The sequence below is a fragment of the Ranitomeya variabilis genome, chromosome 1 (genome assembly GCF_051348905.1).
Source record: "Ranitomeya variabilis isolate aRanVar5 chromosome 1, aRanVar5.hap1, whole genome shotgun sequence".
Classification (NCBI taxonomy): Eukaryota; Metazoa; Chordata; class Amphibia; order Anura; family Dendrobatidae; genus Ranitomeya; species Ranitomeya variabilis.
In genome coordinates, this window is record NC_135232.1 from 792807640 (window position 1) to 792879728 (window position 72089).

The window sequence follows — 72089 nt, forward strand, 5'->3', positions numbered from 1 at the left end:
TCTCAGAGAATGAGCACACCACAACTTTCTCAAATCAAAGTAACATCTCCGCCTGTACCTCTTTCATGGTGCAGCAGTTTGTCCGGTTCACTGTATTACACCCTCTCTCAGCACTGCAGCCAGCCCACGGTTCTGTTGAACTCCACCATCTCCAACCTGTCGGCCATGGAAATTTTGCCTTTCCACCTGGTAGATATAGACGGTTTCCGAAATCTGATGGCTGTCGCCGTCCCCCAGTACCAATTGCCCACTCGCCATTACTTTTCAAAGAAAGCTGTGCTGCACTACACCAGCATGTCACAGACACCCGTTCCTTGACTAAATCTCTGTCTGCCAGGGTGCATTTCACTGACTGGGCAGTGGATAACTCTGGTGGCTGTGGTGGCAGGTGCTGCTCCACTGCTTCTGCCTCCTCCTCTATCTCCTCTAGGCCCTCCACCTGTGCCCTCAACCTCTGCCTTAATGAGACATGCATTGCAACAGTGCAGTGTGAATCCCCACCACCTCCGTACTGTGCAGACAGGGTTCATCGCAATCAGGCAGTATTAAAATTGATATACCTTGGAGATCGCAGTCATACAGGTGAAGAGTTGTGGACAGCTCTCCAGACTGAGTTTGATCAATGGCTGTGTCCACCGACCCTGCATCCAGGGAACACACGTGCCTTGCATGGCTCACTGTTGTGAACTCTGTTTTTGGGCTCCCTCTTGTGGTCACAGGTGGTACTGTGTGAGTGTTGTCTTTGGGCTCCCTCTGGTGGCTCTTTGTGTCATTCTGCAGGTCTGAGGTTGGATCAGCTGTCTCGTTATCTGTTAGCTGGTTCCTATTTAGTTCAGCTGGACTCTCAGTGGTTGCCTGCTGTCGTATTCAGTGCTATTGATTGCTCCTGTCTACATCCGTTATCAGTCTCTCCAAGAGAAGATAAGTTTTGTTTGCTTATTTTTGCTCATCTGTGTTCAAGATGTGTCCTAGTATATGATGTGTTTTGGTCCAGCTTGCTAATATGTGATTTCCCTGCTTGCTGGTGCTCTGGGGTGCTGAGTTGCTCCCCCCACATCGTTAGTTGGTGTGGGGGTTCTCGCATTCTCTGCGTGGATATTTCTGCATAGGGTTTTTTACTGACCGCACAGATCCCTTGCTATTTTCTGCTATCTAGCGTTAGCGGGCCTCATTTGCTTAACCTGTTTCATCTCTGCGTTTGTCTTTTCCTCTTAACTCACCGTTATTATTTGTGGTGGGCTTCTATATCTTTGGGGTATTTCTCTGAGGCAAGTGAGGTCTTATTTTCTCTTTAGGGGTAGTCAGTTTCTCAGGCCGTGAAGAGACGTCTAGGATTTCAGGAAACGTTCCACGGCTACCTTTAGTGTGTTTGGTTAGAATCAGGTTTGCGGTCAGTCCAGTTACCACATCCCCAGAGCTTGTCCTATTATCTCTGACTTAGCTGGTTAGATTTGTGATCTTAAGCCTCTGGGATCATAACAGTACAGCAGGCCTGAAAAGTGTTAAATGCATCGCAAAAGTGGGATAAGAGAAATCCTGAGTTCAATTTTTTTTTCTGCTCTGCAGTGTGTCCAGCTTCTCTCATCCCCTTAATCTCTGGGTGGCTTTGAGTTCAGCTGCAGACATGGATATTCAGAGTCTGACTTCTAGTGTGTGATCGTTTTTCCAAAATGGTCCATTTGGTGCCCTTGCCTAAGTTGCCTTCCTCCTCCGATTTGGTTCCTCTATTTTTTCAGAATGTGGTTCGCTTGCACGGCATCCCTGAAAATATTGTGTCTGACAGTGTATCCCAGTTTGTGTCCAGAGTTTGGCGGATCTTTTGTGCTAAGATGGGCATTGATTTGTCTTTTTCATCGGCCTTCCATCCTCAGACGAATGGCCAAACCGAGCGAACTAATCAGACCTTGGAAACTTATTTAAGATGTTTTGTTTCTGCTGATCAGGATGATTGGGTGACTTTTTTGCCATTGGCCGAGTTTGCCCTTAATAATCGGGCTAGTTCTGCTACTTTGGTTTCGCCTTTTTTCTGCAATTCTGGTTTCCATCCTCGTTTTTCCTCGGGTCAGGTTGAGCCTTCTGACTGTCCTGGGGTGGATTCTGTGGTGGATAGGTTGCAGCAAATTTGGAACCATGTGGTGGACAATTTGAAGTTGTCACAGGAGAAGGCTCAGCGCTTTGCCAACCGCCGTCGCGGTGTGGGTCCCCGACTTCGTGTTGGGGATTTGGTATGGCTGTCTTCTCGGTATGTTCCTATGAAGGTTTCCTCTCCTAAATTCAAGCCTCGCTTCATCGGTCCTTATAAGATTTTGGAAATCCTTAACCCGGTGTCATTTCGTTTGGACCTCCCAGCGTCGTTTGCCATTCATAACGTGTTCCATAGGTCTTTGTTGCGGAGGTATGTGGTGCCTGTGGTTCCTTCTGTTGAGCCCCCTGCCCCGGTGCTGGTTGAGGGCGAATTGGAGTACGTGGTGGAGAAGATCTTGGATTCTCGTATTTCGAGACAGAGGCTTTAGTATTTGGTTAAGTGGAAGGGCTATGGTCAGGAGGATAATTCCTGGGTTGTCTCCTCTGATGTTCATGCGGCCGATTTGGTTCATGCCTTCCATGTGGCTCATCCTGATCGCCCTGGGGGTTTTGATGAGGGTTCAGTGACCCCTCCTCAAGGGGGGGTACTGTTGTGAACTCTGTTTTTGGGCTCCCTCTTGTGGTCACAGGTGGTACTGTGTGAGTGTTGTCTTTGGGCTCCCTCTGGTGGCTCTTTGTGTCATTCTGCAGGTCTGAGGTTGGATCAGCTGTCTCGTTATCTGTTAGCTGGTTCCTATTTAGTTCAGCTGGACTCTCAGTGGTTGCCTGCTGTCGTATTCAGTGCTATTGATTGCTCCTGTCTACATCCGTTATCAGTCTCTCCAAGAGAAGATAAGTTTTGTTTGCTTATTTTTGCTCATCTGTGTTCAAGATGTGTCCTAGTATATGATGTGTTTTGGTCCAGCTTGCTAATATGTGTTTTCCCTGCTTGCTGGTGCTCTGGGGCGCTGAGTTGCTCCCCCCACATCGTTAGTTGGTGTGGGGGTTCTCGCATTCTCTGCGTGGATATTTCTGCATAGCGTTTTTTACTGACCGCACAGATCCCTTGCTATTTTCTGCTATCTAGCGTTAGCGGGCCTCATTTGCTTAACCTGTTTCATCTCTGCGTTTGTCTTTTCCTCTTAACTCACCGTTATTATTTGTGGTGGGCTTCTATATCTTTGGGGTATTTCTCTGAGGCAAGTGAGGTCTTACTTTCTCTTTAGGGGTAGTCAGTTTCTCAGGCCGTGAAGAGACGTCTAGGATTTCAGGAAACGTTCCACGGCTACCTTTAGTGTGTTTGGTTAGAATCAGGTTTGCGGTCAGTCCAGTTACCACATCCTCAGAGCTTGTCCTATTATCTCTGACTTAGCTGGTTAGATTTGTGATCCTAAGCCTCTGGGATAATAACAGCTCTCATCCTCAACCTGGTGGTACAGCATTTTCTCTGCCACTGTCCTGGCTTCGGTGAGTTGCCCCAGAAAGCACATAAGCTGTGTGCTCATTTCTGCTTTTCACACCCCTCAAGTCATCGACTTGCATTGATACAGAGGTCTTTGCCCAGGCCAGTTAACAGGTTGATATGCGATGTTCTGACACGTTGGAATTCCACTCTGCACATGTTGCAGCAAATGTGGCAGCAGGAACAAGACCTGACGCAGTATATCATGTCAAATAGCCTGGGCCAATGCAGTACGGAAGTGGCGCATATCACGTTTACAGAGTGGGCACAGATTAAGGACCTCTGCACCCTTCTGCATAGTTTTGAAATCATCACTATTCCGGTCATCTACATGCTGGAGCAGACTTTGAATAGCCTGCGGGAGGAGATGGTGGTCCCAGAAGAAAAGGAGGAAGCAGAGGAGGATGTGGAAGGGATAACATTGTCTCTAAGTTCCAGACTGTCATCATCAGACGGGTGCCAAGGGAGGGTGGATTACTGCGATCGAGGGGGGCTGTTGATAACAGAAAAACTATTATTTAAGGTGCAAGATCCAAGGAACAAATGAAGGAGGAAGAGGTGATGGGCGAGCAACTGTCAGATGAAGAGGATACTCCTCCCCTCTCTTTTGCTCATGGTTGGTGGGAGGAGACAGAGGAAACAAGCCTAATTTTTATCCAGCCACCAACAAAGCATGGGCTTGGACCTCATGGTAGGTGCCCGACATATGAGTGTCTTCTTGCTGCACTATCTGCAACATGATCCCCTTATACTTATGATTAGGAATACTGCTGACTACTGGGTTGCCTTGCTGTTAGATCTACGTTATAAAATCAAATTTTGCCAGATGCTTCCCGCCTTGGAAAGCCACCCGCGACTGCTGGAGCATCGAAACACGCTTTTACATAACCTTAAGAAAGCTTTTCCTCAAGACAACAGTGAAGCACACAGTTTGAATAGCAGTTCTAGTCTTCTGACCTCCAGCACGTCAATTCATCAACGCTAAAACATCATGAAATCTGAAGATTGTCAGAAAGCTAGTTCATGGGTCTATCAGCAGGACAATTACTCGAAACAAGATCTTACTTCAAGAAGCAATCAGAAATTGATGGAAATAAAGAGCTGGAGAGTTCCTAAGTAGGCAGCAATGAGTTGATTTCTAAATCCCATTGAACACCCATGAAGAGATCTTAAATTTCCTGTTGGGAGAAGGTATCTTTCAAATATTAAAGACCTGGAGTAGTTTACAAAAGAAGAGTGGTTCAAAATTCCTGTTGAGAGGTGTGAGAATCTTGTTGATTGTTATAGAAAGTGATTGATTGCAGTTATTTATTGCAATGGGTGTGCAACCAAATATTAAGTTGAAGATGCCAACAATTTTGGCCTGCCCATTTTGTTTTTTTTTCTCAAATTATGTCAAATTTTCCTTTTTTTCTTTGTTTTTTCAAACACAAAGGAAATGACCACGTGTATAACAAAACATGTATACAGGGCCGTATTTAGAGTTTCTGCTGCCCTAGGCACTTTTAGTGCTGCCTCCCCCTTTGGTGAGTATGACGCTATCGACAGTGACTTTGGCAAGAATCGCTGATGCGAAAGTCGCCTTTTGCAGCAGATCGGGCAGTTTTTCTGCATCTGCCGCGTAACAGATCACTTACGGCAACACTGCGTTCGGCCTCATTCATTCCCTATGGGATTTGCGGCACTTGCCATGATCTGACAAATGCGGTACCATACCTCCCAACTTTTGAAGAAGGGAAAGAGGTATAAAGTTTGTGGCGCGCGTAGTGCACCGCGGCAAATTTTAGGCCACGCCTCTGACCACACCCATTTCACAACTAGTCACACCCATATCCAAGTCCCAACCATAGCCATTTAGCACACTGTTTTATATACAATAATTATAAACAAAAAAAAATTATGGCCACGGTGCTCCATACTGTATAATGGCCACACATGATGCTCAATACTGTATAATGGCCACACATGATGCTGAATACTGTAAAACGGCCACCACACATGATGCTCCATACTGTATAATGGCCACACACAGTTCTCCATACTGTATAATGGCCACACATGATGCTCCATAGTGTATAATGGCCACACATGATGCTCCATAATGTATAATGGCCACACAGTGCTCCATACTGTATAATGGCCACACATAGTGCTCCATACTGTATAATGGCCACACATAGTGCTCCATACTGTATAATGGCCACACATGATGCTCAATACCGTATAATGGCCACTCATGATGCTCCATACTGTATAACGGCCACACATGATGCTCCATACTGTATAATGGCCATTGGCCACACATGATGCTCCATACTGTATAATGGCCACACATGATGCTCCATACTGTATAATAGCCATTGGCCACACATGATGCTCCATACTGTATAACGACCACACATGATGCTCAATACTGTATAATGGCCACACAGTTCTCCATACTGTATAATGATCCCACATGATGCTTAATACTGTATAATGACTTCCCCTCCTGTATGCATGGCTCATATTCCCCCCTGTATGCTTGGCTCATATTCCCCCCCTCCTGTATGCATAGCTCATATTCCCCCCTGTATGCATGGCTCATATTCCCCCCCTGTATGCATGGCTCATATTTCACCCCCCCTGTATGCATGGCTCATATTCCCCCTCCTGTATGCATGGCTCATATTTCCCCTCCTGTATGCATGGCTCATATTTCCCCCCCTGTATGCATGGCTCATATTCCCCCTCCTGTATGCATGGCTCATATTTCCCCTCCTGTATGCATGGCTCATATTCCCCCCTGTATGCTTGGCTCATATTCCCCCCCTCCTGTATGCATAGCTCATATTCCCCCCTGTATGCATGGCTCATATTCCCCCCCTGTATGCATGGCTCATATTTCACCCCCCCCCTGTATGCATGGCTCATATTCCCCCTCCTGTATGCATGGCTCATATTTCCCCTCCTGTATGCATGGCTCATATTTCCCCCCCTGTATGCATGGCTCATATTCCCCCCTGTATGCATGGCTCATATTCCCCTCCCTGTATGCATGGCTCATATTCAACCCCCCTCCTGTATGCATGGCTCATATTTCCTTCCCCCCCATATGCATGGCTCATATTCCCCCCCTGTATGCATGGCTCATATCCCCCCTCTGTATGCATAGCTCATATTTCCCCTCCTGTATTCATGGCTCATAATCCCCCCTGTATGCGTGGCTCATATTTCCCCATCCTGTATGCATGGCTCATATTCCCCCTCCTGTATGCATGGCTCATATTCCCCCCCCTGTATGCATGGCTCATATTCCCCCCTCCTGTATGCATGGCTCATATTCACCCCCATCCTGTATGCATGGCTCATACTCCCCTCCCCCCTGTATGCATGGCTCATCTCTCCACCCCACCCCACCCTGCTCCCATCTTGAATGGCGCGGCTTCCGTCCTCCTTCATCCCCCCTCCCCCAACCCCCCGTCCCTCTGTCCCTCATACTTACCTGTTCCTCACCGCACGGCTGCGCCGACGTCCCTCTGACTCTGTCCCGACTCCCGGCGCAGCACCTTCTTCCTGCGTGAGTGGTCAGGTGATACCGCTCATTAAGGTCATGAATATGCGCATATTCATGACCTTAATGAGCGGTACCACGTGACCGCTCATTCAGGAGCGCTGCAGAAGCCGAGACCAGGCATCGCTGGAGCAGGGTGAGTATCGTCTTCAAGGAGGGTGGGTGGGAGGCCGGTGGGAGGCGGGCTTTTGCCGGGTAGGGGGGGCGGGTGTCGGTCGGGAGGTGACCCAGCATTTCTAAAAAAACAAAAAAAAAAAACAAACCTTGCTCAGGTGCCGCCCCCTGCATTGTCCCCGCCCTAGGCACGTGCCCCCACGTGCCTAGTGGCAAATACGGACCTGCATGTATACTTGCAATAATTTTTCTAGAACAATATCTAGGGTGCCAACACTTTTGGCCATGATTGCATATATTACATGCCTGTTTTTTTTTGTGATTAATTATTTACATGTCTCTTTTTTACTTCATATATTTGACATATCCAAGCTACTACCAATTAGTCTGGCTACTAATTTTGAACTTTTATACACGCAGCTGCTTCTCACAAAATTGTAATATCATCAAAAAGTTAATTTATTTCAGTTCTTCAATACATAAAGTAAAACTCATATTATATCATCATATTATATCATCATTACAAACAGTGATCGATTTCAAGTGTTTATTTCTATTTATGTTGATGACTATGGCTTACAGCCAATGAAAACCCAAAAGTCATTATCTCAGTAAATTAGAATAATTAACAAAAAAACACCTGCAAAGGCTTCCTGAGGATTTAAAAAGGTCCCTTAGTCTGTTTCAGTCGGCTCCACAACCATGGTGAAGACTTCTGACTAGTGTTGAGCGATACCGTCCGATACTTGAAAGTATCGGTATGGGAAAGTATCGGCCGATACCGGCAAAGTATCGGATCTAATCCGATACCGATACCCGATACCAATACAAGTCAATGGGACTCAAGTATCGGACGGTATCCCTGATGGTTCCCAGGGTCTGAAGGAGAGGAAACTCTCCTTCAGGCCCTGGGATCCATATTAATGTGTAAAAGAAAGAATTAAAATAAAAAATATTGCTATACTCACCTCTCCGACGCAGCCTGGACCTTACCGAGTGAACCGGCAGCGTTCTTTGCTTAAAATGCGCGCGTTTACTGCCTTCCGTGACGTCACGGCTTGTGATTGGTCGCGTGCCGCCCATGTGGCCGCGACGCGACCAATCACAGCAAGCCGTGACGTAATTTCAGGTCCTGAATGCCTAATTCTGCATTCAGGACCTGAAAATTACGTCACGGCTTGCTGTGATTGGTCGCGTCGCGGTCACATGGGCGGCACGCAACCAATCACAAGCCGTGACGTAATTTTAAAATGCGCGCGTTTCCTGCCTCCCGTGACGTCACGGCTTGTGATTGGTCGCGTCGCCCATGTGACCGCGATGCGACCAATCACAAGCCGTAACGTAATTTTCAAATCCTGAATGCCTAGAATTAGGCATTCAGGACCTGAAAATTACGTCACGGCTTGCTGTGATTGGTCGCGTCGCGGCCACATGGGCGGCACGCGACCAATCACAAGCCATGACGTCACGGAAGGCAGTAAACGCGCGCATTTTAAGCAAAGAACGCTGCCGGTTCCCTCGGTAAGGTCCAGGCTGCGTCGGAGAGGTGAGTATAGCAATATTTTTTATTTTAATTCTTTCTTTTACACATTAATGTTGTTTCGATACCGATACCACAAAAGTATCGGATCTCGGTATCGGAATTCCGATACCCGCAAGTATCGGCCGATACCCGATACTTGCGGTATCGGAATGCTCAACACTACTTCTGACTTGACATATGTCCAGAAGGTAGTCATTGACACACTCCACAAGGAGGGTAAGCCACAAAAGGTCATTGCTAAAGAAACTGACTGTTCCCAAAGTCCTCTAAACAAGCATATTAATGGAAAGTTGAGTGGAAGGAAAAAGTGTGGTAGGAAAAGGTGCACAAGCAACATGGATAACCACAGCCTTGAAAGGATTATTAAGAAAAGGACATTCAAAAATGTTGGGGAGATTCACAAGGAGTGGACTACTGCTGGAGTCATTGGTTCAAGGTTCAAGAGCCACCACACACAGACATATCCAGGACATGGGCTACAAGTGTCCCATTCCTTGTGTCAATCCACTCATGACCAATAGACAACGCCAGAAGCGTCTTACCTGGGCCAAGGATAAAAAGAACTGGACTGTTGCTCAGTGGTCCAAGGTGTTGTTTTCAGATGAAATCAGATGAGAGCCCATGAGGTGCCAGAACAGCAGAACCTTCCATAAGTGACCCCATTTTACAAACTACACCTCTCAATGAATAAGAGCTTGTGCACACGCTGTGGATTCCATTGCGGAATTTTTCGCAGCGGACTTGATAAATCTGCAGTGCAAAACCGCAGCGGTTTTTACTGCGGATTTATCGCGGTTTCTATTGCGGTTTCCTCTGCGGCTTTTCACCTGCAGATTTCTTTTGGAGCAGGTGTAAATCCGCAGCGGAATCCACACAAAGAATTGACATGCTGTGGAAAATAAACCGCTGCGTTTCTGCACGTTTTTTCCACAGCATGTGCACTGCGGATTTCATTTCCCATAGCTTTACATGGTACTGTAAATGCATGAGAAACTGCTGCGAATCCGCAGCTGCGGAAATGCTGCGGATCCGCAGCGTGTGCACATACCCTTAATCTAGAGATGCAGTGATCATATTGACACCATGGGTGTGTCACAGAATTTTATACTATTGGGCAGTGAAGGCAAAATAACTACATTTTTACCACCAAAATTACATTTACACACAAGAAGTGGGCAAAAATGGAATCTAAATGTGACCCACAATTTCTACTGAACATGGCAATACCCCATATGTGGCTGCACAGTATTACTTAGCCGTAGGCCGGAGACACACTGGTGCGAGATACGGCCGAGTCTCGCTGGTTAAAAGCAAGCTGTGGCACCGGCACTCCGGAGCGGAGCGTGCGGCTCCATGTATTGCTATGCAGCTGCACGCTCCGCTCCGGAGTGCCGGTGCCACAGCTTGCTTTTAACCAGCGAGACTCGGCCGTATCTCGCACCAGTGTGTCTCCGGCCATATGGAGAGACTCGGGATGAATGGGGCACTATTTGCCTATTCAAGTGAATGGGTCTGTGCACATGTCAGTGCGTTTCCAAGGAACGGGGAACCATGGGTGAAACACGCTGACCTGTCCATTTTTAATGTCAGCAGGGGCCGCAAAACATCCCGCACACGTGCACATGCATAACACACATGGATGCCATCTGTGTGACACTCTGTTTTTCTTTAACCCCAAGGGTCGTTTGTACGTTAGTGACCGGGCCAATTTTTACAATTCTGACCACTGTCCCTTTATGAGGTTATAACTCTGGAACGCTTCAACGGATCCTGATAATTCTGAGAATGTTTTCTCGTGACACACTGTACTTCACGATTGTGGTAAAATTTCTTTGATATTACCTGCGTTTATTTGTGAAAAAAATGGAAATTTGGTGAAAATTTAGAAAATTTCGCAATTTTCCAACTTTGAATTTGTATTTATTCCCTTAAATCACAGAGATATGTCACACAACATAATTAATAAGTAACATTTCCCACATGTCTACTTTACATCAGCACAATTTTGGAACCAACAATTTTTTTTGTTAGGGAGTTATAAGGGTTAAAATTTGACCAGCAATTTCTAATTTTTACAGCAACATTTTTTTTAGGGACTACATCACATTTGAGGTCACTTTGAGGGGTCTATATGACAGAAAATACCCAAGTGTGACACCATTCTAAAAACTGCACCCCTCAAGGTGCTCAAAACCACATTCAAGAGGTTTATTAACCCTTCAGGTATTTCACAGGAATTTTTGGAATGTTTAAAAAAAAATTAACATTTAATTTTTTTCACAAAAAAATTATTTTAGCTCCAATTTGTTTTATTTTACCAAGGGTAACACAAGAAATTGGACCCCAAAAGTTGTTGTAGAATTTGTTCTGAGTACGCTGATACCCCATATGTGGGGGTAAACAACTGTTTGGGCTCATGGCAGAGCTCGGAAGGGAAGGAGCACTGTTTGACTTTTCAATGCAAAATTGACTGGAATTGAGATAGGACACCATGTCGCGTTTGGAGAGCCCCTGAGGTGCCTAAACATTGAAATGCCCCACAAGTGACACCATTTTGGAAAGTAGACCCCCCTAAGGAACTTATCTAGATGTGTTGTGAGAACTTTGTACCCCCAAGTGTTTCACTACAGTTTTTTTTCCACAAAAATTATTTTTTAACCCCCAGTTTTGTATTTTCCCAAGGATAACAGGATAAATTGGACCCCAAAATTTGTTGTCCAATTTGTTCTGAGTACGCTGATACCCCACATGTTGGGGTAAACCCCTGTTTGGGCGCACGGGAGAGCTCGGAAGGGAAGGAGCACTGTTTTTTTTAGGGACCACATCACATTTGAAGTCACTTTGAGGGGTCTATATGATAGACAATACCCAAAAGTGACACCACTATAAAAACTTCACCCCTCAAGGTGTGCAAAACCACAATCAAGAAGTTTATTAACCCTTCAGGTGCTTCACAGGAATTTTTGGAATGTTTGAAAAAATGAACATTTAACTTTTTTTGCATCAAAAAATTACTTCAGATCCATTTTTTTTTATTTTCCCAAGGGTAACAGGAGAAATTGGACCCCAAATGTTATTGTGCAATTTGTCATGAGTACTCTGATACCCCATATGTGAGGGGAAACCACTGTTTGGGTGCATGGCAGAGCTTGGGAGGGAAGGTGCGCTGTCTGACGTTTTCAATGCAAAATTGGCTGGAATTGAGATCGTACGCCATGTCGCGTTTGGAGAGCCCCTGATGTGCCTAAACAGTGGAAACTCCCGAACTGTAACTGAAACCCTAACCCAAACACACCCCTAACCCTAATCCCAACCCTAACCATAACCCTAACTACACCCCTAAGCCGAACATGCCCCTAACCCTAATCCCAGCCACACCCCTAACCCCCACACACCCCTAACCCTAATCCCAACCCTAACCACACCCCTAACTCCATCACAACCCTAACCCAAATCCCAACCATAACCCTATCCACACCCCTAACCCTGACAAACCCCTAACCCTAATTTCAACCCTAATCTCAACCGTAAATGTAATCCAAACCCTAATGTCAGAGTCTTATGCCACTTTTACAGACTCACAATAACTCTTACGCCACTTTTACAAACTCACAAAAAAACATACAAAAAGGAAACCAAAATGGATTTTCCTGGGAAATATGTTAAGGAACATCCTTTGCAGGGTAGTGACTTGTATGTAAAGCAAAATAAATAACCAAAAACAAAAATGCTCCTCCACACCTTGGGCTATGTTCACACCTAGCATTTTTGATGCGTTTTTGAACTTTAGCATTGCTTTTAACCAAGACAAATGCATTCACTGAGAAATGTAATTTTAACATTTTACAACTTTAGCTGGCCATGTGGTGTGTGACACATCATCAGACACATCCTGTTTCATTTATGAAGGAAGGACTCTGAAAGTCACAAAGCCTATTTTTATATGGCCATCAGGCAGCCTTTACTATTCATCCATCAGCCGGCTATGCTTTGTTGTTCCAATTATTAAACAGTGGGTCTCCTATATTGTTACTGCCTATGCAGTGAGTGGCAGGGCTGCCAAAAATTAGGACGAACCCAATACCTTTTTGAAGAGACGTACAGGAGGGCCACCTGAAAGCAATGTTCCCATTATTAGGAAGTTGGTTCTCCCATACTGTTTGCCTATGCAGTGAATGCAACACCTGCCCCAAATTTGGACGCACCCCAATAACCCTTTGAAGAGTCTTACAGGAAAGCCACCTGAAAGCAATGTTCCCATTATTAGGAAGTTAGTACTCCCATACTGTTTGCCTATGCATTGAATGCAAGGCCTGCCCTGCACTAAATTTAGACGCACCCCAAAACCCATTTGAAGAGACGTACAGGAGGGCCACCTGAAAGCAATGTTCCCATTATTAGGAAGTTAATACTTCCATACTGTTTGCCTATGCAGTGAATTGGAGTATTGAGGCTGAAGAACCGGTGTAACAGGCCAGATTAACCCCCGCCCAGAATATACCCGGGGTTAAAGAGGCCTAGGCCAGATTATACACCGGGTATATTCTGGCCTAGCCCAAACTATACCCCGGGGTATAAATTGGACTAGTCCAGTTTATACCCCTCTGGGCCAGATTATACCCCGGGTATATTCTGGCCTAGCCCAAACTATACCCCGGGGTACAAATTGGACTAGTCCAGTTTATACCCCTCCAGGTCAGAATATACCCCAGCTACTGTAGATCAGATTTTTCAGGCTTTTGAGAACCATTGAATGACATTCTTAATAACGATGCCCCAGGCAGCACACAGTGGCCCCAGGCAGAACACAGGGGCCCCAGGAAGCGCACGGGGCCCCAGGCAGCGCACAGGGGCCACCGGCAGTGCATGGTGCCCCAGGCAGAGCACAGGGGCCACAGGCAGCGCACAGGGCCCCAAGCAGCGCCCAGGGGTCCCAGGCAGCACACAGGACCCCAGGCAGCCCACAGGGGCCTCAAGCAGCACACAGGGGCCCCAGGCAGCACACAGGGGCCCCAAGCGCACGGGGCCCCAGGCAGCGCACAGGGGCCCAGAGACAGTACACAAGGGAGGGGGGAGTGACAGTGTGCAAGGGGGAAGAGACAGCGCGCAGGGACCCTGTGCGCTGTCTCTGCCCCCTGTGCGCTGTCTGGGATCCCATGTGCGCTGTTTGGGACCCCCTGTGTGATGTCTGTGGCCCTGTTCTTGAGTATATTAAAGATTAAAGCATATTAAAGATCAGATTTTTCACGCTTATGAGAACCATTGAGTCATGTACTCAAGAACGGGGCCCCAGACATCGCACATCGCATAGGGGCCTGTCATGGTTCCCAATGGCAAGGGAACGTAAGAAACATATAAGTAACGAACGAGCTCTCGGGTGATGGAAACTCGAGTTGACCGTGAGCTAAATCTACCACACAACTAACAGTAGCCAGGGAGCATACCTACGGCTTCCTATATGCCACGCGCCAGCCGGAGGACTAACCACGCCTGGTAGAGGAAGAAACAGACCTGGCTTACCTCTAGGGAAATACCCCAAAAGATGATAGCAGCCCCCCACATGTAATAACGGTGAATTAAGAGGAAAAGACATACACAGTATGAAAGTAGATTTAGCAAAGAGAGGTCCACTTTCTAGATAGAAGAAGGATACAAAAGAGGACTTCACGGTCAACTAAAAACCCTTTCAAAAACCATCCTGAAATTACTTTAAGACTCCTGTGTCAACTCATGACACAGGAGTGGCAATTTCAGCCCGCAAGAGCTTCCAGCTACAGAGAATTACAAAAACTGCAAACTGGACAAAAGGTACAAAACAAAAGGACAAAGTCCACTTAGCTGATCAGCAGACTAGTAGCAGGAACATGCAACCGAAGGCTCTGGTTACAATGATGACCGGCAAGGAAATGACTGGAGAGCAAGGCTAAATAGGAAACTCCCAAACACTGATGGAAGCAGGTGAACAGAAGCAGCAAAGTGCAAACAAGTCACCAGTACCACCAGCAACCACCAGGGGAGCCCAAAAAGCGGATACACAACAGTACCCTCCCCTTAAGGAGGGGGCACCGAACCCTCACAAGAACCGCCAGGGCGATCTGGATGAGCCCTATGAAAGGCACGAACCAAATCCGAGGCATGAACATCAGAGGCAGTTACCCAAGAATTATCTTCCTGACCATAGCCTTTCCATTTAACCAGATATTGAAGTCTCCGTCTGGAAATACGGGAGTCCAAGATCTTCTCTACGACGTACTCCAATTCACCCTCCACCAGCACAGGAGCAGGAGGTTCAGTAGAAGGAACCACCGGTACCTCATATCTCCGCAACAACGACCGATGGAACACATTATGGATAGCGAAAGATGCCGGGAGGTCCAAACGAAAGGAAACAGGGTTAAGAATCTCCAAAATCCTATAAGGACCGATGAACCGAGGCTTAAATTTGGGAGAAGAAACCCTCATAGGGACAAAACGGGAAGACAACCACACCAAGTCCCCAACGCGAAGGTGGGGACCAACACGACGACGACGGTTAGCAAACTGCTGAGTCCTCTCCTGGGACAATTCCAAATTATCCACCACTTGTCCCCAAATCCGATGCAACCGATCCACCACCGCATCCACTCCAGGACAATCCGAAGATTCAACCTGACCAGATGAAAAACGCGGATGAAACCCTGAATTGCAAAAGAAAGGAGAAACCAAAGTGGCAGAACTAGCCCGATTATTAAGAGCAAACTCCGCCAACGGCAGAAAGGCAACCCAATCATCCTGATCCGCAGACACAAAACACCTCAAATAAGTCTCCAAAGTTTGATTAGTTCGCTCCGTCTGGCCATTGGTCTGAGGATGGAATGCAGACGAAAAGGACAAATCAATGCCCAACCTGGCACAGACTGCCCGCCAAAATCTAGACACGAACTGGGTACCCCTGTCAGAAACGATGTTTTCCGGAATACCATGCAAGCGAACCACATTTTGAAAAAACAGAGGGACCAACTCAGATGAGGAAGGCAACTTAGGCAATGGCACCAAATGAACCATTTTAGAAAAACGGTCACACACCACCCAGATGACAGACATCTTCTGAGAAACAGGGAGATCCGAGATAAAGTCCATAGAGATGTGCGTCCAAGGCCTCTTCGGAATAGGCAAGGGCAACAACAACCCACTAGCCCTAGAACAACAAGGCTTGGCCCGAGTACACACATCGCAAGACTGCACAAAAACACGCACATCTCGAGACAGGGAAGGCCACCAGAAGGATCTAGCCACCAAATCTCTGGTGCCAAAAATTCCCGGATGACCTGCCAGAGTAGAAGAATGAACTTCCGAGATGACTCTAGTGGTCCACTCGTCAGGAACAAACAGTCTACCAGACGGACAACGATCAGGTCTAGCCGCCTGAAATTCTTGCAAAGCACGTCGCAAATCTGGAGAGACAGCAGACAAAACCACTCCATCCTTAAGGACACCAGCAGGTTCAGAATTCCCAGGAGAATCAGACTCAAAACTCCTATAAAGAGCATCTGCTTTCACATTCCTAGAACCCGGTAAGTACGAGACCACAAAATTAAACCGGGAAAAGAACAACGACCAACGTGCCTGTCTAGGATTCAGGCGCCTGGCAGACTCCAAATAAATTAAATTCTTGTGATCAGTCAAAACTACCACCTGATGTCTGGCACCCTCAAGCCAATGACGCCACTCCTCAAATGCCCACTTCATGGCCAAAAGCTCCCGATTACCAACATCATAGTTTCGCTCGGCGGCCGAAAATTTTCGCGAAAAGAACGCACAAGGTCTCATCACTGAGCAGTCGGAACTTTTCTGCGACAAAACCGCCCCCGCTCTGATCTCGGAAGCATCGACCTCAACCTGAAAGGGAAGAGAAACATCAGGCTGGCGCAACACAGGGGCAGACAAAAAGCGGCGCTTAAGCTCCCGAAAGGCCTCCACGGCAGCAGGGGACCAATTGGCAACATCAGCACCCTTTTTAGTCAAATCCGTCAGAGGTTTAGCAACGCCAGAAAAACCAGCTATAAATCGACGATAAAAATTAGCAAAGCCCAAGAATTTCTGGAGACTCTTCAGAGAAGTAGGCTGCGTCCAGTCGTAAATAGCCCGAACCTTGACAGGGTCCATCTCAATAGAAGAAGGGGAAAAAATATACCCCAAAAATGAAATTTTTTGAACCCCAAAAACACACTTTGAACCCTTTACACACAAAGAATTCTCCCGCAAAACCTGAAAAACCCTCCTGACCTGCTGAACATGAGACTCCCAGTCATCAGAAAAAATCAAAATATCATCCAAGTACACAATCATAAATTTATCCAAATATTCACGGAAAATATCATGCATTAAGGACTGAAAGACAGAAGGTGCATTAGAAAGGCCGAAAGGCATTACCAAATACTCAAAATGGCCCTCAGGCGTATTAAATGTGGTCTTCCACTCATCCCCCTGCTTAATTCGCACCAAATTATACGCCCCACGAAGATCAATCTTAGAGAACCACTTAGCCCCCCTTATGCGAGCAAACAAATCAGTCAGCAAAGGCAACGGATACTGATATTTGACTGTAATTTTATTCAGGAGACGATAATCAATACAAGGCCTCAGAGAGCCATCTATTATGATTTTCCCAATGGCAGGGAAATCAAAATAACAACGGACTAGCTCTCGGGTGATGGGAACTAAAGTGACCGTGACCTGAACCTGACACGACACTGGAAGTAGCCGGGGAGTGTTTCCTACGATGCCCTAGACACCACGCGCCAGCCGGAGATCTAACTACCCCTATCAGAGGAATATACAGGCCTGCCTTACCTCCAGAGATGAACCCCAAAAGGAGATAGCAGCCCCCCACAGATATTGACGGTGAGTCAAGAGGAAAAGACATACGTAGGATGAACAGCAGATTTAGCACAGTGAGGTCCGCTTACTAGATAGCAGAAGTACAGGAAAGAGTTACTTCACGGTCAACTTCAAAACACTACTCAAAAACACCATCCTGAAATTACTTTAAAACTCCAGTGACAACTCATGCCACTGGAGTGGCAATTTCAGTCCACGAGAGCTTCCAGCTACAGAGAGTCACATTGCAAATAGCTGGACAAAAATAGCATAAACTAGAAACAAAATTCAACTTAGCTGAACAGGATCTTGAGGCAGGAGAATGCAACAGAATGCTACTGATACATTGTTGGCCGGCATCAGACCAGCAGCCAAGCAGCCTTAAATAGGAAACTCCCCTAATGGGTGTCAACAGGTGATCAAGGATAGAAGAAGGCAAATAAGTGGCACTACCATAAAACACCACCGGGGGAGCCCACAAACAGAATTCACAACAGTACCCCCCCCTTAAGGAGGGGGCACCGAACCCTCACCAGAACCACCAGGGCGATCTGGATGAGCACTATGAAATGCACGAACCAAATCAGGAGCATGAACATCAGATGCTGTCACCCAAGAATTATCCTCCTGACCATAGCCTTTCCACTTAACCAGATACTGAAGTTTCCGTCTGGAAACACGGGAGTCCAAGATCTTTTCCACCACATACTCCAACTCACCCTCAACCAGCACAGGAGCAGGAGGATCAGCAGACGGAACAACCGGCACCTCATACCTCCGCAACAATGACCGATGAAAAACATTATGAATAGTAAAAGATGCTGGGAGGTCCAAACGAAGGACACAGGATTGAGAACCTCCAGAATCCTATAAGGGCCGATAAACCGAGGCTTAAACTTAGGAGACGAGACCTTCATAGGAACAAATCGAGAAGACAACCAAACCAGGTCCCCAACACAAAGACGAGGACCGACACGCCGATGACGATTAGTGAACTGTTGAGTCTTCTCCTGGGACAACTTCAGATTGTCCACAACCTGTCCCCAAATCTGATGCATTCTATCAACCACAGCATCTACTCCAGGACAATCCGAAGACTCCAATTGACCGGACGAAAAGCGAGGGTGAAACCCTGAATTACAAAAAAATGGAGAAACCAAAGTGGCAGAACTGGCCCGATTGTTAAGGGCAAACTCTGCCAATGGCAAAAAATCAAGCCAATCATCCTGATCAGCGGACACAAAACACCTCAAGTAAGTCTCCAAGGTCTGATTAGTACGCTCAGTCTGGCCATTAGTCTGAGGATGGAATGCAGACGAAAAAGACAAGTCGATGCCCATCCTGGCACAGAACGCCCGCCAAAATCTAGACACAAACTGAGTACCCCTGTCAGACACTATATTCTCAGGAATACCATGCAAACGCACAACATTCTGAAAAAATAGAGGGACCAGCTCAGAGGAGGAGGGCAATTTGGGCAAAGGTACCAAGTGAACCATCTTGGAAAAACGGTCACACACCACCCAGATGACGGACATCCTACGAGAAACAGGAAGGTCAGAAATAAAGTCCATAGAGATGTGCGTCCAAGGCCTCTTAGGAATAGGCAAGGGCAACAACAACCCGCTGGCCCGGGAACAGCAGGGCTTAGCCCGAGCACAAACATCACAAGACTGCACAAAAATACGTACATCTCGAGACAAGGAAGGCCACCAGAAGGACCTAGACACCAGATCCCTGGTGCCAAAAATTCCAGGATGACCTGCCAACGCGGAAGAGTGAACCTCCGAAATAACTCTACTGGTCCAGTCATCAGGGACAAACAGTCTACCAGGCGGACAGCGATCAGGCCTATCCACCTGAAACTCCTGCAAAGAGCGCCGCAGGTCTGGGGAGACAGCTGACAATATCACCCCATCCTTCAGGATGCCAGTAGGTTCGGAATCACCAGGCGAGTCAGGCTCAAAACTCCTAGAGAGGGCATCCGCCCTCACATTCTTAGACCCAGGCAGATATGAAACCACAAAGTTAAATCGAGAGAAAAACAACGACCAGCGCGCCTGTCTAGGATTCAGACGCCTGGCTGACTCAAGATAAATTAGATTTTTGTGGTCAGTCAAGACCACCACCTGGTGTCTAGCACCCTCAAGCCAATGACGCCACTCCTCAAATGCCCACTTCATGGCCAAGAGCTCCCGATTTCCAACATCATAATTTCGCTCAGCCGGCGAAAACTTTCGAGAGAAAAACGCACATGGTCTCATCACTGAGCAGTCAGGACCTTTCTGCGACAAAACTGCACCTGCTCCGATCTCGGAAGCATCTACTTCAACCTGGAACGGGAGCGAAACATCAGGCTGGCGCAACACAGGAGCAGAAGAAAAGCGGCGCTTAAGCTCCCGAAAGGCCTCCACAGCCGCAGAGGACCAATTAGCAACATCAGCACCCTTCTTGGTCAAATCAGTCAAAGGTTTAGCAATGGCAGAAAAACCCGCTATGAATCGGCGATAGAAATTAGCAAATCCCAAGAATTTCTGAAGACTCTTTAGAGAAGTAGGTTGTACCCAATCACAAATAGCCTGAACCTTAACAGGGTCCATCTCCATAGATGAAGGGGAAAAAATATATCCCAAAAAGGAAATTCTCTGAACCCCAAAAATACACTTTGAGCCCTTCACAAATAGAGAATTAGCTCGTAAAACCTGAAAAACTCTCCTGACCTGTTGAACATGAGATTCCCAGTCCTCCGAAAAAATCAAAATATCATCCAAATACATAATCATAAATTTATCCAGATATTCACGGAAAATATCGTGCATAAAGGACTGAAAAACGGAAGGGGCATTCGCGAGACCGAAAGGCATTACCAAATACTCAAAATGGCCTTCAGGCGTATTAAATGCGGTCTTCCACTCATCCCCCTGCTTAATCCGCACCAAATTATACGCACCACGTAGATCGATCTTAGTGAACCACTTCGCCCCCTTTATGCGAGCAAAAAGATCAGTCAGTAAAGGTAACGGGTACTGGTATTTAACTGTAATCTTATTCAGAAGTCGATAGTCGATACAAGGTCTCAATGAACCATCCTTTTTACCCACAAAGAAAAACCCTGCCCCCAGAGGAGACAAAGAGGGGCGAATATGACCCTTTTCCAAAGATTCTCTGATATACTCCCGCATAGCAGTATGTTCAGGTACAGACAAATTAAACAAGCGACCCTTAGGAAATTTACTACCGGGAATCAACTCAATAGCGCAGTCACACTCTCTGTGAGGGGGGAGAGAATCAGTTTTAGGCTCCTGAAAGACATCATAAAAATCTGACAGAAATGCTGGGATCTCAGAGGGAGTAGATGAAGAAATGGGAACCAAAGGTGCATCCCCATGAATCCCCTGACATCCCCAGCTCAGCACAGACATTGATCTCCAGTCCAAGACTGGATTATGAATTTGTAACCATGGTAATCCAAGTACTAATACGTCATGTAGATTATATAACACAAGGAAACGAATAATCTCCTGATGGTCTGGGGAAAGATGCATAGTCACTTGTGTCCAATATTGTGGTTTATTGCTAGCCAAAGGTGTAGAATCAATACCCTTTAAGGGAATAGAAACCTCCAGAGGCTCTAAATCAAACCCACAACGCTTGGCAAAGGACCAATCCATGAGACTCAGAGCGGCGCCAGAATCCACATAAGCATCCACAGTAACAGATGATAAAGTACAAATCAATGTCACGGACAAAAGAAACTTAGACTGCAAGGTACCCATAGAAAAAGATTTATCAACCTTTTTATCAACCTTCTTTATGCGTTTAGAGCATGCTGATATAACATGAGCTGGATCTCCACAATAGAAGCACAACCCATTTTTGCGCCTGTAATTCTGTCGTTCGCCTCTAGACAATACACTATCGCATTGCATATGCTCTGGTGCCTTTTCAGAGGTCACCGCCAAATGATGCACAGGTTTTTGCTCAGAAGATACCGCCATATGGTGCACAGATTTTTGCTCAGAAGATACCGCCATATGGTGCACAGGTTTTTGCTCAAAAGATACCGCCATATGGTGCATAGATTTTTGCTCAGAAGATACCGCCATATGGTGCACAGGTTTTTGCTCAGAAGATACCGCCATATGGTGCACAGGTTTTTGCTCAAAAGATACCGCCATATGGTGCACAGATTTTTGCTCAGAAGATACCGCCATATGGTGCACAGATTTGCGCTCCCGTAAACGCCGATCAATCTGGATAGCCAATTTCATGGCATCATTCAGACCTGTAGGCACAGGGAACCCCACCATGACATCCTTCACGGCATCAGAGAGACCTTCTCTGAAATTAGCTGCTAGAGCGCACTCATTCCATTTAGTAATCACCGACCATTTACGAAATTTTTGGCAGTATATCTCAGCTTCATCTTGCCCTTGGGAAAGAGCTATCAAGGCTTTCTCAGCCAAAATCTCTAAATTAGGTTCTTCATAAAGCAACCCCAAAGCCAGAAAAAACGCATCTACATTTAATAACGCAGGATCCCCTGGCGACAATGCAAATGCCCAACTTTGTGGGTCACCCCGCAATAGAGAAATAACAATTTTAACCTGTTGCGCAGGATCACCAGCAGAGTGAGATTTCAGAGACAAAAACAATTTACAATTCTCTCTGAAATTCAAAAAACGGGATCTGTCTCCGGTAAAAAATTCAGGCATAGGGATCTTAGGTTCAGACATTGGAGCACGTATAACAAAATCTTGTAAGTTCTGGACCTTTGTAGCCAGGTTATTCAGACCTGCAACCAAACTCTGTGGATCCATGATTCAAACAGGTGTAACCAAAGCCATTCAGAGATTAAGAGGAGAGGAGAAAAAAAAAAAAGGCTGAAGACTGCAGTTTAAGCAAGGAGTACAAATAAGCACTAAGGTGCACTTTCCAAACACAGAAGGAAAAAAAACCTTTTCATATCCTTTCCTGCTTTAGTGCATAGTTTTAACACATGTGGGCCGGCCAAACTATTATGATTTTCCCAATGGCAGGGAAATCAAAATAACAACGGACTAGCTCTCGGGTGATGGGAACTAAAGTGACCGTGACCTGAACCTGACACGACACTGGAAGTAGCCGGGGAGTGTTTCCTACGATGCCCTAGACACCACGCGCCAGCCGGAGATCTAACTACCCCTATCAGAGGAATATACAGGCCTGCCTTACCTCCAGAGATGAACCCCAAAAGGAGATAGCAGCCCCCCACAGATATTGACGGTGAGTCAAGAGGAAAAGACATACGTAGGATGAACAGCAGATTTAGCACAGTGAGGTCCGCTTACTAGATAGCAGAAGTACAGGAAAGAGTTACTTCACGGTCAACTTCAAAACACTACTCAAAAACACCATCCTGAAATTACTTTAAAACTCCAGTGACAACTCATGCCACTGGAGTGGCAATTTCAGTCCACGAGAGCTTCCAGCTACAGAGAGTCACATTGCAAATAGCTGGACAAAAATAGCATAAACTAGAAACAAAATTCAACTTAGCTGAACAGGATCTTGAGGCAGGAGAATGCAACAGAATGCTACTGATACATTGTTGGCCGGCATCAGACCAGCAGCCAAGCAGCCTTAAATAGGAAACTCCCCTAATGGGTGTCAACAGGTGATCAAGGATAGAAGAAGGCAAATAAGTGGCACTACCATAAAACACCACCGGGGGAGCCCACAAACAGAATTCACAACAGCCATCCTTTTTAGAGACAAAGAAAAAACCGGCTCCTAAAGGTGATGAAGAAGGACGAATATGGCCCTTTTCCAGGGACTCCTTAATATACTCGCGCATAGCAGCATGTTCAGGTACAGATAGGTTAAACAAACGACCCTTTGGAAATTTACTGCCAGGAATCAGATCTATGGCGCAATCACAATCCCTGTGAGGAGGGAGTGAACCAATCTTAGGCTCTTCAAAAATATCACGATAATCAGACAAAAATGCCGGAATCTCAGATAGGATAGATGACGAAATGGACACCATAGGAGTGTCCCCATGAGCCCCCCGACATCCCCAGCTTAACACAGACATAGCCTTCCAGTCAAGGACTGGGTTATGAGACTGTAACCATGGTAATCCAAGCACCAAAACATCATGTAAATTGTACAACACAAGGAAGCGAATCACCTCCTGATGGTCTGGAGTCATACGCATAGTCACTTGCGTCCAGAACTGTGGTTTATTACAAGCCAAAGGTGTAGAATCAATACCCTTCAGAGGTATAGGGACTTCCAGAGGCTCTAAATCAAACCCACAGCGCCTGGCAAAGGACCAGTCCATAAGACTCAGAGCGGCGCCAGAGTCCACATAGGCATCCACGGTAATAACTGATAATGAACAAATCAAGGTTACAGACAAAATAAATTTGGACTGTAAAGTGCCAATTGAAATGGACTTGTCAACCTTCCTAGTACGCTTAGAGCATGCCGATATAACATGAGCAGAATCACCACAATAGAAGCATAACCCATTTTTACGCCTATAATTCTGCCGCTCGCTTCTGGACATAACTCTGTCACATTGCATTTTCTCTGGCGTCTCTTCAGAAGATACCGCCAAATGGTGCACGGGTTTGCGCTCCCGCAAACGCCGATCAATCTGAATTGCCATTGTCATGGACTCATTCAGACCTGTAGGCGCAGGGAACCCGACCATAACATCTTTAACGGCATCAGAAAGACCCTCCCTGAAATTTGCCGCTAAGGCGCACTCATTCCACTGAGTAAGCACAGACCACCTACGAAATTTTTGGCAGTATATCTCCGCTTCATCTTGCCCTTGAGATAGGGCTATCAAGGCTTTTTCAGCTTGAATCTCCAAATTAGGTTCCTCATAAAGCAACCCTAAAGCCAGGAAAAACGCATCCACATTGAGCAACGCAGGATCCCCTGGTGCCAATGAAAATGCCCAATTTTGAGGGTCACCTCGCAGCAAAGAGATTACAATCTTAACCTGCTGGACAGGATCTCCTGAGGAGTGAGGTCTGAGAGAAAGGAATAATTTACAATTATATTTGAAATTCAAAAACCGAGATCTATCTCCGGAAAACACCTCTGGTGTAGGGATTTTAGGTTCAGAAATAGGAGCATGTATAACAAAATCTTGTAAATTTTGAACCTTCGTAGCAAGATTATTTAAACCTGCAGCCAAACTCTGAGGATCCATCTTTAAACAGGTGAGCTCAGAGCCATTCAAGGATTATAAGGAGAGAAAGGCAAAGGCTGTAATAAAAGCTGAAATACAACTGATCCAACTATGGAGCAAGCATAGAGGAAAAAGGGAAAAAAAAAAAAAATTACAGACTTCTTTTTTCTCTCCTTTCTTCTGCCAATAAGTTTAACACAGGCCGGTCATACTGTCATGGTTCCCAATGGCAAGGGAACGTAAGAAACATATAAGTAACGAACGAGCTCTCGGGTGATGGAAACTCGAGTTGACCGTGAGCTAAATCTACCACACAACTAACAGTAGCCAGGGAGCATACCTACGGCTTCCTATATGCCACGCGCCAGCTGGAGGACTAACTACGCCTGGTAGAGGAAGAAACAGACCTGGCTTACCTCTAGGGAAATACCCCAAAAGATGATAGCAGCCCCCCACATGTAATAACGGTGAATTAAGAGGAAAAGACATACACAGTATGAAAGTAGATTTAGCAAAGAGAGGTCCACTTTCTAGATAGCAGAAGGATACAAAAGAGGACTTCACGGTCAACTAAAAACCCTTTCAAAAACCATCCTGAAATTACTTTAAGACTCCTGTGTCAACTCATGACAAAGGAGTGGCAATTTCAGCCCGCAAGAGCTTCCAGCTACAGAGAATTACAAAAACTGCAAACTGGACAAAAGGTACAAAACAAAAGGACAAAGTCCACTTAGCTGATCAGCAGACTAGTAGCAGGAACATGCAACCGAAGGCTCTGGTTACAATGATGACCGGCAAGGAAATGACTGGAGAGCAAGGCTAAATAGGAAACTCCCAAACACTGATGGAAGCAGGTGAACAGAAGCAGCAAAGTGCAAACAAGTCACCAGTACCACCAGCAACCACCAGGGGAGCCCAAAAAGCGGATACACAACAGGGGCCCTACACACTTTAGGCTAGTTTCACATTTGCGCACGGCTGTGTACGTTCTTAGTGAAGCCCCGCTCACTGCTGCACCTGCCAGTTAAGCTACACCCAGGTACGCATGCGGCCGCATGCGGCCTGCGTACCCTATCTTTATCATTGGGTACGCAGGCCCTGCGGATGTTTGCGCTTGCATCCGCATTTGTTGTTTTGACGATTCGGTGAACGCAAGAAAATCCAACTTGTTGCCTTCGCCGCGGGTTGCAGCACTGTCAAAAGAACGTGGGCGGAGCTTAACCGGCAGGGCGCAGCAGTGGTCAAGGCTTCACTGAGAGCGTACGCATGCACACGGCTGTATGCAAATGTGAAACTAGCCTTAGAGGATTGAGTGATATACCCAAGAGCACGGCCCCAGACATCGCAAAGGGGGTCCCAGACAGCGAACAGTGGGTCCCAGATAGCGCACAGGGGGTCCCAGACAGTGCACAGGGGACATGCGCTCTGTCTATTTCACCCCCTTGCGTCCTATCTTTTACCCCCTTGCTCACTGTCTCTGCCCCTGTGCGCTATCTGGGACCCCCTGTGGGCTGCCTGGGGTCCTGTGGGCTGCGTGGGGCTCCTGTGGGCTGCCTGGAGCCATGTGTGCTGCCTGGGGCCCCATGGACTGCCTGGGTTCCCTGTGGGCTGCCTGGGGTCCTGTGTGCTGCCTTGGGCTCCGTATGCTGTTTGGGGCCCCGTGCACTTCCTGTGGCCCCTGTGCTCTTCCTGGGGCCCCTCTGTGCTGCCTGGGGCCCCTTTGTGCTGCCTGGGGCCCCTGTGCTCTTCCTGGGGCCCCTGTGCTCTTCCTGGGGCCCCTCTGTGCTGCCAGGGGCCCTGTGTGCTGCCTGAGGCCCCTGTGCGCTGCCTGGAGCCATGTGGGCTGCCTGGGGCCCCTGTGGGCTGCCTGGGGCCCTGTGCACTGCCTGGGGCACCCTGTGCTGCCTGGGGTACCTCTGTGCTGCCTGTTGCCCTGTGCACTGCCTGGGGCCCCTGTGCTCTTCCTGGGGCCCCTCTGTGTTGCCTGGGGCCCTGTGGGCTGCTTTGGGGCCCTGTGGGCTGCCTTGGGCCCCTGTGCACTGCCTGGAGCCCTGTGCACTTCCTGTGGCCCCTATGCTCTTCCTGGGGCCCCTCTGTGCTGCCTGTTGCCCTGTGCGCTGCCTGGGGCCCCGTGCACTTCCTGTGGCCCCTGTGCTCTTCCTGGGGCCCCTCTGTGCTGCCTGGGGCCCCTCTGTGCTGCCTGTTGCCCTGTGCGCTGCCTGGGGCCCCTGTGCTCTTCCTGGGGCCCCTCTGTGCTGCCTTGGGCCCCTGTGTGCTGCCTGAGGCCCCTGTGTGCTGCCTGGGGCCCCTCTGTGGTGCCTGGGGCCCCTCTGTGCTGCCTGGGGCCCCTGTACTCTTCCTGGGGCTCTGTGCGCTGCCTGGGGCCCCTGTGTGCTGCCTGAGGACCCTGTGTGCTGCCTCTGGCCTTGTGCGCTGCCTTGGGCCCTGTGCGCTGCCTGGGGCCCCGTTTGCTGCCTGGGGCTCCGTTATTGATGATATCACTCAATGGTTCTCAAAAGGCTGAAAAATCTGATCTACAGCAGCTGGGGTATATTCTGACCTGGAGGGGTATAATCTGGACTAGTCCAATTTGTACCCCGGGGTATAGTTTGGGCTAAGCCAGAATATACCCGGGTATATTCTGGGCGGGGGGGTTAATCTGGCCTGTTACACCGGCAGTGGAGAATTGCAATATTGAAGCTGAAGAGCCTGCAGTCAATTGCAGTGTTGAGGCTGAAGAACCTTTAGTAGAGAATTGCAGTGTTGAGGCTGAAGAACCTGCAGTGCAGAATTGCAGTGTTGAATCTGAACATCCTGAAGTCGAGAATTTCAATGTTGAAGCTGAAGAAACTGCAGTGGAGAATTGCATTGTTGAAGCTGAACAATGTGCAGTGGAAAATTGCATTGTTGAAGCTGAACAATATGCAGTGGAGAACTGCATTGTTGAGGCTGAATAATCTACAATGGAGAATTGCAATGTTGTTGCTTTCCTGATGGTGTTTGAAAGGGTCGCCGAGAAGGAGAAACTCCTGCCAGAGCAGTGGGCACAGGTTCTGGTGCCATACTTGACGGGGGAACTCCAGAAAGCATATATTTATTTAGTTTTGCAGGACACTAAAGAGTATGGCAAGCTAAAAACGGAGATTCTTGCACACTTGGGGGTAACAATGACTCTCAGGGCACAGCGGGTTCACTGTTGGGCGTATCACGGGGACAAACCACAGCGCTCCCAAATAGAGTTGAGCGACTTTTACTTTTTTAGGATCGAGTCGGGTTTCGCGAAACCCGACTTTGTCAAAAGTTGGGTCGGGTGAAATCGGCCGATTATTGCGAAAAGTCGGGGATCCGACTGAAACACGAAACCCAATGCAAGTCAATGGGGAAGCAAAGTCGGCAGTGAGTGGAGGACAGGAAAACACCTACAGTGCCCATTTTAATGCCAAAAACATCCATTCTTGTTACTTAAGCTTGTCAATCTTAGTTTACCTTATAATAATAGTTAGGCATTGAAAATTGGGGGTCATTTGGCTAAAGTTGTGGGGGAGTAGGGCTGGCTCACGTTTTTCGTGGGCCCAGGAAACACGGACTACGTCACGGCGATGGAGCAGGGAGAGGTAAGTATTTCAACTTTGCAAGTGCTGTGATCCTGAGCAAGCAGGGGGGGCACGTTCGCATTGGCACTGGCACAGGGCCCCTCAAAGTACGGCGGTATGTTTGACGGCGGGGGCGCCTCCCACCGGCAGAGACACTTTTGCGTACTATGAGGGGCCCTGTGCCAGTGACGTCGCCAACAAGTATGCCCCCCCACCTGATGAAGGAACCTGCACTTTCATCTGCACCTTCCTCTTTGTCCCCGTGTAAGGTGGTATAGTATGCGGGAAGGGGAACCTGACTTTCAGCAGGGTCAGATTCTGGCTGTGTAGAGTGCAAGGGGAATGTAGTGGTCTGGGTCAATGTACCAGCAGACTCATCTAGCACTGGCTGGGCAATGGGCAAAATGAGGAGGAAACACAGATATAGGCCCAAATAATAAAGTGGGCTAAATGCAGTTAAAAATTGGTAACATGATTAACCAGGTGGCATTGCTTTGTTCAGTGGAGGACAACTGTAATGAGAGGCTGACACAGTGAGTAGGCCCAAATAAGTAACTAGGCTAAATGCAGTTCAAAATTGGTAACAGGACTAACCAGGCGGCATTGCTTTGTTCAGTGGAGAACAACTGTAATGAGAGGCTGACACAGTGAGTAGGCCCAAATAAGTAACTAGGCTAAATGTAGTTCAAAATTGGTAACAGGACTAACCAGGCGGCATTGCTTTGTTCAGTGGAGGACAACTGTAATGAGAGGCTGACACAGTGAGTAGGCTCAAATAAGTAACTAGGCTAAATGCAGTTCAAAATTGGTAACAAGACTAACCAGGCGGCATTGTTTTGTTCAGTGGAGGACAACTGTAATGAGAGGCTGACACAGTGAGTAGGCCCAAATAAGTAACTAGGCTAAATGCAGTTCAAAATTGGTAACAGGACTAACCAGGCGGCATTGCTTTGTTCAGTGGAGGACAACTGTAATGAGAGGCTGACACAGTGAGTAGGCCCAAATAAGTAACTAGGCTAAATGCAGTTCAAAATTGGTAACAGGACTAACCAGGCGGCATTGCTTTGTTCAGTGGAGGACAACTGTAATGAGAGGCTGACACAGTGAGTAGGCCCAAATAAGTAACTAGGCTAAATGCAGTTCAAAATTGGTAACAGGACTAACCAGGCGGCATTGCTTTGTTCAGTGGAGGACAACTGTAATGAGAGGCTGACACAGTGAGTAGGCCCAAATAAGTAACTAGGCTAAATGTAGTTCAAAATTGGTAACAGGACTAACCAGGCGGCATTGCTTTGTTCAGTGGAGGACAACTGTAATGAGAGGCTAACACAGTGAGTAGGCCCAAATAAGTAACTAGGCTAAATGCAGTTCAAAATTGGTAACAAGACTAACCAGGCGGCATTGTTTTGTTCAGTGGAGGACAACTGTAATGAGAGGCTGACACAGTGAGTAGGCCCAAATAAGTAACTAGGCTAAATGCAGTTCAAAATTGGTAACAGGACTAACCAGGCGGCATTGCTTTGTTCAGTGGAGGACAACTGTAATGAGAGGCTGACACAGTGAGTAGGCCCAAATAAGTAACTAGGCTAAATGCAGTTCAAAATTGGTAACAGGACTAACCAGGCGGCATTGCTTTGTTCAGTGGAGGACAACTGTAATGAGAGGCTGACACAGTGAGTAGGCCCAAATAAGTAACTAGGCTAAATGCAGTTCAAAATTGGTAACAGGACTAACCAGGCGGCATTGCTTTGTTCAGTGGAGGACAACTGTAATGAGTGGCAGACACAGTTAGTAGGCCCAAATACTAAAGTGGGCCAAATGAAGTTCAAAATTGGTAACAGGAGTAAACAGGCGGCACTGCTTTGTTCAGTGGAGGAGAAAAGCAAGGAGCGGCAGACACTGTTAGTAGGGCCCAACCAAACTTGTAGGCCAAATGCATTTTCATATTCAAAATATAGGCCCGAAAGCCTGAAGATTGAAGCTCAGCTTTGTTCAGTGGAGGAGAACACCAAGGAGCGTCAGACACCGTTAGTAGGCCCAACCAAACAAGTAGGCCAAATGCAGTTTAATATCTGATATATGCTGGAAATTGAAGCTCATCTTTATTCAGTGGAGGAGAAAAGCAAGCAGCGGCAGACACCGTTAGTAGGGCCCAATCAAACAAGTAGGCCAAATGCAGTTTAATATCTGATATATGCTGAAAATTGAAGCTCATCTTTATTCAGTGGAGGAGAAAAGCAAGCAGCGGCAGACACCGTTAGTAGGGCCCAACCAAACTAGTAGGCCAAATGCATTTTCAAATTCTAAATATAGGCCGAAAGCCTGAAGATTGAAGCTCAGCTTTGTTCAGTGGAGAACACCAAGGAGCGGCAGACACCGTTATTAGGCCCAACCAAATAAGTAGGCCAAATGCATTTTCATATTCTAAATATAGGCCGAAAGCCTGAAGATTGAAGCTCAGCTTTGTTCAGTGGAGGAGAACACCAAGGAGCGGCAGACACCGTTAGTGGGCCAACCAAACAAGTAGGCCAAATGCAGTTTAATATCTGATATATGCTGGAAATTGAAGCTCAGCTTTGTTCAGTGGAGGAGAAAAGCAAGGAGCGGCAGACACCGTTAGTAGGGCCCAACCAAACTAGTAGGCCAAATACATTTTCATATTCTAAATATAGGCCGAAAGCCTGAAGATTAAAGATCAGCTTTGTTCAGTGGAGGACAGCTGTATTGAGTGGCGCAGACAGACACAGGTAGTAGGCCTAAAATAAAAAAGTAGGCTCAATGCAGTTTAAAATAGGTTACAGGGGTACACAGGCAGCATTGGTTTGGTCAGCGGAGGACAATTGCAAGGAGTGGTGCAGACTTACTAGGCCTAAAATAAAAAACTAGGCTCAATGCAGTTTAAAATGGGTTACAGGGGTACACAGGCAGCATTGGTTTGGTCAGCAGAGGACGATTGCAAGGAGTGGCGCAGACTTACTAGGCCTAAAATAAAAAAGTAGGCTCAATGCAGTTTAAAATGGGTTACAGGGGTACACAGGCAGCATTGGTTTGGTCAGCGGAGGACGATTGCAAGGAGTGGCGCAGACAGACTTACTAGGCCTAAAATAAAAAAGTAGGCTCAATGCAGTTCAAAATGGGTTACAGGGGTACACAGGCAGCATTGGTTTGGTCAGCGGAGGACGATTGCAAAGAGTGGCGCAGACAGACTTACTAGGCCTAAAATAAAAAAAGTAGGCTCAATGCAGTTTAAAATAGGTTACAGGGGTACACAGGCAGCATTGGTTTGGTCAGCGGAGGACAATTGCAAGGAGTGGTGCAGACTTACTAGGCCTAAAATAAAAAACTAGGCTCAATGCAGTTTAAAATAGGTTACAGGGGTACACAGGCAGCATTGGTTTGGTCAGCGGAGGACAATTGCAAGGAGTGGTGCAGACTTACTAGGCCTAAAATAAAAAACTAGGCTCAATGCAGTTTAAAATGGGTTACAGGGGTACACAGGCAGCATTGGTTTGGTCAGCAGAGGACGATTGCAAGGAGTGGCGCAGACTTACTAGGCCTAAAATAAAAAAGTAGGCTCAATGCAGTTTAAAATGGGTTACAGGGGTACACAGGCAGCATTGGTTTGGTCAGCGGAGGACGATTGCAAGGAGTGGCGCAGACAGACTTACTAGGCCTAAAATAAAAAAGTAGGCTCAATGCAGTTCAAAATGGGTTACAGGGGTACACAGGCAGCATTGGTTTGGTCAGCGGAGGACGATTGCAAAGAGTGGCGCAGACAGACTTACTAGGCCTAAAATAAAAAAAGTAGGCTCAATGCAGTTTAAAATGGGTTACAGGGGTACACAGGCAGCATTGGTTTGGTCAGCGGAGGACGATTGCAAGGAGTGGCGCAGACAGACTTACTAGGCTTAAAATAAAAAAGTAGGCTCTATGCAGTTTAAAATGGGTTACAGGGGTACACAGGCAGCATTGGTTTGGTCAGCGGAGGACGATTGCAAGGAGTGGCGCAGACAAACTTACTAGGCCTAAAATAAAAAAGTAGGCTCTATGCAGTTTAAAATGGGTTACAGGGGTACACAGGCAGCATTGGTTTGGTCAGTGGAAGACGATTGCAAGGAGTGGTGCAGACTTACTAGGCCTAAAATAAAAAAGTAGGCTCTATGCTGTTCTAAACTGGTAACAGGAGTAAACTGGCAGCACTGCTTTGTTCGGTGGAGGACAACTGGAAGAAGTGGCTGACACAGTAAGTTGGCCAAAATAGTAAAGTGGGCTAAATGTCTGCAAAAAAAATGTTCCTAAAAAAACAGGTGGCAAAGCTAGGTACAGGGGTGGGTTCCTCTGCTGAGTAGCAGACAGTGGTAGTTCGCGCACAGTATTCACAGGTCTAAATGGAGGGCAGGGCACCTGTATATTTTTACTATTATCGATCATTTCAACAAATTTGTATTGGCAGTGCTATGGAAGGATTTAACAGCACAGACTAAACAGTGGTGGAGCAGTGAGAGGTAAGTTTTGCAAATGGTATAGCACTGTTTGAGCTGGGGGGGGAACACTCTCTCTTGGGCGGCGGTACTGGCCCAGGGCCCCTCATATTATGACGGTGTGTCTGACATTGGGTGTGCACCACCACCGCCAGAGACACTTCATTGTACTATGAGGGAGGTTAGATCATCAACATTTTGGGTAGCCAGACGAGTCCTTTTTTCGGTCAGTATTGAACCAGCAGCACTGAATACTCTTTCTGATAGCACACTAGCTGCTGGGCAAGCAAGCTCCTGCAGTGCATATTCTGCCAATTCAGGCCAGGTGTCTATTTTAGATGCCCAGTAATCAAAGGGGAATGACTTGTGAGGGAGAACATCGATAAGGGAGAAAAAATAGTTCGTAACCATACTGGACAAATGTTGTCTCCTGACACTTTGAATTGATGCAGCAGTACCTGTCGTGTCTGCGGTCATTGCGAAATCACTCCACAACCTGGTTATAAAACCCCTCTGTCCAACGCCACTTCTGATTTGTGCACCTCTAACACCTCTGCCATGTTGCCCCCTGCAGTTCGTGTGAGAACCATCACCGCCGCTGTGTGCTGAGAATGCCTGAACCAAACGGTCTACAAGAGTTGCTTGTTTGGTAGCCAATATTTGCTCAAGGTTCTCAAGTGGCATGATATTTTGCAATTTCCCTTTATAGCGTGGATCCAGGAGGCAGGCCAACCAGTAATCGTCATCGGTCATCAGTTTGATAATGCGGGGGTCCCTTTTTAGGATACGCAAGGCATAATCAGCCATGTGGGCCAATGTTCCAGGTGTCAAATCACTCCTTGTGCTGGGTTGAGGAGCACTTTCTGGCAAATCAACATCACTTGTCTCCCGCAAAAACCCTGTACCTGACCTTGCAACGCCACCAGTTTCTATTGCCCCCTGAGAAGCTTCCTCCTCCCATAAATATTCATCCCCATCATCCTCCTCCTCCTCTTCGTCCGCCACCTCGTCCAGGAGAGTTCCCTGAGCAGACAATGGCTGACTGTCATCAAGGCTTCCCTTCTCCTCAGCTGCAGACGCCTGCTCCTTAATGTGCGTCAAACTTTGCATCAGAAGACGCATTAGTGGGATGCTCATGCTTAGGATGGCGTCGTCTGCACTTACCAGCCGTTTGCATTCCTCAAAACACTGAAGGACTTGACAGAGGTCTTGTAGCTTCGACCACTGCACACCTGACAACTCCATGTCTGCCATCTAACTGCCTGCCTGTGTATGTGTATCCTCCCACAAATACATTACAGCACGCCTCTGTTCGCACAGCCTCTGAAGCATGTGCAGTGTGGAGTTCCACCTTGTTGCAACGTCGATTATTAGGCGGTGCTGGGGAAGCTTCAACGATCGCTGATGGTTCTGCATACGGCTGGAGTGTACGGGCGATCAGTGGATGTGCGAGCAAAGTCTTCGCACCCTCAGGAGCAGGGCTGGTAACCCCGGAAAACTTTTCAGGAAGCACTGCACCACCAGGTTCAAGGTGTGAGCCAGGCAAGGTATGTGTTTCAGTTCTGAAAGGGCTATGGCAGCCATAAAATTCCTTCCGTTATCACAGCCTACCTTGCCTGCCTCAAGATGTACACTGCCCAGCCATGAATGAGTTTCTTGCTGCAAGAACTCGCCAGAACTTCCGCGGTGTGTCTGTTGTCGTCCAAACACTTCATTTCCAACACAGCCTGCTGACGCTTACCACTAGCTGTTCCATAGTGGGACACCTCGTGTGCAACACTGGCAGCTGCGGATGGAGTGGTAGGGTGACTGCGCTCTGTGGACGAGCTTTCGCTTCTGGAGGAGGAGGAGGAGGAGGGGTGTCAAACGTCTACTGCCAACTGTTTCCTAGACTGTGGGCTAGGCAGAACTGTCCCACTATGGCTGTCCCCTGTGGACCCTGCATCCACCACATTAACCCAGTGCACCGTGATGGACACGTAACGTCCCTGGCCATGCCTACTGGTCCATGCATCTGTTGTGAGGTGCACCTTTCTACTGACTGATTGCCTGAGTGCATGGACAATGCGGTCTTTGACATGCTGGTGGAGGGCTATGATGGCTTTTCTCACAAAGAAGTGTCAACTGGGTAGGTCATAGCGTGGTACTGCGTAGGCCATCAGGGTTTTGAAAGCTTCGCTTTCAACCAACCGGTAGGGCATCATCTCTAATGAGATTAGTCTAGCAATGTGGGCGTTCAAACCCTGTGTACGCGGATGTGAGGATGAGTACTTCCTTTTCCTAACGAGAGTCTCTTGTAGGGTGAGCTGGACTGGAGAGCTGCATATGGTGGAACAACCAGCGGTGGTGGTGGTGGACATGGCGGATTGAGAGAGGGTTGGTGATGGTATTCTTGATGTTGACCTACATACAGTGTTTCCTACCAAAAACCTTGTGATTCCCTGACTGCTTTGGCCTTGCGACGATACCTCCGCATTTGCTGCAGGTGGTGTCCTAAACGGTGGGCTTACAGTGAGGGAAGCAATGTAGCGTTGATGACTACCTTCATTCTGAGCGGGTGCACCAACGTAATGGGACGTTTGGTAGTTAGTCCAGGCTTGCAAGTGCATGCTGGTTAAATGTCCACGCATGCACGTTGTATTTAAATTTTTGACATTCTGCCCTCTGCTAAAGGTCTTTGAGCATTTCTTACAGATAACTTTGCACTGATCATTCGGATCTTGGTTAAAAAATTGCCACACTGCACTCTTCCTACTATCTAATACCTTTTCAGGCATTGCATGCTGTGCTACTTTCACCGGATGGCCATGCTGTCCTAAAACTGGTTTTGTTTTTGACACATGTTTTTGGCCTGATACGGGCGTGCCAGATGAAAGCTGTTGCGATGTTGATGCCTGCTGCGGCTCATCCTCCTCCGCTTCTGAGCTACTGCCAGCGGCACCCTGTTCCCACAATGGCTGCCAATCTGGGTCAACAACTGGGTCATCTATCACCTCCTCTTCAATGTCATGTGCACCTTCCTCTGTGTCACCGTGTAAGGTGCTATAGCGTTCGGGACGGGGCATCATAGTCTCATCAGGGTCAGATTCTGGCTCAGTACACTGCGAGGGCAATGTAGTGATCTGAGTCAATGGAACAGCATAATAATCTAGCTGTGGCTGTGCATCTGTGCACTCCATGTCCAATTCATCTTGTAATGGGCTGTTAACAATTTCCCTTTCTAACCCAGGGATGGTATGTGTAAAGAGCTCCATGGAGTAAACTGTAGTGTCGCCTGCCGCATCCTTCACTTTTGGTTTGGGTGAAGGACACAAGGAAGCGACTTTTTCCTGCCCGGGAGCACCCACTGACGACTTGCTGCTTTTAAATTTGGAACTTTCGGAAGAGGAGGCGAATGAGCTAGAGGCTGAGTCAGCAAGGAAAGCCAAAACTTTTTCCTGCTGCTCCGGCTTTAAAAGCGGTTTTCCTGGTTTTCCTACTCCAAGATAAGGGAGCCTTCAAGGCCTTGTGTAGCCAGACGATGACACTGGCTCAACAACTCAAGCCTTAGGTGCTATTTTGCTTTTCCCACTACCACCAGATGCTCCACCACCACCACCATCATTACCAGCTGGCAATGACCGCCCACGGCCTCTTCCACCAGACTTCCTCATTTTTGGGAAAATGTAACCAAAGTAACAACCGTTATATGGTACTATAAAACAAGGTAGAAGGTGTATATAAACTTGTTGAGAATTTAAATCTCCCTTTTTTGTGTGGGAGACTGCTGCAAAAAAAAACAGGCCCACTGTATTACACTACACAGTATAAGTAGCTGAAAGTGGCTGGCAGATATACCACAAACAGGACGGACGCAGATGCACTTAGTGGCAATATATATCTCCCTTTTTATGTGTGGGAGACTGCTGCAAAAAACAGGCCCACTGTATTACACTACACAGTTTCAGTGGCAGAAAGTGGCTGGCAGATATACCACAAACAGGACTGCCGCAGATGCACTTAGTGGCAATATAAATCTCCCTCTTTATGTGTGGGAGACTGCTGGAAAAATCAGGCCCACTGTATTACACTACACAGTTTTAGTGGCAGAAAATAGCTGGAAGATATATATATATATATATATATATATATATATATATATATAAAAAAGGGACTGTACTACAATAACAATCACCCTACAATTATCTCAGGAAAAGTATGGCAGCCAGCAATAAAAAGGACTGCTGCACACAAAAGTGTGGACAAATAAACAATAGAACTGTGCAGAAAGGAGCAACAGGACTTTTGCTTTTAAAAAAGCAGTTGGTTTGCACAGCGGCGTACAAACAGCAATGCAGCTATCAGGGAGCCTTATACGCTACAGAGCTGATGCACAGAAATCTAGCCTCCACTGTCCCTGCAAAGAAAAGGTGGTGTTGGACAGTGGAAATCGCTACAGCACAAGCGGTTTGGGGGTTAATAGTAAGATGGCGGTCGGCGTGCACTCCCCCTTATAGCCCCTGTGACGCCGCAGAAAGCAAGCCAATCACTGTCATGCCCTTCTCTAAGATGGTGGGGACCGAGACCTATGTCATCACGCTGCCCACACTCTGCGTCCACCTTCATTGGCTGAGAAATATCGCTGAAAGCGTCATACGAAACGCGACTTTGGCGCGAAGATCGCCGACAGCATGGCCGATCCCACGCTGGGATCGGGTCAAGTTTCACGAAACCCGACTTTGCCGAAAGTCATCGATTTTTGAAAATGTCCGATCCGTTTCGCTCAACCCTACTCCCAAATGTTTGACTTGTTGCAGTTGGTCCAGAAGTGGCTGCAGCCAGAGTCAGCTACACCCAGGGCTGTATTTAGAGTTTCTGCTGTCCTAGGCACTTTTAGTGCTGCCTCCCCCTTTGGTGAGTATGACACTATCGGCAGTGACTTTGGCAAGAATCGCTGATGTGAAAGTCGCCTTTTGCAGCAGATGGGGCAGTGTTTCTGCATCTGCAGCGTAACGGATCACTTACGGCAACACTGCGTTCGGCCTCATTCATTCCCTATGGGATTCGCGGCACTTGCCATGATCTGGCAAGTGCGGTACCATACCTCCCAACTTTTGAAGAAGGGAAGGAGGTATAAAGTTTGTGGCGAGCGTAGTACGCCGCAGCAAATTTTAGGCCACGCCTCTGACCACACCCATTTCACAACTAGTCACACCCATATCCACGTCCCAACCACAGCCATTTAGCACACTGTTTTATATACAATAATTATGGCCACACATGATGCTCCATACTGTATAATGGCCCCACATGATGCTCAATACTGTATAATGGCCACACATGATGCTGAATACTGTAAAACGGCCACTGTCATGATTCCCCAATGGCATGGGAACATCAGAAACACAAAAATAACAGACTAGCTCTCGGGTGATGGAAACTCAAGCTGACCGTGACCTAAATCTACCACACAACTAACAGTAGCCAGGAAGCATTCCTACGGCTGCCTAGATGCCATGCGCCAGCCGGAGAACTAACTACGCCTGGAAGAGGAAGGAACAGACCTGGCTTACCTCTAGAGAAATTCCCCAAAGATGATAGTAGCCCCCACGTATATTAACGGTGAGTTCAGAGGAAAAGACATACACAGTATGAAGGTAGATTTAGCAAAGCGAGGTCCACTTACTAGATAGAGGAAGGATACAAAAGAGGACTTCACGGTCAGCTGAAAAACCCTTTCAAAAAACCCATCCTGAAATTACTTTAAGACTCCTGTGTCAACTCATGACACAGGAGTGGCAATTTCAGTCCACAAGAGCTTCCAGTAACAGGAAATGACAAAACTGTAAACTGGACAAGAAAAACAAAACAATAAGGACAAGAGTCCACTTAGCTGATCAGCAGACTAGTAGCAGGAACATGCAACTGAATGACTCAGGTTACAATGATGACCGGCAAGGAAGTGACTGGAGAGCAAGGCTAAATAGGGAACTCCCAAAACTGATGGAAGCAGGTGAGCTGAGGCAGAAAAGCACACACAAGTCTCCAGTACCACCAGCCACCACCAGGGGAGCCAAAAAGCGGATCACAACAGGCCACCACACATGATGCTCCATACTGTATAATGGCCACACACAGTTCTCCATACTGTATAATGGTCCTCTGGGAAATTAAATATGCAAATTGCCTCTTCTGAGAAAAAGAGGACTTAACTCTATAGCGCCACCTGTTGGAAGTAGCGATCCTACAAGTCACAATCAACCCTCTAATGAGTCGTGCAATATGACTTAGGATAAAAGCCAAATCAGTATCTCAATTCGCAGACACGGTGTTTCGGGCTGTTGGCCCTCGTCAGTGCGAAGCATGAGAACTGATTTGGGTAGGTGAGAGGCTCTGGACTGGGGTCTAAGGGGTAACGTTTCTCCTTATGGAGAGTGACATACCATCTCTGGCTTGTCAAGGTAAGGAGGCTTATTTGCCGTACAATGCGCCTCTGGGAAATTAAATATGCAAATTGCCTCTTCTGAGAAAAAGAGGACTTAACTCTATAGCGCCACCTGTTGGAAGTAGCGATACTACAAGTCACAATCAACCCTCTAACGAGTCGTGCAATATGACTTAGGATAAAAGCCAAATCTGTATCTCAATTCGCAGACACGGTGTACCTGCTTTTAGTGAGATATTAATGCCTTCATGACCTTTGAGATATAGGTACGTCCAAGGTCTTGTCCCTGCATTTGATGTGGGCTCCGGCACTGAGCCCACATCTTTCCCTGCACATGACAGCTGATCTGATTAGCTATCATGTGCCTCTAACAGCCCCTTTTACCCCATTAAAAATAAATAAAAAAATTAAAAAATACATATTTGGTATCGCTGCTTTCAGAAACGTCCGATCTATCAAAATATAGATTAAATCAATCCGATCGGTAAACAGCGTAACGATTAAAAAAAATCAAAACTCCAGAATTACTTTTTGCCCACCGCAACGTTGCAATAAAATCAAAACATCTTATCTACCCCACAATATCAATAAAAACATCAGCTCAGAAAGCAAAAAATAAGTCCTCGCTCAGCCCCAGATCCCCCCCAAAAAAGAGACGGTATGGGTCTTTGAAAGTGGCACCTTTTTTTTAATTTTCCAAATTGAGGAATTTTTTTCACCACTTAAATAAAAAAAAACTAGACATGTTTGGTATCTGCATACTTATACTGACCTGGAAAATCATATTAGCTGGTCAGGTTTAGCATTTAGTGAACATGGTAAATAAAAAAAACTAAAAAATTTTCCAATTCACCACATTTGACATTTTTTTTTGTTTTCCAGTACATTATATGGTAAAATTAATGTTGTCATTCAAAAGTACAACTCATCCTGCAAAAACCAAGCCCTCATATGGCCATATTGACACAAAAAATGAAAAAGCTATCGCTCTGTGAAGAAGGGGAGCAAAAAAACGAAAGTGCAAAAATGGAAACGCGCAAAATGGTGAAAGGTTAAAATCTTTCTTTTCAAAGGGCATGTACTCATTTATGCTCAGCACAATGTATCACTCCTGTGGATGCACCAATCAATCTTAATCTAAATGTGCATAATTTTCATAGCACAGGGCACTTATTTTCAATACATACAATTTCTTCCATATGAGAAAAAATTCAAGTAAAGAGAGTAAAAGGATGTTCCAAAGAGTTAGAGGGAAAAAAACAGAAGGAATGGGCACCTCCATTCAGCTTCACACATAACAAGATTTCATGACTGCATAACTTCTTTTAACCAGTTTTCAGGCTGGAAAATACATCTTACGCCTAAGTTATTGCCAAAAGGAGCATTCCCTACAAATCCTGATGTCCCTTGTGTAAAGAAGGAATGCTGTAAATGTGGAAGAATGTACAGAAGTTTAGCAGAACAATGATCATGTGCTCAGGGACAATAATGTCTAAATAGTATCAGGAATTGTACTACATACTTTTAAATTACACCAAAACCTTGAGATATGTGTACCAGACCCACTATTTCAAAGATGCTCATATTTCAAAGAATATGTTCCTTTCACACCATCACTGTTTCACATTTAGTACAGTTCACAAGCTGTTGATTTACATGGAAAAAACATTTGTGGATTTGCGTTTTACAGGGAAGGAGGTGATGTCTGACCATAAAAAAATGAAATTTAGTTTATATAACGGCTTAGTGCCTTTTATAAAAATAAAAAAAAACAACAGAGGACTGCTAACATAGATAACTCTCAGGATCCCAGACCAGAAGCATAGCAGGCCATATTTATTGCCTTCTTTCCAAGCTTAGTCTACCTCATTACCAACCACTCCATTCCTACCAGCATCTTCATCATTAAACATTTAGCCAATACATCCATTTCTAACAAGCCAAGTCTCAACCCATATTCTCTGACCAGCTACTTACACATAGCTACATAGCAGCTCTTTGAACAAGACATCTATCATAATCCATCCACCTTGAGCTGCCCTCCTACTGCTTGCCAATCTCACTTTTCAACTACTAGCATTCTGCCTTTGGATCCCAATGCTCCACGTATACTGAGGACTTTCCAACAAATTTTTAATGCTGAACTGGACACTTGATGTAATAGTGGTCGCAGAGTGGAATAAAACTTGTGTGTTACTTTTTCATTTCGCCTCTCCATTGTGGACATATCAGCAAAGTATTTGACCCCTAATTGTTAATTTATAAGTCCAAGTGAGTGTGTCAGAGAGTTTTCCCTGTATGAGTTGCCATCCTTTATTTTCCTTTATAGTCATAAGAAATGTAGCATAAAAGCAGTATACAAATCAGACTAGACTGATGTGGGGGTTATCCTAAGGAACTTGGAAGAAGCAGTCCAGGTACATTGTCACCCCTCCAGTACATTTCCAGCTTGATTTGCATATGACCGCTAGGCTGCATTTTTTATGACTGGCCCATCAGATCTCTAAAAAAAAGAGTCATTTTTACTGGGTGACAGCCATACCACTAATTTCATATGTAAATTCAAGCTGATAGGTTTCATTTAATCTTATTAACTATCCATTGAAAAATTATGACCTTTATTCACATTTATTTACTTAATCCACCTAATTATTATTATTATTATTATTATTTATTGTTATAGCGCCATTTATTCCATGGCGCTTTACAAGTGAGGAGGGGTATACATAATACATAATTAACTGTGTGCTCATGGACCAATGTGCTCAGTCACTCTCCCCAAAGACAGTTCGTTGTAAAACAGGAAGGATAGTGTCAACAACTCTCATCAAGCTGGCTCAACGCTGTGCTCAGCGAGACCTAGTTGATCTGATGAGAATTGTCATCAGCACCTGGTGCCTGTGACTAGAAACAGACATAGGGGAATGTGGACTACATCATAGGAGCTTCATGGGAACATGTATTTTTTATAAATTGGTGAACGAGGGATAGTTTTTATTCAAATAAAATTTTTTTTCTGCGTGTGTGATTTTTTTATTGCCAGATTAGTAATGGGGGTGTCTGATTAGACACTTCTCTATTACTAACCCCTGGACTTGATGCTAGCTGATATCACACAGCTGATGTCAACCCCAAAATATTACGTTGATTGCCACTGCACCAGGACAACCAGGAGCAGCCGAGCAAAATGCCAATTCTGGGGTGGCTGTTTGGTATTTTTAAGTTAGGAAGGGGCCAATATCCATGGACCTTTCCAACCTAATATCAGCCCCCAGCTGTCTGCTTTACCTTGGTTGGTTATCAAAAAATGGGACTCCACATCATTTTTTTATTTATTTACTTCCCAGCAGCGACCTTTGAGTTAGAGATGTATTCAGGCATCTTCCCCATGCTGACCCATTCCATTTGAGCACCTATTCCATCCATTTCAGTGATCCCACCCCAGCTCGCCTGATAGGGTCAATGCTCAAGTTTGCCATTGACTTCCATTATACTCATTACTTGTATCTAGCCCATCCGAATATCCAACCTGCTCGATTTAATTACCAAGCACTCGAGCATTTTAGTGCTTGATCATCATGATTAGATATATGAACAGGGAAGTGGAGGTGTTTTACACACAGATCCCCACAGCACGGAGCGTAGAGAATAGTGTTGAGCGATACCGTCCGATACTTGAAAGTATCGGTATCGGAAAGTATCGGCCGATACCGGCAAAGTATCGGATCTAATCCGATACCGATACCCGATACCAATACAAGTCAATGGGACTCGAGTATCGGACGGTATCCCTGATGGTTCCCAGGGTCTGAAGGAGAGGAAACTCTCCTTCAGGCCCTGGGATCCATATTAATGTGTAAAATAAAGAATTAAAATAAAAAATAGGGATATACTCACCTCTCCGGCGCAGCCTGCACCTTATCGAGGGAACCGGCAGCCTTCTTTGCTTAAAATGCGCGCGTTTACTGCCTTCTGTGACGTCACGGCTTCTGATTGGTCGCGTGCCGCCCATGTGACCACGACGCGACCAATCACAACAAGCCGTGACGTAATTTTCAGGTCCTGAATGCCTAATTCTAGAATTAGGCATTCAGGACCTGAAAATTACGTCACGGCTTGTTGTGATTGGTCGCGTCGCGGTCACATGGGCGGCACGCGACCAATCAGAAGCCGTGACGTAATTTTCAGGTCCTGAATGCCTAGAATTGGGCATTCAGGACCTGAAAATTACGTCACGGCTTGTTGTGATTGGTCGCGTCGCGGTCACATGGGCGGCACGCGACCAATCAGAAGCCGTGACGTCACGGAAGGCAGTAAACGCGCGCATTTTAAGCAAAAAAGGCTGCCGGTTCCCTCGGTAAGGTGCAGGCTGCGTCGGAGAGGTGAGTATATCCCTATTTTTTATTTTAATTCTTTCTTTTACACATTGATATTAATCCCGATACCGATTCCCGATATCACAAAAGTATCGGATCTCGGTATCGGAATTCCGATACCCGCAAGTATCGGCCGATACCCGATACTTGCGGTATCGGAATGCTCAACACTAGTAGAGAAGCATCTTCAGGAGGGAAGAGAAAAGTGTCTGTAGAAAAAGAGGAAATCATATGAAGAGGAAATAAGTACAGGATAGAAGCTGTGCTGATATATAAGCAAATGAAGATAGCAGCACCAAAAGCTAAATACACACAAAGCTCACATCTGGCCTATTTTACTGGAAGAGACACTCACACAAGAGGGAAATCTGAAACTTGAATGAGGCGGTAACCTGTATAGCAGAGGATCTGAATTTGAATTAAGGAATGAAGAATGCAGACTGAAACTAACATGTATTTGGCACCTGTCTCAACACCTGGCTTGGGCTCTGCTCCCTTCGACTATGCCCGCCATCCTTTGCTGTGCTTTATGCCAGGTTTAATAAGTTGCTCAGTGTATCTCACTAAGGCTAGGTTCACATTAGCGATTCTGTGCACAGCGTATCATCTGCATATGCAAACCCATGCCAAAACACATGCAAACGCATGTTTACGCAGCGTTTTTTATCCGCATATCCGCAAAAAAAATGCTGCATGTGCATGCGTTTGTATGCATTTTTGCATACGTTTGCATTGTTTATGCGCATGTGCAGCACCCCAGGTTACCGTTTGCTGCAGTGATGTTGCTTTTCCTTCGGGGAAGGTGATGTCATGCTTAGAGGCAAAGGAGTTCTCTTCACCAGGTAAGGCACACACATGCAACACATTCTGAATCCAGGCCAGAAGGGGGAGCTCAAGACCCGGATTCAAGGGAGCTTCCCTATGCTTTACGTGTCCTGACCTGGAGGAGGAGCTAGTATAGTCTGAGAGAGACACAGAAGTAGAAGGAAGTCTGGAACTGAGTGCAGACAGGGAGGCCTGGCAGCCACGAGGGAGCTGCAGCCTCTGGAAGGAGGAAGACCTGAAGGGTTGTATGTGGAGTAGCCGGAAGGGAAGGAGCACAGGAGAGGAACAAAGCTCAAAGGGGAACTGTGGCAGGGCACCCTCAGAGCTAAATCGCAGTAGCCGGGAACCGGGAGCCCGAGGCTCTTGTGGGACTCTAGGACACGAAGCAGAACCGGGGGACATGACACTATACATTACCTGCCCGCACCACGCCTGAAACGCAGCGACTCGCTGCTAGAGAAGGAGATGCTGCCGACAGGAGATCCGGAGCCCGCTCCTACAGCCCCGACAGAGCCAGAAAGTGAGGCTCAGCCGGAAAGCAAGACGCCAACAAGCGAGAGGCCGAACATTGAGATGACCACGCCGCCGCATCAAGCCCTGCAGCCCGCGGACCAAGTACAGTGACATCCAGACCCCAGCAGAGATAGAACAAGACACTGGCACCGGTGAGACAGGTATGTTCACTGCCCCGGTAGCTGAAGACACTTTAGTGGGACCATTACACCCCCGCCAACCTTAGTGCCCAAACAAGTAACAACTGCCATGACTTGGGACTGCATAACTGATGCATGTCACACAGTGACTGAGCCCATGACCCCAGTGGCACCGCCCCTACAGGCATGTAGACCTAAAGAGACATTACACTGGAAACACCCCAGCACAGATCTTATGGGATTCCCATTGGAGGCCCTATCAGCGGCTGATAATGTACAATTAACTGACTCAGAAGGCTTTTGTAAACAACAGATCCTTAAGCTAGAAATGAAACAGAGACAACACCAAAATAAATGGGAGGCCATGGAGCAAAAGAACTTAACAGCTAAAGCGCAATCCCGTTTAATTAACCCCTTCATGACCTTGGGATTTTCCATTTTTCCGTGTTCGTTTTTCACTCCCCAACTTCCCAGAGCCATAACTTTTTTATTTTTCCGTTAATATGGCCATGTGAGGGCTTATTTTTTGCGGGACGAGTTGTACTTTTGAACGACATCATTGGTTTTACCATGTCGTGTACTAGAAATCGGGAAAAAAATTCCAAGTGCCGTGAAATTGCAAAAAAAGTGCAATACCACACTTGTTTTTTGCTTGGCTTTTTTGCTAGGTTCACTAAATGCTAAAACTGACTTGCCATTATGATTCTCCAGGTCAGTACGAGTTCATAGACATTAACATGTCTAGGTTATTTTTTAGCTAAGTGGTGAAAAAAAATTCCAAACTTTGCTAAAAAAAAAAAATTGCGCCATTTTCCGATACCCGTAGCGTCTCCATTTTTCATGATCTGGGGTCAGGTGAGGGCTTATTTTTTGCGTGCCGAGCTGACATTTTTAATGATACCATTTTGGTGCAGATACGTTCTTTTGATCGCCCGTTATTGCATTTTAATGCAATGTCGCGGCGACCAAAAAAACGTAATTCTGGCGTTTCTAATTTTTTTCTTGCTACGCCGTTTAGCGATCAGGTTAATCTTTTTTTTATTGATAGATCGGGCGATTCTGAATGCGGCAATACCAAATATGTGTAGGTTTGATTTTTTTTTTTTTATTAATTTATTTTGAATGGGGTGAAAGGGGGGAGATTTAAAATTTTATATTTTTATAATTTTTTTCACATTTTTTTTTACTTTTTTTTTTTACTTTTGCCATGCTTCAATAGCCTCCATAGGAGGCTAGAAGCTGGCACAAGACGATCGGCTCTGCTACATAGCAGCGATCATCAGATCGCTGCTATGCAGCAGAAATGCAGGTGTGCTGTGAGCGCCGACCACAGGGTGGCGCTCACAGCTACCGGCGATCAGTAACCATAGAGGTCTCATGGACCTCTATGGTTACTCTGCAGAAGCATCGCTCACCCCCGATCATGTGACGGGGGTCGGCGATGCGCTCATTTCCGGCCGCCCGGCCGGAAGCGCCTGTTAAATGCCGCTGTCTGCGTTTGACAGCGGCATTTAACTAGTTAATAGCAGCGGGTGAATCGCGATTTCACCCGCCGCCATTGCGGGCACATGTCAGCTGTTCAAAACAGCTGACATGTACCGGCTTTGATGCGGGCTCACCGCCGGAGCCCTGCATCAAAGCGCGGTATCTGACCTCGGACGTACTATCCCGTCCGAGGTCAGAAAGAGCTTAAACCTGCCAGTAGAGGGCCCACTAGAACTGGAACTATAGTATCCTTTAACTTGGACAGAGGTTGGGGATTTATAAGAGAGCAATTTGGACAAAGAGAACTGTTTGTAAAGTGCAGAGATGTGGAGTCACATCTGTTAAGAGGACACCCTGACCGTGATTTGTACCCTGGTGACAGAGTCACTTACACCAGGCACTATGGAGAAAGGGGATACTACGCCCTTCATGTAAAACAGTGCCATGGATATCCTGATCACATCTGTGTAGCCACTGAAAGTGGAACTGAAACACAGACTCAAGCTACACAAACTATGGAACTTGAACATTCTTCTAAGGAGTCACCTGCAGACCCCTGTGTTCATGGACTTCCACAGTCAGGAAGCTGTACACACCAGGACCTGCCCTGGAAAAAGCAGAAGTTAAAAGACATTCACCTGCGTGAAATAACTGTTGTATATAAGTTGTTTTGATGCTTGTTTCCTTGCAGCACTATGGATAAAATGTTCTCTGGAAACTGATTTTATAAATAGCTGGCACCTGTTAAGGTGCACCCTGGTTTTGCCTACTTGACGGCGTGAGTAGGACCTTGTTTGCCTTGTTTACCTTGTTTCTTTACAGACTCAAAGCAGAACTGTGACCATATTTGAATACCTGTTTTGCTTTTCAGGATTGGAGCAAAACTACCTAGCGCAGCAGAGACCAGGATTCGTTAAAGGGAACCTGTCACCTGAATTTGGCGGGACCGATTTTGGGTCATATGGGCGGGGTTTTCGGGTGTTTGATTCACCCTTTCCTTACCCGCTGGCTGCATGCTGGCCGCAATATTGGATTGAAGTTCATTCTCTGTCCTCCAGAGTACACACCAGTGCAAGGCAATATTGCCTTGCGCAGGCGTGTACTCCAGAGGACAGAGAATGAACTTCAATCCAATATTGCGGCCAGCATGCAGGCAGCGGGTAAGGAAAGGGTGAATCAAACACCCGAAAACACCGCCCATATGACCCAAAACCGGTCCCGCCAAATTCAGGTGACAGGTTCCCTTTAATGTGCCTTGTTATTTTCAAAAGTTTTCACTATAACCTTTGTGAACTTGTAATAAAAAGTTATGTTATTGTTATGTTATGCAAAGTTCAAGAAACCGTACCTCCCATAAAGGGATGCTACATTTTAACCTGTTAAACTAGTTGAAATGCATTTCCAAAAAAGTTGTCTTAACCTGTAAATGCTTGTTTTGTTTTCCCAGTCCGGGAGTACTGGTGGTAATGGGGAGGGGGGGGGGGGGGGGAGTGCAGCACCCCAGGTTACCAGTTGCTGCAGTGATGTTGCTTTTCCTTCGGGGAAGGTGATGTCATGCTCAGAAGTAAAGGAGTTCTCTTCACCAGGTAAGGCACACACATGCAACATATTCTGAATCCAGGCCAGGAGGGGGACTCAAGACCCGGATTCAGGGGAGCTGCCCTAGGCTTTATGTGTCCTGACCTGGAGGAGGAGCTATTTTAGTCTAGGAGAGACACAGAAGTAGAAGGAAGTCTGGAACTGAGTGCAGACAGGGAGGCCTGGAAGCCAGAAGGGAGCTGCAGCCTCTGGAAGGAGGAAGACCTGAAGGGTTGTATGTGGAGTAGCCAGAAGGGAAGGAGCACAGGAGAGGAACAGAGCTCAGAGGGGAACTGTGGCAGGGCACCCTCAGAGCTGAAGCGCAGTAGCCGGGAACCGGGAGCTCGAGGCTCTTGTGGGACTCTAGGACACGGAGCAGAACTGGAGGGCACAAGACTATACGTTACGTGCCCGCACCACGCCTGAGACGCAGCAGCACCTGAGGAGCCAGGGGCATGTTAGAGTCCCTGTATAAAGGCTCAAGCTAACCGTTGTGCAGGTACCTATCCCAGGACAGGGGGAAACTGGAGGACCTTGTAGGAAGCTTCAGGCAGCAGGGACCTCACCTTGAAAGGCGCTAGTTGGAAAGGCTCACGGACCTCTACTCGTACAGGAGAACTCTCACTTGCCTCTGAGCCTGCCGGACCACCATCACCAGTGCCTTGTACCCTGGACTGTGGCCTGTCACCCATAAGTAAACCAGGTAAAGACTTACAACCTGTCTCCTCCATTTATTCACCGGCCTTACCATCTACGCCACACACCATAGGACCCCTGCGGACCCCGCTTCACCTGTGGGAAGTGTAACATCTGGGCTGCTGCAACATCCCCCAGGGGACCCCTCTAATATAGCATCGGTCCCCCTATTGACCGAACTCCACAGGTGGTGTCATGACAAACTTTGAACATTTAACACCCTTTAACGATGCCCACGACCACGGACCGGGTCACAGCCACCGTGACATCCCCCTTTGCGACCGGACCTGGTACCAAGTACCCCACTGCCCTGTGGGCGCGTCACATGCATATGGTATTTCCTAATGGGCGTGGCTTATGGGATTTCTGTATATAGACCCTGCACAGATGAAATCCTCTTCTTTTGATGCTGTATTCTGCTGCAAGATGGATCTTAGCGTGCAGAGCTTCAATCTGAATCTGGATTTATCATTGAAATTGGCTTTTGTTTTTGCTGTGGCTTGTGAGGAAGAAAGGAGACGAGAAAGACTGAGTAGACGTCGTCGCTATTGGCAGCACGCCATTCTGGAAGTCCGAGAGAGCCGTGGAGCCTAGCACTCATTGTACATTGAGCTTCGTGAAAACCCACAAAAGTTTTTTGAGTACACGAGGATGTCTGAACAGAGCTTCCATGAATTGCTGCATCGTGTGCGAGGATACATCACCAGGCAGGACGTGCAACTACATAGAGCAATTCCTACTGAGGAACGTCTGTTGGTGAACCTAAGGTATGTAATTTTGAAAAAGAAACACCTGTCATTAACATTCTTGTTATAAAAGCCATGTACTGATTTTTTTTTCCCATTTTCTTCTCCACAGATTTCTGGCTACCAGAGAGACCTTAAGATTTTTACATTTTCAATTTCGGCTTGGACTGTCCACACTTTCTGGGATTGTTGGAGACACCTGCCGTGCATTGTGTGACGTTCTGCGTGCAGAATTCCTCCCCCAACCATCAATTGAACTCTGGCTGAAAGATGCAGAAAAAGTCAGGGAAATTTGTAATTTTCCAAACTGTGTGGAGGCTGTGGATGACAAACACATTCGGATTCTAAAACCTGCTGGAAGTGGATCCGAGTACTTCAATTATAAAAAATACTTTTCCCTTGTTCTCATGGCGATTGCAGATGCTGAATGTTGATTTGTCCCCGTTGATGTTGGCTCACAGATTTTGAAAAACTCTGACATGGGACAACGTTTGTATGCTAATAATTTTAATTTTCCACCACCACAACCTCTTCCAAAAATTGAAGGACCACCAATGCCATTTGTTGTTGTTGGGGATGAGGTGTTTCAAATGTGTGCCAACCTCATAAAACCATACTCAAGTCGGGACTTGAATCACACCAAAAGGATTCTGAGTTGCCATCTGAGTTTTCTATCTCCCTGGAGCCTGCACACCCAGGCCTGTTTCTGTGCACTTTGTGTCCTGTTTTCCACCTCCCTGGGGGCTGCATACCCTACCCCGTTTCTGTGCTATTCTTGTCTGGTTTCTGCCACCCTGGGAGCTGTATACCCAGGTCTGACTCCTTGGTCCTGAACTTGTTCCCATGTCTGTCCTTGTCTGAACTTTGTCCTATACCTGTTCCTCTTTGTATCCATGTCTGTTGCCTTCCCCACTCTGTTGTGTGTATCCTTGTGTCCACTCCTTCTGCTCTGCTCTGTTCTGCTCTGCGCATCCTGCAGTTCGGCTCTTCTCGCTGCTTCCTGCAGCACTGCTCGCTGCACCCAGCGGCTCTACTCTGCTCCTGTTTCTCACCCTGCAGGTCTGCTCTTGTTCTGCAACCTGCAGCTCTGCTCTCCGCACCTAGCAGCTCTGCTCCTGTTCCGCATGCTGCGGCTCTGCTCTGCTCCTTTTCTGCAGCCTGCAGCACTGTTCTGCTCGCTGCACCCAGCGGCTCTGCTCTCCGGTCAGCTCTGCTCCTGTTCCACTCCCTGCGGCTGTGCTCTGCTCCTGTTCTGCAACCTGTGGCTCTGCTCTCCGCACCCAACTGCTCTGCTCCTGTTCTGCATCCTGCGGGTCTGCTCTGCTCCTGTTCCACAAAAAGCGGTTCTGCTATGCTCTGCTCTCATCCTGCATCCTGCGACTCTACCCTGCTCTCCGCATCCTGCGGCTTTGCTCTGCTCTTGCTCTGCACCCGGTGTGTCTTTTTCCCTTCAGTCTGAACTGGTTCCTAACAGTTCCTGTCCCTCCAGTCTGAACTGGTTCCTACCTCTCCCTTATACTACTCGTATCTGCCTGTGTTCCTGCCCTACCCATTACCATCCCGATTCCTCTAGTATGTTCCGTGCCTGCCTGCCAGAGTGCCAACCATGCCCGCCTGCCTGCCAGAGTGCCAGCCGTTCCTGCCTGCTAGAGTGCCAGCTGTGCCCACCTGCCTGCCAGAGTGCCAGCCATGCCCGCCTGCCTGCCATAGTGCCAGACGTGCCTGCCAGAGTACCAGTTGTGCTCTTCCATACTTGCTCGCACCTGTCACTAGTGTTTCGTCCCTCAGTGGGATCATCTGCTACAGCCAGACACTGCCCTGGAGTGGTACCTGGCAGCTACCTGCCCCACAAGCCTGACATCACCACTAGAGGCTCCAGTGAACACCAAGGTAGCTGCTTAATCACGCCCCTTCCAGAGTATTCTGGTTTGTGGTACAGTGGGGCCACAATCCTCGCTTGCACCACAACAAGTGTTACAAAAGGCAATATATTATCTCCATTAACGTATACGATGTGCAGGTTGTACCATCAAAAGTCAATAAGACATAATGCAAAAAGAGAGGGTAAGTAGACCTGGCAAAATTACCTTGGAGCGGCTGACAGACCCCGACGCGCGTTTCACGATTAGTTTTATCTTAGGAGAGACAGCTGATTGCTTTGGAGTTTGCCACCATCCTGATCCTGATCCTTCAGCTGATATAAATTCTACAAACTCCTGTGATTTCTACAACTTGCTTCTAGCACTCCTCAGACAGGCTGGTTAACTCATCATTTGCTATAAGCAATGCGAACTGCTATTTACAATCATCTCTGTAATCTCCTTATTAACATTACGCTGCAATCTCCTGTGGTTTCAGAAACTTGCATGTACTTCGCCTCAGACCTTCTGATTAATTCATCGTATAGTGTTATCATTATGAATTGTTATTTAGAGACTATTCATATTATGCTACAGTCTCCCGAGATCTCTACAACTTGGATCTCCAGCTCCTTAAACCTCCTTGATAACCCACCCTTTCCTATAAGACCTTATGGTCCAATAATTTCTGCAATCTCCTGTGCCAGTTTGTATTGTTCCAATTGCTTGCCATCCAACACAGTCTGTTGTCCTGGTCCTCATCATTTTGCCATCGGTCTTGATCCATGTGTTCGCTTGACCTGCAGGTTAGTGGATCCATCTTACCAGCTGAGCCTAACATATTCATATAGCCTTACAGTAAGAAGTAGTATTCTTATTAGGGCTTTTACAGTCATTTCAAAATGTGGAGTCTTCTTCCCCTTAGCACTTTGTAAAAAAAAAAAATTGGTTTCTGTTGCCATATTCTGTGACTTAAAACTTTTTTGATTTTTCATTGATAGAGCTGTGAGATTGCTTGATTTTTGCATTTCGAGATGTAATGTTTAATCAATCAAATGTGATGTCGGTATGAAAATTTGATATTTTTTTATTACATTTTTGGAGGAGATGTAGTGGGTAAAAAAAAAGCAATTCTGCCGGTTCATTATTTTTTCTTTAGAGAAGACACTTGCCAGCTGTATAGAACAGCCGGCACCTAGCCAATGCTCAGCACCTGAGCCTGCTCTATCCATGAGCATCTTGACGATGACAAACTATTAGATCTGAGTTTATGAAGGAGTTAAGATCATGCAAACTCAACAGCTGTCCTTTGTATGAAAATGTGAATGTGTAAGGGACCCTTCTATGCAGCACCACATATTTTAACAGTCAGAAATGAGCACACATTTTGTACAAACACTATTTAGAGAGGGAGAGGCATATGACAGCCCCTTTCACACCCTTACTAAGGGTGTGAAAGGGGCTGTCATATGCCTCTCCCTCTCTAAATAGTGTTTGTACAAAATGTGTGCTCATTTCTGACTGTTAAAATATGTGGTGCTGCATAGAATTATGAGCACTAATGTATTTAGTTAATGTGATATATAGTGATTAGTGTTGAGCGATACTTTCCGATATCGGAAAGTATCGGTATCGGAAAGTATCGGCCGATACCGTCAAAATATCGGATCTAATCCGATACCGATACCCGATCCCAATGCAAGTCAATGGGACGAAAATATCGGAATTAAAATAAACCCTTTATAAACTTGTAGGTTCATTCTACATGAAGGAAAACAAATAAGAATAATGTAGGATGTATTGGGGGACGTGGCGGAGACATTAACCCTGCTGTTCTGTTAGGTCAAAAATGACCGTTTTTGAAATTCTATAATGTTATAAAAATTCAGCGTGTGATTCTGAGACTTGAGGCTCCCTGACTTTTCGTCATTAGGGGGGTACTCTCTGTGGGAATTTTTTTTTTTTATTATTTTTGTTTACTTTATTTGGTACAATTTTTTTTACACTTGTACTGTTCGGTCAAAAATGACCGATAGGCCTTTATTCAGCTCTCCAGACAATTTTTGACAAAAATAAAGGTGCTATCACCTCATTTTGAACTATATATTGCATCTACTACTATTTATCAATGTATCTGACTACTTTTGGTCAGAACAGATTTACACATACCAACATTTTCAAGTTGCGATACAGCCGACGGATTCGCTTCCAGTATAGCTATGCACAATTTATTTCACTGGTTTTTATTTACCCTGCTGTTCATATAGATCTAGTTCCATTCAGTTGTCAACATTTCATATTGTAAATCATGATTTTCTGATTTTCCATGTGTTTGCTGGTTGTACAGTATTACACTGTACATAAATGTTAATTTATTTGATTCAAAAAATAAAAGTTTTTGATTTAATTTTTCATCTGATTATTGAAAACCATGTTCACATACAGTAAAACAATGCAACAGGTAATCAAATAACACTTGAATTAGGTACAAATCACAACTTTGTTAGGTCCGGTCAAAAATGACCGGGAACAGTATAAGTGTATAAAAAACAACGTTTTTTGGCATTTTATAGAGAAAAAAGCTTTTTTTTTTTTTTTTTTGCCTTTGAAAAAAGTATATCTACATAATGTTTGATATTATTACTTATAGTTAACATTTAGATCAAGATTTTTTTTTTTATCTGCAAAAATAATCAATTTTTACAAAAATCGAAAAAATACCATGTTCCCTTTTGGATATAAAAAAAATATAAAACAAGCTTTGTATTTATTTTTTTTTTCTGGTATTTGAACAACCATCTTCACAAGCAATATAATAGTGCAAAAACTGTTTAAAAAAACCACTTAGATTAGCTAAAAATGATTATTTTATAAGGACGGTCAAAAATGACCGGGAACAGTACAAGTGTATGTGAAATCTAAACAGAACAGCAGGGTTAAAGGCACAGAGGTTTAGCCCAATGTAATAGAATAGCAGGATTTTGTTTTTTTTTATGACGTTCGGCGGTAGAAAGATTTTGACTGTTAATTTTTTTTTTATTTTGTCAGATATTGATGTTTCACTACTTCCACGCCCTTCACCTTCTTTTTTACTTCTCCCACACTTTCTTCTTCATTATCCTCATCATCAGCTTCTTTGACATCAACTTCTTCACCTTATTCATCTTCTTCTTCATCTTCTACCTATTATTTTTTTGGTTACATTGTTCATATTCTTTTTATTTTACTATTATCTTCATCATATTCTACTTCTTCATCATATTCTTATTTGTGACAGGCATTCCCGTAGTTGTTATCTATAAAAGTTTGAAGATTACACCTTCCGTTCTGCCTGTCACAAAAGAGTTACATTTGTCCGCGTTCAGTTTGGCCTGCAGCATCAGGCTTTATCCAGGGGCACCACGAGGAGGAACGGACTCACCCCCATACACTGCTTAGTCTTCTTCTGCTTATAATTTAGATAATATTTTTTGCTCTGATATTTAGTGTTATGCTTAATGTTCTTCTGCTCTTTGTTCTGCAGCCTCTTGTTCTTCTGCTTCTCGGTCTTCCAGGTCGTCGTCGTCTCCAGGGTCGTCGTCTCCGGGGTCGTCGTCATCGGGGTGGTCTTCAGGGTCATCGTCTCCAGGGTCGTCGTCATCACGGTGGTTGTCGTCTCTGGTGTCGTCGTCATCTTAGGGGTGGTCTTCCGGGTCATCGTGTTTAGTCTCTTGAACTTGGAAATGTAGCAGAAGGTACAAGAAGGCTGAGAAAATGCCGAGAACCAGCTGATGGAACTGGAACTCGGATGGCTACCCGAAGGTCCAAGAGCCAATGGAACTACCGAGGACCAGCTGACGTTACTGGAACCCGGTTACTAAGCAGGAGGTACCCGTGCCTGAAAGCACTACCAAGGACCACCTGACGTTGGTGGAACTCGGATACCCAGAGGGAGGCACCTAAGCCAAAGGCTCTGCCCAGAACCAGCTGACGGTACTGGAACCAGGATGGGGAGCAGAAGGTACAAGAGCAAGTGTCTGCGTGGCTTTTGCAGGACACGATGCCGGCTGCACAGCAGGGGAACAGCTGGCGGTGCTGAACCCCACTGACACATTGGCTGGTGTTTTTCTCTGTGCAGCTAGCAGTACCGGGCCCCAACTGGCGGTGTTAGAGCCCGGGGTCAGCAGGAGGAGGAGATGGAGCAGAGTGTAGGCCGAAGCCTGCACTGGCGGCAGCTTTGGGTCTGTTGTGCCTGCGTGGCAGTTGCAGGACACGTTGCCGGCTGCACAGCAGGGGAACAGCTGGCGGTGCTGAACCCCACTGACACATTGGCTGGTGTTTGGCTCTGTGCAGCTAGCAGTACCGGGCCCCAACTGGCGGTGTTGGAGCCCGGGCTCTGCAGGGGGAGCAGAGTGTAGGCCGAAGCCTACTTGAACCAATTTCAAAGGTAACCTTTAACCCCCCCTCAGGGGTTACAAAGTAGAAGAGCCACAGCTTATGCAGCAGTAGTGCTGCACAAGTCAAAGGTTGCTCTTTTAATTTTGCTCCTTGCACACGCTGAATGAAACACGTATAACATTTAGCCCTTTATACAGTCAAACTGTGTTGGAGGCGCGAGTTCCCTTTGTAATGAGACGCAGCACAGATGTCAAGAATCCCACCTTGGTGCTGGGTGCAGCCTCCTGAGCGTTGTTATTTGCTGTACAGGAGTCTGCGCTGTCGTGTTATCCCCCGGCCTAGCGCTGTTAGCGCTGCCCATCTTCTGACCTCATTTAATGTCGGCCGGTGCGGTTCGCGATGACCATGAATCCCAGCCCCGCAGTGTCTTAACATTGTTAAAACACTGCGGGGCTGGGATTCATGGCCTGGCGCAGCACATATGTTCGCCTCTCGCACTCGGGTCCTTACACCCGCTTCAGACTGTGCGGCGTCAGCTGATCCCTTATCGCATGCCGCGGCCATGAAGCCGCACAGTCTGAAGAAGGCGGAAGGAGATGAGGGACAGGCGAAGTGATGCACCGCTCATGCCCATCAATCACACCCTCGCAGTCCCAAGAAATAAGACACCGAGGGGCGTTGTGTGGGTCAGGGCGGCCGCAGAGGCGCAGGCAGCCAAACAATGATGCCAGAAGACGGGCAGCGCTACCAAGGGGGTTGCAGCGTGTCATTACAAAGGAAAGTCACACCACCGGGACGGTTAAATGGTCACACAGAGGACACATTTTAGACGTGTTTTCAGTTCCACATGTGCGAGGAGAATACGTTTATGAGCCACCTTGCACACATGCAGCATTACCGCTGTACAAGGTGGCCTTAAAAACGTACAAACGCCTGGGGGAGGGGGGACAGGTTCCCTTCAATTTCAGTTCTTGTGTCTGCGTGGCTTTTGCAGGACACGATGCCGGCTGCACAGCAGGGGAACAGCTGGTGGTGCTGAACCCCACTGACACATTGGCTGGTGTTTGGCTCTGTGCAGCTAGCACATCTGGGCCCCAACTGGCGGTGTTAGAGCCCAGGGTCAGCAGGAGGAGGAGAGGGAGCAGAGTGTAGGCCGAAGCCTGCACTGGAGCAAGTTGAAAGGGAAACTTTAACCCCCCCCCCAGGCGTTTGTAGCTGAAAGAGCCATCGTGTACAGCACTAATGCTGGAAAAGGTAAACTTAGCTCTTTTAATTATGGTCCTTGCACATGCTGAACCTAACACTTATGAAAAGTGTCCCCTCCTACCGTGATACCGTACGGTTGGTGGAACTTTCCTTTGTGATGTGACGCAGCACAGCCGTCATTCTTACCCCCTTGGAGCCGTGCGCCGCCTCCTCAGCGTTGTTTGAATCAGTCCCGGAGACTGCGCTGTTAGGTTAGCCCTTGGCCATGCACACATTTTGCGCTGCCCGTCTTCTGACATCATTTGGTGTCAGGCTGGCTGCGCCTGTGCGGCCGCGCTGGCCGAGAGCCCGCCTCGTACTGTCTTCTGATTTCATCCCACTGGGGGCCTGAGATCCATGGACATGCGCAGTGCATATCTGAACCTCCACCTCTCACTCATCTCCCTACGGCTTCTTCTGACTGTGCGGTGTCACAGCCGTGGCATGCTATTAGGGACCAGCTGACACCGAACAGTCTGAAGAAGCCGTAGGGAGATGAGTGAGAGGTGGAGGTTCAGATATGCACTGCGCATGTCCATGGATCTCAGGCCCCCAGTGGGATGAAATCAGAAGACAGTACGAGGCGGGCTCTCGGCCAGCGCGGCCGCACAGGCGCAGCCAGCCTGACACCAAATGATGTCAGAAGACGGGCAGCGCAAAATGTGTGCATGGCCAAGGGCTAACCTAACAGCGCAGGCTCCGGGACTGATTCAAACAACGCTGAGGAGGCGGCGCACGGCTCCAAGGGGGTAAGAATGACGGCTGTGCTGCGTCACATCACAAAGGAAAGTTCCACCAACCGTACGGTATCACGGTAGGAGGGGACACTTTTCATAAGTGTTAGGATCAGCATGTGCAAGGAGCACCACGAAAAGAGGCACTTTTTCCCTTTGCATCATTACTGCTGCACAAGGTTGCTCCTTCAGTAACAAACGCCTGGGGGGGGGGGGCAGGTTCCCTTAAATTTAACTTGTTGTGCCTGCGTGGCGGTCGCAGTACACGTTGCCGGCTGCACAGCAGGGGAACAGCTGGCGGTGCTGAACCCCACTAACACATTGGCGAGGTGTTTGGCTCTGTGCGGACAGCACTTCTGGATGGCAACTAGCGGTGTTGGAGCCCAGGGACAGGTGGAGGAGGAGGAGGAGGTGGAGGAGGTAGGAGGGATTGCCACACACACAGCAGGGGAACAGCTGACGTTACTGAACCCCAATAACAGAGGAGGGACTGTCGGGACTGTGCGTACAGCACTACCAGGCAACAACTAGCGGTGTTGGAGCCCAGGGACAGGTGGAGGAGGAGGAGGTGGAGGAGGTAGGAGGGATTGCCACACACACAGCAGGGGAACAGCTGACGTTACTGAACCCCAATAACAGAGGAGGGACTGTCGGGACTGTGCGTACAACACTACCAGGCAACAACTAGCGGTGTTGGAGCCCAGGGACAGGTGGAGGAGGAGGAGGAGGTGGAGGAGGTAGGAGGGATTGCCACACACACAGCAGGGGAACAGCTGACGTTACTGAACCCCAATAACAGAGGAGGGACTGTCGGGACTGTGCGTACAGCACTACCAGGCAACAACTAGCGGTGTTGGAGCCCAGGGACAGGTGGAGGAGGAGGGGAGGAGGTGGAGGAGGTAGGAGGGATTGCCACACACACAGCAGGGGAACAGCTGACGTTACTGAACCCCAATAACAGAGGAGGGACTGTTGGGACTGTGCGTACAGCACTACCAGGCAACAACTAGCGGTGTTGGAGCCCAGGGACAGGTGGAGGAGGAGGAGGTGGAGGAGGTAGGAGGGATTGCCACACACACAGCAGGGGAACAGCTGACATTACTGAACCCCAATAACAGAGGAGGGACTGTTGACTGTGCGTACAGCACTACCAGGCAACAACTAGCGGTGTTGGAGCCCAGGGACAGGTGGAGGAGGAGGAGGTGGAGGAGGTAGGAGGGATTGCCACACACACAGCAGGGGAACAGCTGACATTACTGAACCCCAATAACAGAGGAGGGACTGTTGACTGTGCGTACAGCACTACCAGGCAACAACTAGCGGTGTTGGAGCCCAGGGACAGGTGGAGGAGGAGGAGGTGGAGGAGGTAGGAGGGATTGCCACACACACAGCAGGGGAACAGCTGACATTACTGAACCCCAATAACAGAGGAGGGACAGTTGACTGTGCGTACAGCACTACCAGGCAACAACTAGCGGTGTTGGAGCCCAGGGACAGGTGGAGGAGGAGGAGGTGGAGGAGGTAGGAGGGATTGCCACACACACAGCAGGGGAACAGCTGACGTTACTGAACCCCAATAACAGAGGAGGGACTGTTGGGACTGTGCGTACAGCACTACCAGGCAACAACTAGCGGTGTTGGAGCCCAGGGACAGGTGGAGGAGGAGGAGGTGGAGGAGGTAGGAGGGATTGCCACACACACAGCAGGGGAACAGCTGACATTACTGAACCCCAATAACAGAGGAGGGACTGTTGACTGTGCGTACAGCACTACCAGGCAACAACTAGCGGTGTTGGAGCCCAGGGACAGGTGGAGGAGGAGGAGGTGGAGGAGGTAGGAGGGATTGCCACACACACAGCAGGGGAACAGCTGACGTTACTGAACCCCAATAACAGAGGAGCGACTGTTGGGACTGTGCGGACAGCACTTCTGGACGGCAACTAGCGGTGTTGGAGCCCAGGGACAGGTGGAAAAGCAGAGGAACACAATGTAGGCCGAAGCCTGAGAAAGTCGAAAGGGAACCTTTAACCCCCCCCCCAAGGCGTTTGTAGCTGAAAGAGCCAGCTTGTGCAGCACAAAAGATGCAAAAGGAAAAGGTGGCTCTTTTCATCATGCTCCTTGCAAACACAGAACTAAACACTTATAAAATGTGTCCCCTGAAACCGTGAAACCGTCCCGGAGGTGGGACTTTCCTTCGTAATATGACGCAGCACAGCCGTCATTCCTCCCCCCCGGGCACCGCGCCCCGGCTCCTCAGCGTAGTTTGATTCCGTCCCGGAGCCTGCGCTGTTATGTTATCCCTTGGCCAGGCACACTTAGCGCTGCCCATCTTCTGACATCATTTGGTGTCAGGCTGGCTGCGCCTGTGCGGCCGCGCTGGCCGAGAGCCCGCCTCGCAGTGTCTTCTGATTTTATCCCACTGGGGGCCTGGGATCCATGGCCATGCACAGTGCATATCCTCGCCTCTCACTCCCCTCCCTACGGCTTCTTAAGACTGTGCGGTGTCACGGCCGTGGCATGCTATTAGGGACCAGCTGACACCGAACAGTCTGAAGAAGCCGTAGGGAGATGAGTGAGAGGTGGAGGTTCAGATATGCACTGCGCATGTCCATGGATCCCAGGCCCTCAGTGGGATTAAATCAGAAGACACTGCGAGGCGGGCCCTCGGCCAGCGCGGCCGCACAGGCGCAGCCATCCTGACACCAAATGATGCCAGAAGACTGGCAGCGCTAAGTGTGCCTGGCCACGGGATAACATAACAGCGCAGGCTCCGGGACGGAATCAAACAATGCTGAGGAGCCGGGGCGCTGCGCCGGGGGGGGAGGAATGACAGCTGTGCTGCGTCATATTACGAAGGAAAGTCCCACCTCCGGGACGGTTTTACGGTATCAGTGGACACATTTTATAAGTGTTAAGTTCTGCGTGTGCAAGGAGCTAAACCAAAATAGCTACCTTTTCCTTGTGCAGCATTACTGCTGCACAAGGAGGCTCTTTCAGTAACAAACGCCTTGGGGGGGGGGGGGACAGATTCCCTTACATTTCAGTTGTTGTGTCAGCGTGGCGGTCGCATGACACATTGCCGGCTACACAGCTGGGGATCAGCTGACATTACTGAAACCCAATAACACTGGGTCGTATGTTTTGACTGTGCAGACGGCACTTCTGAGCCTCAACTGGCGGTGTTGGAGCCCAGGAATTTAAGTTCAGGTGGTAGAAAGATGAACACAACAGGAGACCTGGATAACGTATACAGTGACCTAATTATTTAATCAGGAGGAGGAGTGGCAAATTCCTGCGAGATCCAGGCCTTGTTCATTTTCAGAAAAGTAAGCCGGTCAACGTTATCGGAGGATAGTCGCATGCGACGGTCAGTTAGTACACCACCTGCAGCACTAAAGACACGTTCCGATAATACACTGGCCGCAGGGCAAGACAGCACCTCCAATGCATACTGGCTTAGCTCTGGCCATGTATCCAGCTTTGAGACCCAAAACTTGAAAGGGGAAGAGCCGTCTGGGAGTACAGCAAGAGGGCAAGACATGTAGTCTGTCACCATCTGACGGAACCGTTGCCTCCTGCTGACTGGAGCCGTCTGTGATGGTGTAGACTTTTGTGGGGGGCACAGAAAACTGTGCCACAGTTGGGCCATACTGGTCTTGCCTTGGGCAGAGGCACTGCTTCTGCTCCCTCTTTGTGCAGAGCCTCCACCACTGCCTGGACGCACTGAGCTGCTTTGGAATGCACTAGCAGCACTTCTCTCAGTTGGAATGGAGAAGATGATGGAATTGACCAGTGTGTCTTGGTACTCCCGCATTTTTCGCTCCCGGTTCAACGGTGTGATGAGGCTTTCTACGTTGTCCCGGTAGCGAGGATCGAGGAGGGTGAACACCCAATAATCAGACATGTTGAGAATGTGGGCGATGCGGCGGTCGTTTCTCAGGCACTGCAGCATGTAATCCACCATGTGCTGCAGACTGCCAACTGCCCAAGAAACGCTGTCCCCTGCTGGAGGCGTGATATCTTCCCGCTCGTCATCACCCCACCCTCGCTGTACACACTGAGTACTGGACAATTCGGTAACTCCCTCCTCTGGACGGATGTCTTCCTCCTCCATTGACTCCTCCTCATCCTCCTCACAAACTGTCCCCTGCCTACGCGTTTGTGAGGAACCACGTGGCGCTGACTGTCCAGAAGATGATGGAAATGGTGAATCCTCATCCTCCACCTCTTCCACAACATCATCCCTTAGCGCTTGCAGTGATTTTTCAAGCAGGCAGATAAGGGGGACAGTCATGCTGACTAGTGCATCATCTGCACTCGCCATCCGCGTGGAATAATCAAAGGGACGCAAAACCTGGCAGACGTCATTCATAGTGGCCCACTCTGTGGTTGTGAAGTCTGTACGGCGCTGAGTGCGACTTCTTTGCGCCTGAAGCAGCTGGTACTCCATTACAGCTTGCTGCTGCTCACACAACCGCTCCAACATATGTAACGTGGAATTCCACCTGGTAGGTAGGTCACATATGATGCGATGTTCCGGCAGGTGGTGTCGGCGCTGCAGAGCCGCAATGCGCGCTTTTGCCGTGCTGGAACGCCGCAAGTGAGCACACTCTAGGCGGACCTTGTGCAGCAGTGCATCAAGATCCGGATAGTCCCTCAAAAAGCTCTGCATGACCAAATTGAGCACATGTGCCAGACATGGGATGTGAGTGAGGTTGCCGAGGCCCAGAGCTGCCACCAGATTTCGGCCATTATCACACACTACCATGCCTGGCTGGAGATTCGCTGGCACAAACCACACATCGCTCTCCTGCTTGATGGCATTCCAGAGCTCCTGCGCTGTGTGGCTACGATTCCCCAAAAAAATTAATTTCAAGACGGCCTGTTGACGTTTGGCCACGGCTGTGCTCATGTCGGTCGTAACAGGTACACGTTCATCACGGGTCCATGTGGAGGTGGACTGTGACGGCTCCTGCAGCGATGATTCTGAGGAACTGGTGTAAGAGGAGGAGTCAATGCGTACAGAATGGATTCCTGCAATCCTTGGAGTGGGCAGGACACGTCCTGCGCCACTCGCACGGTCTGTACCCGGCTCAACGACATTAACCCAATGGGCAGTGAGGGAAAGGTATCGCCCCTGTCCATGTAGACTGGTCCACGCATCGGTGGTGAGGTGGACCTTGCTACTGACGGCGTTCAGTAGCGCGTGTTTTATGTGTCCCTCCACATGCTTGTGCAGGGCAGGGACGGCTTGCCTGCTGAAGTAAAAGCGGCTGGGCACATTGTACTGTGGGACTGCCAATGACATCAAGTCACGGAAGCTGTCAGTCTCCACCAGCCTGAATGACAGCATTTCCAGTGACAGAAGTTTGGCAATGCCTGCAGTCAGAGCCTGTGCTCGTGGGTGGTTTGACGAGAAAGGCCGCCTTTTCTCCCATGCCTGTACTACCGATGGCTGTAGACTGGGCTGGGAGTGTGTGGATGACTGGGAAAGTGGTGCTGCGGGTGGAATTACAGCGGGTCTCTGGACAACAGGGCCAGAGGTTCTTCCACGGCGATCCTAGGAGGAAGCCGAACCAGCTGCGTGTGAGCTGGAGGAAGAGGCAACACGAGCTGAAGAGGTGGTAGCTGCCGCTGTTGGTTGGCCTAGCTCTTCAGTGTGTTTTTCTATCAACGCCGCATGCCTGGTCCGCACATGTTTCCACATGTTGGAGGTATTGAGGCTGCTGACATTTCGACCTCTTTTGACTTTTTGATGACACACCTTGCATCTGACATAGCAAATGTCATCTGCAACTGTGTCAAAAAAGGACCAGGCACTGCAAGTCTTGGGAGCGCCCTTTTTGGCTTTTGGAAGAGACATGCTCCTAACGGGTGCCAAAGCGGAGGCTGCAGGATCCGCAGTCTTCCCCCTCCCTCTCCCTCTTTGGGCCGTACGGGGAATCTCTTCCTCAGAGCTGCTCCCACCACCTTCCTGTCCCTCACGCCAAGATGGGTCAAGGACCTCATCATCTACACTATCCTCTGCCCCCAACTGCTCCTCCTGGGTAGTCTCAGCAGCAGAGCACGCACCAGTAAGTGGCACCTGAGTGTCATCATCAGCTGATGCGGCCTGCGATGTGGTGACCGGAGCCACTGGCCCACCCGCCTCTTCAGAGGAAGAGAGAAAAAGCTGTTGGGCATCACTGCACCCTGCCTCTTCTTCCATTTCTCCAATGCTGCTTGGCTGGCCCCCTGTTTCCAAGCCAAGAGATTCAGAGAACAGAAGTAGAGACGGCTCCTGTCCTGGGCTCTCTGTCTGCCTGGGCAATTTGGCAGGTGGTGAAGAGACAGATGGCTGCTCTCCAGTGCTCTGTGTCTGAGAGGATGTGGCACTAATTGAAGTTGATGCATTAGCTGCCATCCATCCGACAACGGCTTCAATTTGTTCTTCACGCAGCAGCGGTGTACGGCGCTCTGACACAAAGCTGCGCATGAATGACTGTTGCCTGGTGAAAGTGGGTGCTGATGAGTCACCGGTGCCCGCAGCAGGCACAGAATCCCCACGTCCCCTCCCTGCTCCGCGCCCACGCCCACGTGCCTTACTCACTGCCTTCTTCATCTTGGTTGACTGATAAAGATAAGCAGAAAAGTACTAACGGCTTTGTGTGCTTATTCCTGAGCAACTCCTCCTAACAGGTATAAGAAACACTAATTTTCTAAAGTGTGGACTAGACTTTAATATGAGCTAATGTGGCCTACACAAATGTAAAGTGGTGTAACTGGTGTGTTTGGTGAACTTTATTATTTATTTATTTTTTGGGGGCTGAACTGACAACGGATAGAGCTGCAGTCACACGGAGACCGTGCAGACAGACGTAAACGGCGCTGCAAGGCCCAAAAACCCTCCTCTACGTTATCCTATGTAGTGTTTTTCCACAAGTTAGCTGGAGACGGGTGGAAAGACACTAATAGGATTTTTTTGAAAAAATGTGCAGCAGCCTGCACTACTTAAAACAAAATGAAAATTGATTTGGCGGTATGACGCAGTGAACAACCCTGAGCTGGAGACAACCAGGCTATGGCTGCTCACAGACTACAGGGCGAGCTGCAGTCACACGGAGACCGTGCAGACAGCCGTAAACGGCGCTGCAAGGCCCAAAAACCCTCCTCTACGTTATCCTATGTAGTGTTTTTCCACAAATTAGCTGGAGACGGGTGGAAAGACACTAATAGGAATTTTTGGAAAAAATGTGCAGCAGCCTGCACTACTTAAAACAAAATGAAAATTGATTTGGCGGTATGACGCAGTGAACAACCCTGAGCTGGAGACAACCAGGCTATGGCTGCTCACAGACTACAGGGCAAGCTGCAGTCACACGGAGACCGTGCAGACAGCCGTAAACGGCGCTGCAAGGCCCAAAAACCCTCCTCTACGTTATCCTATGTAGTGTTTTTCCACAAATTAGCTGGAGACGGGTGGAAAGACACTAATAGGATTTTTTTGAATAAATTAGCAGCAGACTACACTACTTGAAAAAAAAAAAAAAAAAGAACAGTATGAGGCAATGAACCACCCTCCCTGAACTGAATACAACCAGCTATGGATGGCCTATGTGGCTGCACTCAGACTAGAGAGTGGGCTGCACTCACACACACACACAGACCTTGCAGATCGCTGTGAAAACAGCGCTACAAGGCAAAAGCAAGGTGAATAGTAGGTGAACACAGCGGTTGCTAAATTAGCCTTTGGAAAGCACAAAGAAGCAAATCGCTATCTCTAAACTGTCCCTCAGTCAGCAAACAGCGTCCTGTCACTAACTGAATTCACAGCAGAGTGATCGCAAAATGGCGCCAGCGACTTTTAAACTGCATCATGACATCATTTCAGCAGCCAATCACAGCCTTGCCAGTAGTTTCATGCCCTCCATGCTAAACAGGATGTGCCCACACTTGGAATCATTCTCATTGGCTGAATTTGTGCATTTTGAATCTTGGAACTTCCGATTCCGGTATCCGATACGCGGCAAGTATCGGAATCCCGGTATCGGAATTCCGATACCGCAAGTTTCGGCCGATACCCGATACTTGCGGTATCGGAATGCTCAACACTAATAGTGATTAATGTATAATGTTATATATAGTGTTTAACGAAAGTTTAGAAATAAGGACAGTGCATAGGTATAGTGCAGTGGTGGGCACGATAAGTTCAGGAAGTAGACAAGGTTAGGATAGAAATGGTTATGGCTTTAGGGATTTTCCCAGTTGGGAGGGGTAGGAGTAAGTATAATAAGTATAATAGGGATACTTCCTGGTTTTCGGGAGTCAGTCAGAGATAGAGTTGGAGATAAGAGAAGTGACAGAGGAAAGACAGATTAGGCCAGTGGGCCGAATAGTACGGAAAAGCACAGGACTTTTCGGGGAGCAGCATACAAACTGCTGCCACTTCTTTCAGCGATCCCTCACATGATATCCGGAGCCAATGGCCTAAACTAGGTACGGAAGCAGGTGCTTTTTTCTTCCCCCAGAAATGGGAGCCGGATGGGAAACCAGGACAGAGAAGTGGGCCAGAAAACATGAGAGCTGCGGAGATGGAAAGAACATCTCAGGGGCCAGAAGTGCTTGGAAACAAAGAGAGAGCTCAGGCTGGAAAAGCTGACAAAGTGTATACATGCTGTACTGTTACTGCCATGGAACCTTTGAACTTGTTGATAAAGTTAAAATGTTAAAATGGACACAGAGTCTGTGGTCCAATGTGTGGTGGCATCTGAATCCGGAATCATGAAACCAGTGGAGACATGCAATGCAAAAGTGAGTGTTAAGCATTTCACCCAAACCACATGACATACAGGACACTATTTACTTGTGGGATGCCAGGGAGTGGGAGAACAGTTACCCCTCACTCCCGACTACCGCCTTGAGCTGCTCACAAATGAACACATGACACAATATGTTTCCAGAGAAATAGAAGTGGTGGAATAAAAATACATAGCACCATAGTCATGAAAGATTTTACGGAAGAATTCTGGGTAAAAAGCTGAGAAAAATCGCAAGGTTTTGGCGAACCATGAGGCTTACGGATGTGCTCACCATTTTACAGACAGGTACTTCTTAATGGATCAGGTGCATCTGACTCCTGTATGCCTCATCATTAAGATCGGTGTGAAAAATGACTGTATTGAAAAATCAGGGCCCTAGGCTTTAGCAGAATACTAGGATTTTATATTTCCCGCCACCTTTTTTATCTTTATTTTTTATTTCTCCTACACCTGGGCTAAAAAGGTTAGTCAAGTGAGAAATGGATTTAAATTTCTTTTTTTATCTCTAAATGCTATTATTATTATTTATTATTATAGCACCATTTATTCCATGGCGCTTTACATGTGAGGAGGGGTATACATAATAAAAACAGGTACAGTAATCATAGACAATAACGACTGGTACAGAAGGAGAGAGGACCCTGCCCGCGAGGGCTCATAATCTACAAGAGATGGGTAAGGATAGAGCTGGTCGTGCGGTGGCTTGGACGATCGTTGGTTACTGCTGGTTGTAGGCTTGCTGGAAGAGGTAGGTCTTCATGGTTCTTTTTGACAGTTTTCATGGTAGGTGAGAGTCTGATATGCTGTGGTAGAGAGTTCCAGAGTAGGGGTGATGCGCGGGAGAAATCTTGTGCGCGATTGTGGGAAGAGGAGATAAGAGGGGAGTAGAGAAGGAGATCTTGTGAGGATCAGAGGTTGCGTGGAGGTAAGTACCGGGAGATGAGGTCGGAGATGTATGGAGGACAAAGGTTGTGGATGACTTTGTATGTCATGGTTAGGGTTTTGAACTGGAGTCTTTGGGTAATGGGGAGCCAGTGCAGGGATTGACAGAGGGGAGAGGCCAGGAAACAGAGGGGGGACAGGTGGATGATTCGGGCAGCAGAGTTTAGAATAGATTGGAGGGGTGCGAGAGTGTTAGAGGGGAGACCATAGAGCAGGAGGTTGCAGTAGTCAATGCGGGAGATGATCAGGGCATGGACTAGGGTTTTTGCACATTCTTGGTTTAGGAATGTATGGATCCGGAAAATATTTTTGAGTTAAAGTCGAAAGGAAGTGGAAAGAGCTTGGATATGTAGCTTGAAAGAGGGATCAGAGTCAAGGATTATCCCGAGGCAGTGAGCTTGTGGGGCTGAGGAGAGAGGGCAGCCATTTACTATTATTAATGGTTATTTTGAATTTACATAAAATAATAATTTTGTGGAGTAATCGTAGGGTAGGCAGTGTGTAGTCTCTTTATAACACATAAAATACACTTAGAATTTTTCACTCAATAAAATTACATTCTTTATTGCAAAATGCAAATTACAGTTACAACACTTAAAACTAAAATATAAACAAGTGAGATCAAGAATAGAGCATAATGCAGTTCCCAAGGATATGCATACAAAATGGAAAATATCCATTTAAAGTATACAATTTGGGTTTAGCTGTGTGTCTCATATAACAAACTAATTTGCTGGTATGGAAGTGGTTATGACTGGTTATAATTCCCAATAATTAAGGAAAGAATTGGTTTACCAAACAGACTACATGGAATTAGTACAGCAAAATCAAACTGAGACATGATGAAGGGACATTATACAACAATACAGACATAATCCTGTTGCCATCATGAGTAAACACTAATTAGATTTACAGACTGAATAAACAGTGTCAAGTCACACTACACAGAAGATAAGATCAGCTTACCTTTAAGGTACCGTCACACTAAAGGTACCTTCACACGAAACGACATCGCTAGCGATCCGTGACGTTGCAGCGTCCTGGCTAGCGATATCGTTTCGTTTGACACGCAGCAGCGATCAGGATCCTGCTGTGATGTCGCTGGTCGCTGAATAAAGTCCAGAACTTTATTTGGTCGTCCGATCGCTGTGTATCGTTGTGTTTGAAAGCAAAAGCAACGATACCAGCGATGTTTTACACTGGTAACCAGGGTAAACATCGGGTTACCAAGCGCAGGGCCGCGCTTAGTAACCCGATGTTTACCCTGGTTACCAGCGTAAAAGTAAAAAAAACAAACAGCACATACTTACATGCGTCCCCCAGCGTCTGCTTCCTGACACTTACTGAGCGCAGGTCCCGAAAGTGAAAGCACAGCGGTAACGTCACTGCTGTGCTGTTAGGGCCGGAGCTCAGTCAGTGTCAGGAAGCAGACGCTGGGGGACGCATGTAAGTATGTGCTGTTTGTTTTTTTTACTTTTACGCTGGTAACCAGGGTAAACATCGGGTTACTAAGCGCGGCCCTGCGCTTAGCAACCCGATGTTTACCCTGGTTACCCGGGGACCTCGGCATCGTTGGTCGCTGGAGAGCGGTCTGTGTGACAGCTCTCCAGCGATCAAACAGCGACGCTGCAGCGATCGGCATCGTTGTCGCTATCGCTGCAGCGTCGCTTCGTGTGAAGGTACCTTAAGGGTACCGTCACACATTGAAATTTCCATCGCTACGACGTTACGATTCGTGACGTTCTAGCGATATCGTTACGATATCGCTGTGTCTGACACGCTACTGCGATCAGACACCCTGCTGAGAATCGTACGTCGTAGCAGATCGTTTGGAACTTTCTTTCGTCGCTTGATCACCCGCTGACATCGCTGGATCGTTGTGTGTGACAGCGATCCAGCGATGTCTTCGCTTGTAACCAGGGTAAACATCGGGTAACTAAGCGCAGGGCCGCGCTTAGTAACCCGATGTTTACCCTGGTTACAAGCGTAAACATAAAAAAACAAACAGTACATACTCACCCGTCGGTGTCCTTCAGGTCCCTTGCCGTCTGCTTCCTGCTCTGAGTGCCGGCCGGAAAGTGAGAGCAGAGCGCAGCGGTGCTGCGATCTGCTCTCACTGTACGGCTGCACTCAGAGCAGGAAGCAGACGGCAAGGGACCTGAAGGACACCGACGGGTGAGTATGTACTGTTTGTTTTTTTACGTTTACGCTGGTAACCAGGGTAAACATCGGGTTACTAAGCGCGGCCCTGCACTTAGTTACCCGATGTTTACCCTGGTTACCCGGGGACTTCGGCATCGCTCCAGCGCCGTGATTGCAACGTGTGACCGCAGTCTATGACGCTGGAGCGATGATTATACGACGCTGCGACGTCACGAATCGTGCCGTCGCAGCGATGAAAATTTCAATGTGTGACGGTACCCTAAGCGACGCTGCAGCAATACAGACAACGATGCCGATCGCTGCAGCGTCGCTGTTTGGTCGCTGGAGAGCTGTCACACAGACCGCTCTCCAGCGACCAACGATGCCGAGGTCCCCGGGTAACCAGGGTAAACATCGGGTTGCTAAGCGCAGGGCCACACTTAGTAACCCGATGTTTACCCTGGGTACCAGTGTAAAATGTAAAAAAAACAAACACTACATACTCACCTTCGCGTCCCCCGGCGTCCGCTTCCTGCACTGACTGAGCGCCGGCCCTAACAGCAGAGCGGTGACGTCACCGCTCTGCTGTGCTTTCACTTTCTGGCCGGTGCTCAGTCAGTGCAGGAAGCGGACGCCGGGGGATGCGAATGTATGTACTGTTTTTTTTTTTACATTTTACACTGGTAACCAGGGTAAACATTGGGTTACTAAGCGCGGCCCTGCGCTTAGCAACCCGATGTTTACCCTGGTTACCAGTGTAAAACATCGCTGGCATCGTTGCTTTTGGTGTCAAACACGACGATACACGCCGGTCTGACAACCAAATAAAGTTCTGAACTTTCTTCAATGACCAGCGATATCACAGCAGGATCCTGATCGCTGCTGCGTGTCAAACACAACGATATCGCTAGCCAGGACGCTGCAACGTCACGGATCGCTAGCGATATCGTTTAGTGTGACGGTACCTTTAGTGAAGTTTGCTGCAGGGACCAGGAAAGAACATTTGTGACACGCGTTTCGTGCTAAAAACTGCAAGTGTTTTTTGTAGGCCTTATTAAATATGGAGGATTACATGGTTTAAATAACATGATGCTTTCAAACATTTTGCATTCTGTGAGTTTAATGATACTGTGTAGTTTCTTTACTCAGCGCAAGAAGACGTGCAGACTGGATCTTATGCATACATAAGGGTACTGTCACACTCTGCAACTTTCCAACGATCACGACCAGCGATACGACCTGGCCGTGATCGTTGGAAAGTCGTTGTGTGCAGGGCCGGACTGGCCATCGGGCAGTTCTGGCAAATGCCAGAAGGGCCGGTGCCAGTAGTGGGCCGCTGCACACTGTGCTGTTGTCAGCGGCACTGTCACGCTCGCGCCCTGACTGGTAGGCGTGAGCTCGGGGGGTTTGTGGCCCCACTGTGCCACAAACCAGACTACCCTGGAAGGGGCGTGACTATGACAGCTGCCTGGGTTTTCACTGGAGCCCCTGATGGTGAGGTCAGGCTTGTGCAGCAGGCAGCTGCCAGGTGCTACTCCAGGGCGGTGTCTGGCTGTGGCTGCTGATCCCACTTGGGCTGTATACTACTGTGTGGGCTGTGTGTGCTGTATACTACTGTGTGGGGTGTGTGTGCTGTGTACGACTGTGGGTTGTGCTATATACTACTACATGGGCTGTGTGGGCTGTATACTACTGTGTGGGCTGTATACTACTACATGGGCTGTGTGAGCTGTATACTACTGTGTGGGCGGTATACTACTACGTGGGCTGTGTAGGCTGTATACTACTGTGTGGGCTGTATACTACTACGTGGGCTGTGTGGGCTATATACTACTGTGTGGGCTGAATACTACTACGTGGGCTGTGTGTGCTGTATACTACTACGTGGGCTGTGTGGGCTGTATACTACTGTGTGGGCTGAATACTACGTGGGCTGTGTGTGCTGTATACTACTACGTGGGCTGTGTGGGCTGTATACTACTTTGTGGGCTGTATACTACTACGTGGGCTGTGTGTGCTGTATACTACTGTGTGGGCTGTATACTACTACGTGGGCTGTGTGGGCTGTATACTACTGTGTGGGCTGTATACTACTACGTGGGCTGTATACTACTTTGTGGGCTGTATACTACTACGTGGGCTGTGTGTGCTGTATACTACTGTGTGGGCTGTATACTACTACGTGGGCTGTGTGGGCTGTATACTACTGTGTGGGCTGTATACTACTCCATGGGCTGTGTGGGCTGTATACTACTACGTGGGTTGTGTGCTGTATACTACTGTGTGTGCTGTATACTACTGCGTGGGCTGTGTGTGCTGTATACTACTGTGGGCTGTATACTACTGTGTGG